Raw genomic sequence first — 72,089 nt, 5'->3', positions numbered from 1 at the left:
AAAACATCGCCTAAACATGTATTAACTCAGCTTGTGTCCTTTAATCTATTTATATCAATATATCCATAATATATACCTTTAAGTCAGCAATACCAGGAAGATAAAGTAGATAGATAGATAGATAGATAGATAACCACACATACATATATACATACATACATACATACATACATACATACATACATACATACATACATACATACATACATACAGACAGACAGACAGACAGACGGACAGACAGACAGACAGACAGACAGACAGAGACAGACAGACAGACAGACAGACAGACAGACAGACAGACAGACAGACAGACAGACAGACAGACAGACAGACAGACAGACAGACAAATGTTTGTATCGTGGCATCTTTGTAACCCATGACTCATAGTTTTAGAATTATTGAATACTAAGAGCTTATTACTGTAAATGTTCATCTTTGCGTACATAAATTAAGATAGGGATACTCAGATTAAAATTTTGTATGTAATCGAACATCTCGCTTTTTGAATATGATTGTTTTTATATAGTGATTCATTAATAAACAGAGAATAATTATTAATATGCGGTTTCCCTTGTCTATTTTCTATTACTCTTGTTGTTTGTCTTACTCTATACTGTTAGCGATGACAGGGGTGGGGGTCACGGTGGGTTGGAAGTGAACGCAAAGAAGACATTTGACAGCCTGTACACTAGTAGCATATCACAGCTTTGCGCCAAACAAGTTTAAGCGTCCCCTTTCAGTGAGGCTACTGCAAGGGAAATGACGATTTTAATCATGCCGATAACTACAATGATGGTGATTTTGAGGTGACGAATATAGCGAGCAACAAGTCAGAATGAGTAAAGAAAATAAATTCAAACAACTTTCGCGTGTGCGATCCGACCAATTCTTCACAGAAAACACAAAAGTGAAGTCTTCAAACTTTTAAATGAAGTTATCAATTTAACTAGTTTATACCGTTATAAAGCCAAGTAAAAGAGCATGTTGGGTCTGATAGTTCCCTCAAAAGTGCACGATTACCCAAACATTGAAGTCCTCGTGACGTTTAATGGTCCATACACATGTATAGTCATTACAATAGAACACGATATGTTACTAGCAAAGCTTTATTTGGCCAAAATTAAGGTTTTACATTGACACAAAACACTCCGGCACAATTTACCGTATTTTGCAGTTGAGAGAATAGTCTGTTTTCAATCGAAGACTGAAATGTTTTTTACTACTTTACTGCGTCGAGTATACTACATAACAGCGACTTTGGCCAGCATATCCTTACTCTTCACGTAGCAATGAATTGTTTACAAATACTCTCAAGAACTCTCAAATATTTCATGTCATGCAAGTTATTGGTATGGATATAATATTTCACTGTAATTACGTCATTATTAGCTATAGCTTCTTTTGGGCATGCGTATAGTTACTGAATATATTAGTTGGGTTATACTCCATCTGTAAAGAGATAGACGAGTTATACGATTACAATCTCAAAAAGGCTTTGGAAATCTGCGAAACTTTACATTCGAAAAGAAATTCATACGAGTGATGCTAAAGTAGATATCAGCCAAAATAAGCTTATATGGTATCTTATTTCACACGGTGATGCAAAAAAACCTAAACACTTTATTTTATCCTTTGGCTTACGTTCCGTTTTACAGTCACGTGACCACTTATGTTGTGTTCGCAGCCTCAAAGTTTAAATATTATAATTTTTCCGAACATTAACCCCCCCCCCTCCCATCCCCGGTCAGAGAACCTACCCCATAGGAAAACTATGATATGGTAGAAACTGTATATAAAATGCACCTTTTACATGTAAGTGAGATTAAATTATAATCTTATGGAAAGCTCCCCCCCAAAAAATAAAAAATAAAAAAAAATAAAAATCCCGTCTTTCATTTTTTTTAAATTTAAAAACCACACGAATAAAGTCAACTCACCATGGAAGACTTCCAATTTGTCAAATCTATTCGTCACCACTCGTACGAACACCTAAAATAAAAATTAATAACGTTAGTTTAACACTTTCCCCACATCTCTCAAAGTGCTTTACGAGGCAAATAGATGCGAGTAAACACGTGTAGATTCGAAGCTTTCGATGAACTCTACAAACAAATTGAATGCAATTCAGGCAAAGTGTCCATACCAATAGGTAGTCCCTGACTATAAATACTCATAAGTCGAATTCCCTCTTTCACGTGTAGGGAGGGGGTCAATAGGGAATAACATTGAGAGGTAACCTCCTACAATAACAAGACCTTTTAAAATCCAAAACAAAACTTTGAAAAGTAACTGTAGCTGAAAAGTTAAAGGAAAAACACGTGATCACAGTTTTATACTTACAGGTGTACTGGACTTCAAGGTATTTGAAGGTGTATACACAGGGGTCCCCAAACACGCTGTTACTGGCCCGTACGGAGCAAGATGCCTGGCCTTCACACAGTCCTTCCACAACATCAAAGCTAGTCTCAGCACCACATTCGGTAGTTCTAATCGAACGGTGTGGACACGTATTGCCATCAACAGTACGACCATAATTAGCTGATACAATATGGATACCTCCGTAAACACATTCCAACTCCAACATCTGATGTTCACAGACGAGAACGTCTTGTACCAGGGCATAGACGTGGTTCGCCCATGGTCCTCCCTCACCGTCGTTCATGCAGCTTTCTGACGGACCATATTTATCGTATGTATCAAGGGCATCAGCACTGGAAGCACACCATCCACCATGTTGGACAGCAAAGATGTTAAAGCCACGGCTTGCTGCTGCATTAGCACATTTGTTGATTGCATCCTGACGTTGTCTGTAGGCGCCATCGAGACGATAATCCTGTCCTTCCAGTGTCGGTATAGCACGTTGGCTTGTATCACGGAAACAACCAATTGTTTCTACAAGTAGTAATATAAAGGCGTGCTTTCATTTGATGGTATTAAAACGTAACATAAGTTTCTATTAACATGTCTCAGTGACACAGCACGCTGAAACTTACTAATGAATTCTACTCCGAAAGTTAACAACTTGGCAGTGACCTTGGCCAATATTACGCAACGTAAAGTAACACCAAGACTGATATATTGGTAGTCCAATTATCACATAGGAAAACCAGCAATCATTATCTAAAGGTTTTCATGTGATGTCATATCTCACGGCCGATGTCATTGGGTATAGCCTTTCCTCTTCCACATATGGAATATAGATAATTAACATCACTGTGACATATAAATAACAAAGCAAAGTAAACATTTTATTTCTGGTTGGACAATCATGACATGAATGTGCAGTACTACGACATGTATATCGTATCATGCTCACCTAGGCGTTGTGTACAACTGTGCTTAAAATATATTTGAATACTCACGTAATGGTTCTTGATTAGTGTAGACATAGTTGCTGCCTTGGATTTGGTCGAACAGATCGTTGGTCATTTCTTCGTATAAGTCCTCTAGATCAAGAGAAAACAACGTGGTCACATGATTGGGCACGGTATGTATGTATGTATGTATGTATGTATGTATGTATGTATGTATGTATGCATGTATGTATGTATGTATGTATGTATGTATGTATGTATGTATGCATGCATGCATGCATGTCTGTGTGTGTGTGTGTGTATGTATGTATGTATGTATGTATGTATGTATGTATGTATGTATGTATGTATGTAAGTGTGTGTGTGTATGTATGTATGTATGTATGTATGTATGTATGTATGTATGTATGTATGTATGTATGTATGTATGTATTATCATTACTGTCAACTCATTCAACGTTGTGGAATGATACTCACGTGATGCGTTTGACGCACCCAGGTCTTCGCTGTCATTTGTCGCATCAGCTACAATCATAAAAGATAAAATAAACTTTGACTTCTGAATATTTTATACAAAATAAGTTTGATGATTGTTTTAGGATGTAAAACTTTGCTAAACATTATCCCAAAAAACATGTTAACGTTAGAAAGCTAGTTTCATCAAATAATGCATAATCCTAGCTCTAAGAAGTTTGTGTGAGATTCGGAGATAACATCCTGATCAATGGTAAACAAAGTTACCCGGTTGTGATCTGTGTTCACGTCTTATAAATATGCTTACCGAAGTAGACGATAACGAAGCAGTGTACACGGAAATAAAATCAAATTGGATGCAAATACTGAGGCAATCTTGGAAATAGGGAAAAACAGGGTTTTGTACTCTGAAATTTTATCTTTTTCGTTAGATTGAATAATGATATCTTATAATACCTTTTTTATGCAAAACTTTCATTGCAAGCACTACTAGCAAACTTTTCTTGTATATGTTTGTTTCAAAATTGACTATCAAGTAAGAATTGTATCCATAAGTTTCAACATATTTTACCACTTTTACTCTGGTCAATTTTGTCGTTTCAGTCATGTGACATGTACTTACAATGTATAACCTTTTTGTGATATTACTGTCTCTATTCAAATTGTGTAGCCATTGTTTCCCAAACCAAATTGTCCATTTGAAATGAATTACATGTAAGTTATTGAATTGAATTAGTGAACTGAAATAGTGTAAATGGTAAACTGTCATCGCTTGTCATAATTTGGTTAATATCAGCTGGTTAGAAATGTCTCATTTCTACATTTCAAGTCTTGGGAAAATTTCCACCCTATCAGGAAATACATATTTGACTGATATCTGACACTGCAACATAAATCAATTGTTTTACCAGGATATGAAAACTGTCAACGGGTTGAATTACATTCTGAGAGTCGAAACATCTTGTAATTAACATTCAATACACACAGAAAACAAAGCGTATATGGGGTATTAATGTAATCACATACCAGAGTGGTCTGCGAAAGCTGACAAGGTCAACACCAGCAGAGTTATCAGGAAAAGCTTCATGGTACTTCCTGTAAACAAGTTCACAAACATTTTGAAAAAAAAGCTACAGTGTGAACCCAATCAACTGTTTACGTTAACATGTCGAACTTCTACCAAAATGACATTTAACAGAACTTAAGAAATATCGATGATGCAGTGATGAAGTATCGTTGTAATTAAATATACCGTCACATGTAGAATGTTCTTTCATTGGACTCTTTCTGAGTATTGAGTCGTTTCCTATCAATTGACAGTTTTTGTTTTGTTTGCTGTTTATCTTTAAGTTTTTTCACAAGGATTCCCATCGAACGTAAAATCGTCCATTTACACTGTAAGTAGGATGAAAGTTTTATATTTCGATGTGGAGGTGTTTGGAAATAATAGATGGATTTCATGTTGAGAACGTCCAGTTCTGCTAGAATACAAATGCGGACCAGGAGACTACATCGTAGAATAAAGGAGAAATATTGTGTATGCATTCTATGGCTAAAGGAAAACATTTACCTTAAGGCACAGGGGCACGTATTATTGCTTAGATTGCCGTTATATTAAGGAAAATATTATACGAATACTGCTGCTACAAACGTATCAATCTAGTATATGGTCAAAACATATGTTATCTTAAGCCTGAAGACATGAAAAATAACAATCGAAGAAACACTACACGCCCCTATGCTTTAAAGTGCAAAGGTAAGTTTGTGACCCATACATGTCTGATGTCAGAGTCACAATTAAGTTAAATTCTCACTATACAATAACCGAACGGTTGAACCGAATACACTTTCAAGTAAACGCTCACTCTAGTATGCAATTAGAAGAAAAGCCGAAGAAATGCAATGAATTCTGCTTACCTATGAGTTGTTCTTCGTTATGGCAGTCACATGAAAACCTCAAACGAGTGGTTTAAAGTCAGAAACGTTCAGAATATATAGCAATCCCACCCGACTTCTTATTGGTAGGTCATCACGTGACTGTGCTAGACCTATGACGATATTGATGAAATTGACTATTTGATATCTGCAATACAAACGGCGGAAATTAGAACAATTGACATGTGTTTGTATAAAACTCAGTATAAAGATTTACGATTTCCATATGTGGTGTGCCGTTACTAATAAGAACAGTGTCCGATTTGACCTTTAAACAATGAATGTCATAGATAATGAATGGACACAAGTTAGCAGATTGTCCGAAGATAACCATAGACTTAAAGATTAGTCGTTTAAGTTGTTGCCGCTTAGGGGTACACGTTTTACACCTGGGGTGGGGTGGGTGGGGGATTTTCGGGGGGAAATGTTGGAGGCGAAAAGTAGGGGAAAATTGCTTATCAACTCAAGACACAAAAAAATGCTTCAAGTGTATGAGCTAAAAAAAATTGTTGGGCTGTAAGTGCGGAAACTAGCTATAAATGTCAAATTCCCAGGTACATAGTGTTTCTGGCACGCGGTGGCAGTACTTAAACTTTTTAAAAATGATTGTCAAAGGTTCATACTAACTGTTGGCAAATGCGGAAACAATTCAAATCACTACGATCAAATCAAATTACTGAGAGTAATGACCTGACTTAGTACCTTGAATACTACAATATTTCATTATAATACATGTAATACTAATAGATTTTGAATTATGTAACATGCAACGTTAACATTATACTTGGAGATTCTTCAAGTTCTTAATTTTCTTAAATTTCAATTGTGATCAGGAGAGGGTATTGTTATCACCTTGGCAGATTAAAAGAGAACCAGTTAGCACTCTTTTGGTCCTTTTAAAATAGCACCAGAAGGAATCATCTTTTAGTCCTTGAACATAGAGTCTGAAACATCTCCAAGGGCGGGGGGGGGGGGGAACCTCTCTCCCAAACACACCCCACTTGGCTCCCTCATACTTCAATTTTTAAAGCCTACTTTCAAATTTTATCTGCTACTTTTGCAATAAGCTACATCCATAAATTTCAAGAATAAAAAGTTGTGTATGTATGTATGTATGTATGTATGTATGTATGTATGTATGTATGTATGTATGTATGTATGTATACATGCATGCATGCATGTGCGTGCGTGCGTGCGTGCGTGCGTGTGTGTGTGTGTATGTGTATGTATGTGTGTGTGTGTGTGTGTGTGCGTGTGCGTGTGCGTGTGTGTGTGTGTGTGTGTGTGTGTGTGTGTGTGTGTGTGTGTGTGTGCTTAAAAGATATTGTCGTTCCCCCACTAGGTAAATAAGTTGGTTGGTCATGGAAAAAAATTTCTGTCGTAGTAGCCGGAAAAAATGTTGTTAGGTCCAAATCCTCCAGCCACCCCCCCCCCCCCCCCCGTCCATCGAAATCAAATGCTGTACCCCTTACTAGTATGTAACCACTTGTAAGCTCTAATAGCAAGTAGTTACATGCACATCAACGATGGATCTTCCCGTCTAAGATAACCTATATCCATACAAAGAACCAACGTCACGCGATGTGGTTATGAATATTCATGAGCACTATATATCAATATTTTCCGGACTCATGGCCGGTATACAAATTTGCTTTACACGGATCGCAAATATTTACGACCATCTACTTAAAAAACCTGGAAAGTGTTATTAAATTCCTGAGAACTACGAGTGTATGACAACATGAGACTGTGATCAAGTAAATTATCATAGGTGATTGTAGGTAACGTCTTTTGTTTTGTTTGGTTTTTGGTGTTTTTTTTGCAAAACAACAATTTTATTGCTTTTTGTACAAGATGGAACAAAAATATAATTGATAAACTCAAGAAAGATACGTCATCCAATGTAAATTGACTTTGAACTGCTATCAGCAAGGAAAAACTTTGGTCAAAACCATAATCAACTCACCCACACAACTCTACCAATATCAGTATTAATTGAATTTTTCACAATTCTTCTTTTTTTACAAATCAAGGTAAAAATGTTTGCTTATTTCTGTCATGTTTTTCTAGAATTGTGGCGAGGGCTCAAAATCAGAGTTGAAATATTGTAATATTAAAGTAATTTTACAACATCATCAGTTCACTTTTAATTACAAATATCTAACGGTCGCAGCTTTATAAGTGACTTTGGCTTTGTGCAGCTTTATAAGTGACTTTGGCTTTGTGCACTAACAAGGATGTTGCCATAAGAAGGTTTAGAACGTCAACTCTTCTGATCTGTATTGGTATCCAAAGAATATACATATTTTTCCAACCATGTTAAAGTTGCACACTTTCTTGACGACCGAATTAAATGTAACGTTCTTCCAAAAATGTGTTTTTATATTGCTACACTCAAAAATAGCATGCTTGAAATCTTCAATTTGGTGACACTTATCACAAAATGTGGATGTAGACATTTTCTATTATAAAAATAATTCAGTTTATGTGGCAATTTTTCATATAAAAGGTAACAAAATTTCAAAGAAATATGACTTGCAAAACTACAACTGAGGCTTAAGATTTTGTCTGTGGTCTAATCATGCTCTGACGAAAGGTCAGTAGAAATTCTTGATTTTAAATTTGAATAGGTCTAGATAATCATGTTTTTTAGAATCTTTCTCGAATATGTTAATTATTTCTACTGATTATTCAGATTTCTTCACAACGTCATGGCAAAAAGAACAGAAAAGAAAAAGAAATCGTAGCTATATATTGACGGAATCGACAGTGTTCTAAATACCAAATGTGATATGCTCACGGATATTCACAGGCAATGAACATTCATTCCGGATCATAAACCGGAATACAAATTTACTTTTCGCAAATGATATTACCGGTTTGACTTTTAAAAGTATTTTATGACCAATTTAAAGAAAAATCTACAGACTCTTTTATTAAATTCCTGTGATCTATGAATACATAACAGCATGAAAATGTGATCCACTAAATTACACCAAGTTTATTTCATTTCTCATCATGATCAGAACTCCCCGACTAAACGACAGAGAAGACATAGATGTCTAGTAGAAATCAACTTTCGTGTGACAAAGATGTTTCTCGGGAATGGATAGGTTTATAATGAATAAACCAAACCTCCTTTATTTCGGTGCTTACTGTCCTTTGAAAAGTAGAAATATCTATATTCAGATTTAGATTCAAAATTTATTTGCATTTGGGAGATGGATACCTTGATTTAAAGACATTGAAGTAAAGAGTTCAGGAGGCGATTTCAGTAGACAAGGTAATAGGCGCCCATAGCAAGAACGGTCCAAATGTATACGCATAGGGCTATGTGGGATGCATTTACAAGCCTAGAATAGGTACACCCTATCACACCATGCTCAACAATCCACGCATTATATGTTGCTGCACCATGAGAGCTAATTGTACTATGATAAATAATATTAAGAAATGTCAGTGCCGCAAATGTTTCTTGCAATGATTTGGGAAGTGGTTTACTTCGGTGACTTTGTTGAGCATCTCATTTTACGGCCGGGCATATATTCTATATTAAATATCATGGAAACCTGTTCGCTTAATCTCTGGAGAAACTCCGCAAATGGTCCTGATTCTCTCCATCGTCATCGATTACAAAGTTATGAAAGTCAGCCATGAGTATCAGCCATTTGTAACCCACGTACACAATATTGGGCATATTGCCACACACGCTTGGACGATCGCCTGTGAGCTTTTAAGTAAAGCCTACTGTGTGTAAGTTTATTGTATCATGTATTCAGTGACACTCATAGTCAGATTTATCCGATACATGTACTAACTACTTAAATTTGCTCTAATTTTTAGTTTTGAATTCAGACACTGTGCTGATCTTCTTGTTAGTCGAAAAACGGGGTCTTCCATTTTCTTGTGAATTGTCCTTATTTTCTCCCAATACCTGTACTATATAAAACGATTTGGGGGAACTTAAATGAAGGCTCTGTACATGGTACAGTTGTTGCACGCTCCCTGTGGAGTAGGACTGGGAATCAGAATATAATGCAGCTGTCATATTAATGAATCGTGCACTTCACACATTTATGTTTTAAAGCTATTGTTTTGCATTATCCACTGGGTTGTACATACAACCACTAAATGTAGAGGCGTGGCAGTAATGTTGATTCTGTAAAAGCTGACTATAGACATTTGTACTCCGGCATAATTGAGCGTAACCGTTTAACCTACAAAGAAAACGAAACGAATAACCAATCACATGCCTCGAACTTTCTCTCCGATAAAAGAGTGACGAAATGACTGATGAAATGTCAAACCTCGGAATCCTACTGAAAACCTGATTGAGATCATATGCAAGGCTCAGCACTAGATACACTGCTACGTACATATAGCCGGAGCAATGTGTACTGCCAATAGGCCGCGCTACCATGAACCTACAATCATTATTTTAAAAAAAAACTGAATTCAGGTATTTTGTCAGCGAATTATATGGTCGAACTAATCATAGCAAATAATGAAAATAACGGTAAATTATTCCTATATGAGCGTTTACAGTGTACATTTGATCTGTAAGCTCATTCCTTGCCTCAGCAACATACAGCATCATGAAAATATTTTGACAATTGTCACTCTTAACGTCAACATACTAGTAAGTATTAGCTCCACACTTCCGCTTGTGACAAAGTAATGTAATGTAATGTAACAGTGCATAACAAAGGAAAATGCTATATCTGATCAATAGGCAAATGCAAATGCATGCGATCTTTGTCAGAAAAAAATCATTTAATATGCGTATTGGACTATGAATAGCGAATGGAATGTATAGAAATTTTGCCATACGAAAGGAGACATTCACATCGCCAACACCCAGTCTTTCAGCTTGGACTGGTCAATGTCAGACATTTTGTCCAATAACCTATGACACAAATGTAAGTACGTGAGTTTAGTACCGGTGAAACAACATGAATGAAAGCAGGTGGGATACGGAGCGATGCACGTCTATTGGCCACTCTATATTTAGGATTTCAGATGGTGAGTATGAATGACATTTGTATGCCACAACTGATAGCCAAAGTAGTTGAAGTTATTTGATTATTTATATAGCACTAGACTCTCGCTAAATCTTAGACCGCACAGGTATAAACACTAGGTATGTCCATAAATCTTAAACCGCATATTATCCTGTAATATCAATAAAGACAAAAGTTATAGCTAACATTTCAACCACATTTCATCCGAAAACAATACTCCGATCCAGTTAAGGTGTTAGAGTCACTCCCTGGCATGGCACCAAATCGTATACGTAACTTATGCAAAAACGGTTATGTTAATAAAATATAGGTGTCGATCAATATATGCCATAGACCCTCCACCAACGCCAGTCAAAAGGGTTATTTGTTCATTCAGCCAGCCAGGCATCAAACTCAACATCATCAGATTATATAAAACCCAATCATTGCGAGAGTCTATCATATAATGTATAGCATGATATGTATTATTTGTGATAGGAGTGGGTTTAACATTTCTCTTTATCGCTATGTAATTCGTATCATCATCACATCATGTATTATTATGCACATACATGTATCATGTGATAACAAGTTATGGTATCAACAAATTGGTGTTGCGCTTAGATTTCCAACACGCAAAGTTTGTGCCAAAAGAACAGAGAACAAGATAGTGTTACTTTACAAGGAAATATATTCTTACTTCTCTGGTTTGCGACGAATCAGTAATTGGATTTTTATTACCTTTGAACGACTTCTAGATTAATGTTGACTTACCATTTGTGTGAAAAGTTACATTTGTCAGTGACTCTATGTATTTACGTCTAAACTTATACCATGGGTGAATCCATTACAAAACTTTGGAATTGGCTGAAAAGTGTTTTAAACCGCCGCAAGGGAAGACCACCTAGGACCCCAGAGGAGAGGGGTATTCCCCTTGAGTTGTCCACACTACTAATGACATTAGCCATCATATGTACTGACCTTTCATTATCGTAATGTGTGTAGTCATATGGATGAGAATTGGGCATTCCTTTTGGATTTTAATCGATAAAACAATTTTACCGTAACAAACAAGGACTTGGTATAAGTTGTTTCATTTATCTTTTTTCAAATATACAAACGTGATAGATTAATTCTCATCCATGGCTCCCCAACATTATGTATACAGATTAGTTGCTTAAATGTTTGTTTTCAAACGGAGGGGTGAGCAGAGACTGTTTGTGAAGGAAACTATTCTTCGAACACCACAACATCCGCCAAAGAAACTGAGCAAGTAAACTAGATTACAACGGCATTTTTTTTATATCTATATCACAGGAGAAAGTCTTAGAGTAAATTTGTCGTGTGGTTTGTTCTGGGCTCAAATTGAAATGAACCGATACATAACATGTCAAACAAATGTAAAAATCGACAGTAATTTTACGGTTATCTTTTTCATGCAAAGCCTTTTACAGCATCTGTTTGTTATTTCTTCATGCAAGGATGGGATGCGGTTGCGATAACAATTTTAACGTTGGTATGTGTCATCGTGGTTGCAACACTGGTGTTGTTCTTGGAAGCATTGGTGTATATAAATGCCAATATACAGTCCCGTGTTCGGAGTGCAAGGCTGATATGGCAACTTGTACTTTATCCGGTTAGTATGTGTTGATGTATTCATTGGTTGTTCAACTTACGGTGCCAGTATAGGTACAGCCCATATATTACTGTAAATACAATAGAATACAATACATTGTCTTCAAATGTATTGACATATTCCTCGACATGTACACTGTAGCAAACAATACATCACTACATAGCCATCCAGTAATCGACATTTCTGTCAATTATGAAATATTGTCTTTGTACATATTTTCTCTTATTTTGGTATCATATCAACCTGTTTTCTTTTTTTTTCCAATTTAAGGTAGTCGTCACGTTCTCCTTAATAGGCTATATGCTCCCTGAAAATACGATCGTCCTTAACTGCTGCACTTCTATGTAAGTTTTAAAGTTTTGATATAGTCGTGTTTTCGTTGACTATAACGACCTTTAATTTGATTCCATGCTCTCTCTTGCTGTAATGTGTCATACAACTAATACATGGAAGACATCCAGTGCCAGTCTAAGAATGGGCACGGTTCCAGGCTAGGACTAAAACAAATGTAAACGTGAATGTAAATATGTCAGGGCTAGTTCTATATATGATTTTACGGTACATCTACGTTCAAAATAACATGGCAAGATACAGTAACTATACATTGTCTGGCAAATCGTCTGCACAGTAACGTTACTGAACGTGAGACAAATCTGACAAGAACCACTCTACATTATGTAATTGGTACGCAAAGATTCAACATAATAATTACGTTAACTTTGTCTTTTAAATTATCATATTTTTTTCGGGGGAAATAAAATTCATATGCATACACATTTTATTCATACTCAGTTTTCAGAATCAGAATGTTTGCCTCCAAATTAGCAATTATCCCAAAATTCATAGCCAGGGAAAGGATATACCATACACCATACATGCACTCACTATCATTTACCTAGGTTATATCATGTATATACATCAGTTGGATACTCTGGGCAATCATTTTGACTGTTTGATCTGTTCTTTTTTCATTTTTAAATTATATATATAGTTTGTGATTTTTTCCTCTAGATTTATCTCGCTTAGTTACTACCAGTTTGTCATGTTGGTAGTTGACTACTATGGCTCTTTTAAAAACATGATGTCTAAGCTGAACGATGCCAAGATCTCAGTCCTTTGTTGTCTTCCCAAAGTTAATGCAACTAGGTAAGTCTTGCTTCAGCTTGATTTGTAGACGTTGATACAAACCTTCCTTAAAATAGCTTCAGTTTTCCCAAAGATTGTTAAAACATAATATTTTGAATTTGTTTAATGATTATGATGTACAAGTAACTCGTCAAACTTACGGACACTTCTAAGTGTACCATATACACCATGACTACTTATTGCGGTCGGGTGCACACTGATTCGTGTACATTTTGTGGAATATTCAAATATCCAACATGACATGCAGCTAAAGAAGCAAGGGTACACATGCAACAAAGCTTACAATTACATTATATATATAACAATTACATTATATATAGCACTGTCTTGGCAGATTGATATTCACCGAGTTATATATATATATATATATATATATATATATATATATATATATATATATATATATATATATATATATATATATATATATACATACATACATATATATATATATATATATATACATACATACATACATATATATATATATATATATATATATATATATATATATATATATATATATATATATATATATATATATCAAAAGTGTTTTTAATAATTATCATAAAACTCTGTAACAACTATTAATACATGTAGAGATAATTTATGTATACTCAAAAAAGTATCATGTCTTGTACTTGGTTAAACAAATCCCAAGTAACCAGTAGTAACGTTACCGTTTTATAGTATGACATATATGAAAGCCGATTTCATACAAAACGATATTGCGGTTACAATACGAAGGAGTCAATCAAACACATGAGTCTTCGTTGTATTTTACAGGACCTGCGTTCGAACTTTGAATGTAATCATCGCACAGGTATGCTTCGTGATGCCCATCGGTTTGTTCATTTCATCAATAATGTGGATAACTGATACTTACAACAAGTTTCCCAAAGAGGTAAGATTTTTAAGGGTTTTTTTAATGAGTGGTGTTTTCACGGTCACCGTCGACTCGGAATTGAAAGCAAAAAACCTTGAATGTGCGCGCCAGTCACGGCTTGCAAGGTCAACAAGAAGTTAGGTGTAAATGTCTATATCGACAACTGTAAAATATGAAATGGCACGTATCACTAAATGTTTGAATTCACACTTTCACCAGTGTAACTGAATGTTGACAGTGGTACTTTCAGTTGGTCATACAGATTGTGATTTCGAACTGGGATTAACATTCAGGTGTGAAACCAGTTGTCTGTCAGAGATGTACAAATAAAAGTTTGTCCACAACAAGTGAATGGTCTCATCTAATTTTTACAGCTCCACTGATAGGATACCACTAATGTAAGAACCTGGGAATGAAACCCGTACCTTTAAAAAATCTAAATGTCTGATTTACTGTAACTTTTTGGATACGTATAGTAAAAGACATGTTTTACCTTTACTGACAGGTCCCTGACAATATAGTAATTGCTTCTATTTACTTGGTAACGATGGTCTCTGCTTTGCTATCCATCTGTGGACTGACAATGTTCGTCAAGGCATCACATCGATCCTTACTTGCAGAGTACCGTATAACCGAAAAGTTCGTGGTGACGATTTTAGGTCTGTTCGTATTTAACGCTCAGAACCTGATCCTAGGAGTGTTTTCAACCGTTGTGATCGTAAACTGTGATCTGAGAGCTGACAATAAATGTAAGTATAGCACTACTAGTAACGCCGACAAGAATGCAATTCTACAATCATGATTTTGATTATTCTGAAACGAGGTTGTCAACAAAATGCTCAGTTACAATCACCATGGTAACTTATACGTAAACTTTTCAAAAAAGTTTTACACATTGCCTATAAATTAAATGATTTTACACCGTAAAAATAATTGCACATTTTCAAGTTTACAAATGACATATAGTCAGGCATTTTGTGTACGCCTTTAATATTTATTCAATTACTTACTTTGTTGTTGTTTGTTGAAAAAAATGATGTTAAATCGATGCATCTGAGAGGGCAAGCTTTTTAAAAAAATAAACTTACTATATTTTCTCAACACCTCTCTCCTCCGATCCTCCTCGTATTTCCAAAAATAAGACAAGTGAGGTCAGAGGAGTATACTTTATAGTAGTGTTGACAAAATTAGATTCAGTAAGTTCACAGCAAGATATAGCAGACATTGAGTAAATCAACCTAATCGGCCACCATGGTGCAGTGAATCGATAATACAATACATCGTCCTTGCATAATCAACCTAGAAGAACAAAACTGAAACTCAGATATCTAGACCTTATACATATTTACAACATTTTTGTCATGTTGCACTCTGAAAACTTCTTTCTTCCATAAAATTGGTTACCCGATGGTACACAAATTTCCTCCTGAGGCCATTGGAAAGATTTATGAGTAACTGTGTCACTATCCCAAATATTCATATTGTAGATTATTTGCGGTTCTCCCTGTCCAAGTTCCTATCATCTCATGAGGATGCAGTCGCAGCTGATTATATACAAACCAAGGCAGTTACTCCATTCTTTTCCAGTAAGTGTTAATACTGCATGCACTCCTAACGATATCGGCAAACCGTTTGAAAGCCCGTCTCCTTCAATTTCTCTTAATCATTGGTGGCCATATGGATGGGAAATGGTGTTTATTTTTGGATTTTGAAAACAACTGCACATTTCTTTCAGTCTTTTTCAATTTATTGAGTTACAAGCACATGCACAGGGTATGACGGTTCAGATTATTTTTAAAGACAGTAAAAAGCTGTATTATTCAAAATTCAAACATCCATTTTTCATAGGGCCACTTTAATAACAAGCTACATAATTGATATGTCCAATACAGTATTGAGTTGTTCACTGAGACAAATTTTGGTGATAAAACCACAACCATTAATAATAGCCAGTTTCATATGACTTATCTTGTTTTTGATCTTTATGACTATTTAAAACAATTGACATCTACGTTTATATCTTGGCTGGCATCCAACCATGAAGACATATGCTATATTGGAACACAAAATTTATTTTATGTTTGTTTTATTTCATCTCATTATTTTCATTACGTTTAGCATTCGGACATCTGTTATTGATAGTTGAAATGTTCTGTATCTTCCTGTGGGCTCGATGTGTCTACCGTAAGAAGGAAAGCAACGTAGAATCTTTGCTACTGACTGATCTGATTGGTGAAGATGGAGACGGCAGTTCAAGTAATCTGACAGAGGGTGCCGGTGAAGTTGCACCTTATGGAAGTCTTGAAATGGCTAAAACTGAATAAGCCGTCATCTGAAATTATTATCATGACGTCATAACGAGTACCGATCTGTCATCGACGTCACCTGTATTGGTGCAAACTGTTTGTCTACTAATGTGATAGGGAAATTACTAGTTAAAAATTCCAAATATGCTCACGAGTGTGTGTGTGTGTGTGTGTGAGTTACATAATGTAGGAGTGTTCCAATGTTATAGGTACAGTTCTATATAATACATTTTGAAATATTCACATATACATATGAAGGTATTGTATTGTACACCTGAATTGATTTCGCCACATCAATGAACAACAAATTTGGAATTTGTAAACAAAAATATTTTGAAGTATTGGCTAAAACAGATTCATAATGTCACTCTGCATGGAAATTCATCTAAATTTGTAAATTGTGTTTTGATTTGTTTTATCATGCACTTTGTCTTATAAACTACGAATTAGAACTGCATCACATTCCACTTTTCGTTGTCAAATCTTAGACTACACTCAATTTCCAAATACAGTGAAACATGCTCTCTTTTTCTCTCTCAATACATGGGGACATGTAACAATGAAAAGTGGTTAACTGTAATAATACTAATGAGATATTTAATGAAGTGTGTGTATTTACTAGTTTTACCATTAAAGTGTATAGTGTAGTTGTTTCACTTAGTTAATAGCAGTGGTGATGGCCTCTATGTTAGGGATAACAAATGTATAGTCAATGTAATCAAAAGTCAAGAAAGTCTGAGTAACAAATTAGTTATACCATGCCACAGTATGGAGTGGTCAGGAATATCATGTAACAGTGTGCTGTGATTGGGAGAACCATGTCATGGTATGCTGTGGTTGGGAATGCCATGTCACAGTATTCTGTGATTGGAAGTACCATGTAACGGTATGCTGTGGTTGGGAGAACTATGTAACGGTATGCTGTGGTTGGGAGTACCATGTCACAGTATGCTGTGGTTGGGAGAACCATGTCACAGTATTCTGTGGTTGGGAGTACCATGTCAAAGTATGTTACAGTTGGTATACCAATCATTCAAGCAGATACTCTGTAATGTATAGCAGGACTGTCTTTATTTAATCAAAACTAAACTGAAGAATATAATAGTATCAACGTTGTACATTGATAAAGTATTGGTATTTTTATTGAAATGTATTTATGACTGCTCCTGAGCTGTAATTTTACATATTACAAATAAAGGTAAGGTATTTGGTAATTGACTTTGAACATTCACAGCCTTCTTCCTCTATTCTTCAGTTTGGCAGGACACCTAAGACATGATTTCAAACATTCCAAACAATAAAGTTTCACCAGCATGCTACAGTAAAGGTTGGCATTTTATCCACTACTACCAGACAGCTGTACAAGTTTACAAAGCAACCACTGCTGTTACAACATGCATGGCATTATGCATGTGTTGTACATATTTGTCTTGCTTGATCTCAAAATTTCACTGTATTATTTACTATTGACATCAGAAGTTCACAAACTACATGAGATACTCTGACAATTCCAGCACCTACAGAAATGTTGCTCCCTTTGTTTACTCCAAGACAGTGTCATCTTCTTTCACATCATTTCTGACAAACACGTAGAGCTGCTACTACAAAATACGTGTAGCATATAAAATCTATGAACTCTACTTTATTTACCAAGTGTTTTCAATCCTTTAAAAATGCAGAAGCATTACTATAATCACATGTCTCTGATTTGTAGAGATCCTCATTTTGGCTGATGTATACTCTCCAAGTCCTTCATAGACACAGTTGCTGAACCCCTCTTAGCTGGCTTTAGCTGTGGATAGAAATCAGGATTTAGTTAATGCAAAAACAGAAGTTCATCATGTACATGGCTGCCAATATACATATTTACACACACTTCCATAAAATTATGGACAATTTGTTGGGTTATATCGACTAAACTACACTATTCCTCTCCCCAACATATCAAATTTCGTAAACCTGCAGCAGCTGTAACTGGGATATCACTTTTCAATCAGACAACTGACAATACATTCACTTGAAAATGTTAAAATATGGCACTGTAAATGTCAATTAATCTTTTTAATTAGCGGCCCATTTCATCTATTATGATTTCAAAAATTGTTCTAGTTCCAGCTAGTGCAACTTTGAGAATTAGTAAATAAATGTTATGAGAAATCATTTTGACAGTCATCATTAGTTCAAGGTCAAGAACTGGCATGGACCATAACTTCATATTCTTCATATACATTACATATCTTTATAAAATGAATCCGGTTTTGAAAACTTATTGCATGTATTGAAACCACTACATTTAGAAAAAAAATCTGCTGATGCCTATGGTGTGAATTATGCTGGTATCAGAATCAAAACATTTCACTCTAGTAAAGCACTACTAACATACATAATCTTTTGTCTAAAAAAGTTATTTCTTTAAATACATCAGTAAACTCTCACCACTTCAAATGGTGCTTACTTAAATTTTGTACAAATACTATGATGAAAGTCAGAAAATAAAGATAAAAATTATTCACCTGTTTGTCATCTGGTTTCCAACCAATCAGATATAAGATTTGAAATGTTGCTGGAACTGATCCATCTTCATTTGCATACATCTCTTAAATAATAAAAAAACATAAATTTGACCTTTGGTCAAGAAGTACTCACTAATGAAATCTGATTTCTAAAATATACACAAACCAATACAATATCATATTATTTCACACATTTCATTTATCAGTATCTGACATGTTCATTATGCAGTTCTCATTTCTTCTTTTCATTTACAAGTATATATCTTGTGAGAGAAATAGAGATGCCTCATGACAAGTATACATTATTAGCTATGAATCATTACCAATCATTGTCTCCAAAAAAACATGTAAGCAAAATCTAATTATCAAAAAATTGCTTGTTTGTACAACTCTGTTTATATATGAATAATCCACAGATGACAAAAGAAACCAATTTCTTTCAATGTAACTAATATATTTCAAACTATGGCTACGTACTGTGGAACCAAGATGCACATAATAAACCAATAAAAAATGAAATTTGACTTTATGTATGTATAGTACACTGTACATGTATATCACAAACCTTTGTAAATAGAAGCAGCAGCCATCATTGTATCCCTGTGTAAAAGTAATTTTCTGGACCATGCTGCGTTGTTTTCAGCCATACCTTTTAAATCATGCATCACTTCAAACATGGATGGATAATTGACGGTCACCTCATCAATATCCTAAAGTATAGTAATGGTAATTTTACTGTTATTGGTGATAACAGATTTCCATAAATGTGGCTGACCCTCATAGGCTCAAAATAGAGAATGTGTAAGTGCCCAGATACATTGCAAATGACATGCATAACTGTATATAGATTTGGCACTAACATTATTACTATTTGCTTCTGGTATGATCATACATATCAATCCATACTTGCTACATAAAATGTACTGCAATAAAAGTTGTCGATTACCCCATCCTTGAAATAATTTTACCTTTTATGAGGAAGAGTCTTATTTCATTAAATCAAACTCACTACAATTACTTGGGTTCACTGCTAATTTTGTACATATGTTAACAGTCAACAAATATGACTGTCAAAACAAGTGACACCATTTACTCAAAACATATTGGTCTGCATATATAACAAAATTACGATATTAATCATATTCATTAGATTTGAATACAGCATGCTGATAGTAAAGTACTTGAAATCTGACTATTTGAAGAGTAGACAAAGAGTTGCCTTGCTGTGACGCTTACTTTAGTACGTGTTTTCACCTTCAGGTTCTTCATGACTCTGTTCAAATTTAAACAGTGTAATGTATTCTGAACTCCAATTATCACCAGGTGAGTGGTTGCATGAATTGGGATGTTTTGCTATTGGCAGTTGCACAAGTTACTAGTATATTGGTTGCTTTGAAACCATTCCCTATCCCTGGCAAGTGGAAAGCCGAGGGATGAAACTTACCTCTGTCAGTAAATTAAAAACAGTTCTGGTAGTGTGAAAACTGAAGGAGGAAACTTACCACTGTCAGTAAATTAAAACCAGCTCTTGTTAGAAGATTACCAACATCTCTTACATCAGTGAACGGTGAAATGTGTGGAGCAAAACCCTTTAAGAAGGAATGCAACATTTAAAGTGTAGGTTTCACATCTCAGCATGTTTAATAAGATTTGAGATTGTTGATGTTTGACAGCACCAGGCATATATTACAGATAAAAACACTTCAAGAAAATATTCACAGCTGGATTAATAGTCTTTGCCATTTAGTGTTACTTATTGTAATGTCTTTTAGAAGACTTATGCAAAACACATTACATGAATCCTTTCACAGCCAACAATTCCTCTTTAAAAAAATCAGTTTTCTGATTGAACTGTGTCTGTATCGTAACAAATCAATACATGCTTACTCTTTAATCATCTTGATAACTTTCTGTGACATAAATATGTAAATACATGAAATATCATAATCTAACCTAATAGCACATCAATATTGTGGGGACAGGTTTTTCAAAAGTCAAAATAAACAGTGTTACACCTTACCCCTTCTCTTTCTGTCTCTGCCAATTGTAGAGAACATCGTAATTCAAATAGTGTATCACCACCAAACATAGCACCTATAAATGGGGAATCTTTCTTCAAACATAAATTTATCTGAAAAGAAAAATTGTCATATGTCATATGAGTAAAAATAAAAAATTCTCTGGTTGTTCTTATTGTGGCCTTGCAGTTAGGAGATATCCTTGAAAATTTGAACAAAAATGAGAAAATACTCCAAGAAAAGTATGAATACATGTCAATATATGCAATACCTCACCACACTTTTCATTGGAAAATCTCTACCTACCAAGGCAGACCTTGCAGGCTTTCTTTGTAATGTCATTCAATACAAAATTGCCTTTGTTAGTCATTAAAGTATTTTCAAGTCTATCCTAGACCATTACCTGAAGTTTTGCTTAACTTGTTTCTCTGTATGTGGAAGAATGCTAACAATTTTGACAGCAAGGTGTTGCTGTTTGTTGTATTATGAATATCAAGAAAACAAACACACAATAGTTTTGTCTATACATGTATAAATCTGTCCATTTGATGGTAAAACATACCTGTCGTAATGCACCAGGAAGATCATTCACCCAATGTAAGCTGGAAATGCAAAAAGACTGAGTTGAAATTTGTTCGGGTCCAATTTCACCATTACATAAAGCCTGCCCTCTATGTCAGGCACTTGCATTCATTCTGTCATTTGTCATTGACATGGGCTTGATAGATTTACATTTTACCAACACAGCTATCATTTTAATTATTGTTGTAAAGCTACATGGATAAAGAAAGTGGTATGGTTTTTGACCTGCAAATACCATACTTGGTATAAATACAAACATGTGAAGGAAAAGGTAGCTAGTTGACATGGTAATCAAAGGATCACTGTATCTATGGTACCTATTAATAAACAAGAAAGGGCAAGTGGCTGCAATAACAGTAATATCAACTCTCTGGTCTGAGATATGATTTGTGAACTTTTCAGAGTCAAAGAAACACCTACCTTAGACTACTAACAACTAAATCCAAGGAATTTTCTTTGAAGGGTAAAAACTCTTCATCACACATCACCTTAAATGTCGGCACATCCTCACAACTGGAACATGTCTCCTAGAAAGAACAAATCACAAAGGCATGTAGAAGTTGCTGGTTTGGTGACATAACCACATCTTACACCAGCCACACAAAAAATTGATATCCACTACTAATAATGAACATTCTCAGGTACCAGTAAGCAAATAATTGTTATATTCCAGCTTACAGGAAAAACCCTATATACCCTAAATGAAAATTTCCAAGTTTTGAAAACAATGCATCTCAAAATCCATTTCCATGTAGTTGAAAGCAGCACTAGCCAACAGTGATAGGGTGGCTTTATAATGCAAACACTATAATATTAAATTGTAGATCATACATAAAACACATAATTCCTTACCAACATCTTCTCCGATATGTCACATTGATACAGTGAATCTACCATATCCTATTAAAAGGAAACAATAAACACTAGTATACATGTACTACCATGTACTGACAATAAACACTAGTATACATGTACTACCATGTACTGACAATAAACACTAGTATACATGTACTACCATGTACTGACAATAAACACTAGTATACATGTACTACCATGTACTGACAATAAACACTAGTATACATGTACTACCATGTACTGACAATAAACACTAGTATACATGTACTACCATGTACTGACAATAAACACTGGTATACATGTACTACCATGTACTGACAATAAACACTAGTATACATGTACTACCATGTACTGACAATAAACACTAGTATACATGTACTACCATGTACTGACAATAAACACTAGTATACATGTACTACCATGTACTGACAATAAACACTAGTATATATGTACTACCATGTACTGACAATAAACACTAGTATACATGTACTACCATGTACTGACAATAAACACTAGTATACATGTACTACCATGTACTGACAATAAACACTAGTATACATGTACTACCATGTACTGACAATAAACACTAGTATACATGTACTACCATGTACTGACAATAAACACTAGTATACATGTACTACCATGTACTGACAATAAACACTAGTATACATGTACTACCATGTACTGACAATAAACACTAGTATACATGTACTACCATGTACTGACAATAAACACTAGTATACATGTACTACCATGTACTGACAATAAACACTAGTATACATGTACTACCATGTACTGACAATAAACACTAGTATACATGTACTACCATGTACTGACAATAAACACTAGTATACATGTACTACCATGTACTGACAATAAACACTAGTATACATGTACTACCATGTACTGACAATAAACACTAGTATACATGTACTACCATGTACTGACAATAAACACTAGTATACATGTACTACCATGTACTGACAATAAACACTAGTATACATGTACTACCATGTACTGACAATAAACACTAGTATACATGTACTACCATGTACTGACAATAAACACTAGTATACATGTACTACCATGTACTGACAATAAACACTAGTATACATGTACTACCATGTACTGACAATAAACACTAGTATACATGTACTACCATGTAGATGATACATCTTTAATTTCTTTAAACAGTTTAGTTTTTATTTTGTAGTAAAAGTTGTGGCATTTCTGGATGAAGAGTAAGCATGACTAACTCGTTCATATATCCTTTGAAACAGTAATATATTCATCCACAATTATGTCTATGGTTAATGAACTAGTCATGTCGATATGTCTTTTACTGTGTAAATCATCTCAGGTGGTTGCACGGCATTACTAAACAGGCTAAGCTATACAGATGTAAGCTGTCCCAAATCAATAATGGTCTTCAGTCCTGTGAGTAAGTTGTTATTTCCAAAGACCTTCTCCTTCTCTGATTTAGTTAAAAAGGAGACTTATCAAAAAGCGATCAGCACTAGTAATTTTCTTTGCAAACTTTATACATGTAATCTCATTACCTAAGGTACAATATATGTATGTTTTTTATAAAAACCAATTGATTGGACATTCCTACAGAATAATTTAACAAATTAATAAACTTACATCACGCATGTATTTTGCTATATGACCTTTACCACAACCAAGGTCAAGCGCAATGGGAAATTTCCTGGAAATAAAGTGAAAAATGATTATCAATATGTCTACCTTACAATAGGCCTTTCAAAAATTTGCCATGGTGGTGCTCTACTTCCTGTCTGCTGCTTTCTTTGGTGACTGAACAATATGGAAAACATCCCTGATTTACACTTCTGCAGAAAACCAAGGGACAAACAGTACTGTGAGGTGATGATACATCCCATTTGAGCGAGGGCACTGTATTCTCAATTTTCTGTTTGCAGCCTGGAATGGCTTATTGCTAGAAGTGTCTACAGTGCAGGTTTGATTGTTGTTTAGATACACAATTATGTGAGTGTAACACCATCACTAACACCATCACTAGACATTCTATTAAACATATATATATATAAGTGTATATATATGCTTCAAAACAATGTTAAAACCCAAACTCAAAGTTTCCATGCACATGAGCAAAGTAGAGGTCCCTTGGAAATAAAATCAAACACAACAATGGGGAACCAAACTTATAGTCTATCATACCTAACCCTTTCATGTGGAACACATTGTAGAAATTGTTTCCATTAACAAACAGCAAAATGTCACTCAAAGCTACAATGCATCGATTATTGAAAAACATGTAGTGTACAATCAATTCTTTTTATTGTCACTGTAGATTTCTACATTGTAGGTAAGATGCCATTTTGTCTCTTTTCTTGAATCAGCACAAGTTGTTCATGAGTTAACAAGTTGTGTTGCTATTGCAAAGTTAATTACATTGAGCCTGATTTTTTATTTTACAATTACACGACTATGAAAACTAGTTTTCAGTCAGGAAAATATGAGTGACCCAGATTGTTTCCAAGAGTTTGCAGACAAAATTATAACCATGGCAACAAGGTATGGAAATCTATGCAAACTTCCTTCTCTTTAATCATGGTTGCCAAATCATGACAACAATATAGTTAGGACAGTAGTGGATTGACGATTATTAGAAGGAGTAAACCTACCTTGTAATGTCTCTCAGTCTATCACTTACTCGAAATGCAACCTTAAAGAAAATAGAAGACAATAAGATATATTGAACTGTCATAAGTGAATAAAACCTAGGAAAATGTTGATTTGCATTTATGCGATGCTCTTAACAAAGAGCAGTTAATTTGGCTTTTCCACCCACCTTTTATTAGTAAGCCGTAGGCGCATATATGAACAAAAATAAAGCCACAAGATATGCAAATGAAGTGCCAACTGATCATCTTCCAAGACTCCACTGAATCAGTGAATGCCATCTCTTAACAATTGTATCCTTCTCTTCATGTTTATTACCGGTAACTTTGATTTTACTTATAACTGTGTGTCATTAGTTAGACCATACCTCGTCTTTCAGATAGTCGTAAACATGGGCATCTTCCAAAACTGCAGCTCGGTTTCTCTGTAGTCGTTTTGCATTACGATCAAATATATTCATAATTGCTTCGCCTTTGGGATTACCAGGGTGCATCAAACGTACACATGACATTGCTATGTTAGTCCGTTGTAAAAGACCTTCTGATAACCTTCCACAACCACATTTATAATTAGATAAAACGTGTTGGCGAGAGAATCGAGAAGTAATGATTGGATAGCCGTTGTGTAACTCCCGGACTCGAGAGTAAATCCATCTACGCGATGTTGTGTGACGGAATACTTTTCCAAAATTTACTGCCATAGTCTTCTTGAACAGTTTACATCAAATGAGGCACTCGAGAAACATCTTAGATTCTTTAAACTTCTGTTATGTATTGGGAATCTACTACAGTACTCCTCACGATTTACAAGTTATCACATTTTATGGGCGCAGCCATCTTTGATAATACCCAGAATGCACTGCTATCCGTCGTTCGTAGGTATCGTTGTGGGCGCTCTTGTACAGTAACTTGCCAATGCTGAGAAACGCACTCGTATGTGTAATCAGCGATTCCTTTGCCGCACTTAATAACTTGAGCGAAATTTAGAAACACCATTCCTGTCACATGACTTGAAATTATCCCTTTTTAAAGATGCAATGCTAAAAATTCACTATTTTGGTTGCAGAAGAAATATCTATAGTAAGTAGAAACTAATAATCAGAAAGCTGTACCAGTTTCAGTTCTCCTAGCTACCACTGGCATCATTCACTAAAATTGAACTAAGACTTCTATGTATGAGAATACAGTACTGGGTCTACGTACTATGATGTGACTGAAACAATTAAAACTTTAATTTTCATATAAAAAATCGTTAGTGGTTAGATAAAGTATAAAGTAACAGTAAAAATTATGTACGAAGATTGGGTTGTCAATTAGAACTTTGCTCAGACTATAAATCAAGTTCAACGCAGGAAAAAGTTTCTGTTACATTTGTCTGTTTTTTTCACTTTACCTCAACACCTCCTAGTAAGTCAAAACTAATACGACATCCATAGTCAATCATTCATTTTGTCATGGCAACATTTATAACCATTTTGTCACTCACAGGGAAACAAAGATCAAGATTTCAATTCAAAGAACTATTTATTACACCTTAAATCAAAGCATATACAATTCACCGATTGGTCAATAAAGCATGCGTTACATCGTCGAAACGAACATTAAAACTTTACAACAATAAATTGCAAATCTATTCACGTGATTACAGCAGTAGGCTTGGTTGTTAAGTATTGGTACACGTCAATCCACACTGACATGCTGTATATCAAGTTGACAGAATATATTATTTATTTCTACTGTGATATTTGTTGTAATATCTCATTAGATTATCTCTAATCTCTCTCAACGGTTTAATATTTAAAATTACTTTTGTAAGCTAGTCGTACCATTTAAACGCTGTAAATGTATGAAAAACTTCAACTTTCTTTGTATAGATAAGACGTCTACGTTGCAACTAGTGGTGTGACAATGACATCTACTTTACAAACCACTTGCACATTTACCTTACATGTAAGTCCCTACCGTATTACCAAACTTCGAACATGTGCAAGTGCAGTGGACTCCAGCAACGCCTAATCACAATCAAATAGCATGCAATTTTCGCCACTTTTTCAATGTACTCTAGGCTTTTAATTTGACCAGAACTTACATACTTCATGACGAATATCTCAGTTACAAATGCAAGCTTTAATTACGTCATAGCCCGTCACATAATAATTCCGTCACCACAATTTTAAGTAAATTATTGTGAGATGCTTTCATAAATAATGTCGCATTGGTGGTGAATCATAAACTATGTATATTATTTTCTGAAACAAAAGATGAATAGTGCTACAAAACATGCACCTTTGCTAAATGATATACACACACGCTATAATATAATAGTGAATATTTGCTACGATAGAACTGTACAATATATGTATATACTACGATAGAACTGTACAATATATGTATATACTACGATAGAACTGTACAATATATGTATATACTACGATAGAACTGTACAATATATGTATATACTACGATAGAACTGTACAATATATATATATACTACGAGAGAACTGTACAATATATGTATATACTACGATAGAACTGTACAATATATGTATATACTACGATAGAACTGTACAATATATATATATACTACGAGAGAACTGTACAATATATGTATATTCTACGAAAGAACTGGTAAAATATGTCTATATACACGCATATCCATTTGTTACACACATAAGTATTATTCATATCTCTGAGACTATTTTCTTAGATCGTCAACGAACTAATTACACGCATGTGGATTTTTCCGTTAAGCTGAAAAGGGGCATTTTGAAATGTATCAACACAACCATATTTTGTGACATGCTCTCACTTATCACAATGTGTATTTTCATTCGATTTCTTCACACATTTTTCTTCAAGTTCAATAATTTGAAACATGACCGCGTAATTCAAAATTACATTCTCGGGATTCAACCTAAGAAATGAAAACGTCACTATATAATCATACTTTTTTTATATCGAACTATAAAGGGTTCGCGATTCCGTTTTCTTCCATCTCGAAATCACAATCTCCTTCATACCCATCACTGTAGTAAAACTTGTAAATGTCATATATTTGTATTATCAATGTGTACATCAAAAGTTTAACGATTCTAAAACATGTTTCATCACTACGGAAAACAAGTCCAGCAGTAACGTGCTGTCGTCTGGGTGTCCGGGTAATATTTTTTTACACATCAAGATTGTTGTCGCTTCTATCCCGACGTGATATACGAGGCGAAGCATCCCACCGACCTTCTCCCGTCGTTGTGTTGAAGTTGTACGTACGCCCAGTAACTGGAAGAAAATCAAGATATTTTTTGATCAGGGATAAAGTCAAACGCAAGAATATAGTGTTTTTACGCAAATCGACTATCACACACTCAAAGATCCTGAAGTCCTGAAGTTCAAATACAAATGTATGAGGACCAGCTTTTGGATAGTTTTTGTTATGACATACACAATGTATGATGACAATTACGAATCATCATACAACACATCTTGCCAGGTGATATGGCGATACGATACGAAATAAGTCTTTGTATAACTATATAATCTTATGGTGATTTTTTTATTTGTGAAATACACATTGGTCATATATGCTGGCACTTACCGTTGTCATAACGACTTCCATCGAATCTATTGTCTGTGTCTTTTTCATCACTGGCAGACACCACAGGCGATACACGTCCACCACCTGTTCTTCTCTGCAAGGTTGGTGTATTCTTCTTCACCATGGATGGTTTAGAAAAGGGTTTATTTGTAGCGTTGTTAGTACTCTGTGGACTGGTTGGGGAAGATGGCAAGATTAGAGTTGGTCGATCTTTTGCTTTCAGAGTTTGAGGTCCACCTGGATGTGGCCGTCCAGCGTACCTGAAATCGAACTTCCCGCCCAATCCGTTACCACCTGGGGGCGCTTCGTCGGCAGGTTTGTGATGTGGTTTTTGAGGACCGTTGTATACCTCCATCATTTCAGGAGACGGTGGGGGAGTCTCGATAACCATTCTTCGTTTCTCTAAAACAGGTTCTTCCTTTGGTCTAAGTTCCCACCCTGACCTGTATGATATAATTACATTAATTTATCATTATGCATCAATATTTGACTATCTTAGAAACGTACAATGTGTCAAAAAACCTTAATCAATCAATCAATCAATCAATCAATCAATACATTTATAGAGCGCCAATATCCAATACGAAGTAGAGTTCAGCTTAAGCACCAAAAGTAATAGATGTAAACATACGATAAAGGTGGCCATATTTTGTAGTCTGTTCTACGAAAGGTTACCTTATGACGTGTCTGTTAAAACACCAATTAGAAATGTGTCTCTTTCTTTTGGAGCCACTCTTTCAATCTTTTACACAGTTACACCTACTTTTTTATGGGAAACATATTTCATCTTGCCAACCCCTGATTGCGACGGTAACTATATCCCAGCTAATCATCAACACTATATCATAACGAAAAGTTATACTTCAAATACAAACCCGGTGTACATCAATATTGTACTTACGTTCTTTCATCAATCAAGTCGACTTTCTCTTTACGATGACAACACCTTCGACAGCAGCCAGCTAGTCTGTGACAACAACATTTCCAGCAACAGATGATCAGGAGGAGGAGAAGGAGAATAAATGCTAAAGCTGACAATACACCAGTGGTGATACGTCCTTCTAATGTATCCAACCACCAGTTAATATCTGTGATGACAACTTCAGATGGATAGGTTGGGTCTACGAGTACGATGTCTGTGCTACCCAGAACGTCAGTAGGTGTACCCTCCGAGTCTTTTGTCATGGAGTTCACCAAAGCATCTACGTATATAAATTCCTTGGGCAAGTTAAGATTGTTGATGTCCTCTGTTGCATCATTCTTTAAAGCGTACATTTCTAGCACTGCATTGCTGTAGAAATAGAAAAGGTATGCTGGATCAGTAAAATTACAATATAATTATTTTATCTACAATTAAGGTATGCACCTATACTGTAATTATCTGTGTGACTAAACAGATGGCCGTCTCAACAATAGTTTGTGATTGCTGCCAAATTCTCCTTCAAATTCAAGACTGCCTACCTTGACAGTAGTCGTCGACTTGATGACGTCACGACGTCTTCTGACTTCACAGCTGAAATCCTAAACTCCCAGGGAGCATAGATTGCATTCAGTGTGTTCAAAAGTTGTGTCCTTTCGGTAGCATCGAAGGCGCCGACTGTGATGCCAAGATGCACATTTATGAGAACAAGTTGAGGAATGAACGCATCAACGCGAATCACAGCTATGCTGAAAACAAGAAAATCGTGACTTTAAGCTCAATAGGTCCTGTGATCGGAAAGACGTGCATCATGGTAAGCTTATATCATAAGCGTTTGATTGTAAAATTCTTGATTTGTACAGAACTTATTAATACAGTGTGTATGTTGTCATAAGTTTATTGTTTGTTTGTTTGTTTGTTTGTTTGTTTGTTTGTTTGTTTGTTTGTTTTAACAATGTTATGAAAAAGGTTCAAATTTTGTTCCTCGTCCCCCTTCCCCATCGTTCTCAACTTCCCGGGAATTGTATACTATGCGTTGTTGTGGTAATACTTACTCTGATGTTTCAGATGGAGTTCCAGAATCTTCAGCACGACAAAATAACACATATGTTGTCTCCGCCTTGAGACCATCTGCCACTGACACCTTACCAATGTCGTCCATATCGAAATATACATGGTCCATCAACAAAGAATACGTCAGCGCTGCATTTGTACCTAAAGACGAAGAAAGATACACACTATATTAAAGTATATAGAGTGAAGATGCAAACAATGTATGACAAATGATGGTACACATTTACATTACTCTTTATTTTCAAGGACTTGAAAGTGAAGAATATACTGGTTAAATAATTAGTATATAGGGGGTCGAATGTTGTTTTATGAATAAACTTAATTGAGCCCAATCTTACGTACTTCAGAAGTTTTGGATGAGGTTCTGTTTATGTAAGGTAGAGGTCCTTGATCATAGGTTCTCACATTGGTGATATCATATAAGTCACGGTGGAACCGTAAGGATCACATAGGAACATTATTTTGCTCGGGGACAACTTTTGCTGTAGCTCTGCCAAACTACTGTTGAGTGGTCTCAGTTAAATTTCAATTCTAACCAGACAAGGGTCTTTACAAGGTCTTACTTCCACTGGCAATAACGTACCTTTGTCTGCATCACCTGCTGTTACACTGTTGATGTATGTACCAAGATCAGCATCATATCTGATTTCCCAATCATAGAACTCCTTTGAAAACACTGGTTGATTATCATTAACGTCTTTGATGGTGATATTGATGTAAGATATTCCTTGTAACGGAGTGGTTCCATCATCAGTTGCTGTTACTGTCACCTGTATGGTCCGACCAAGTGTTTCTCTATCCAAGGACTGCTTAAGTCGAACATCCCCAGTGTTTCGGTCAACCTCAATGTAGGGACTGTAAGGGTCGATGTCATACTCGATGTTGTCGCCGTCGTCGTCCGTCGCAGTGACGGTCAGTACAGTCATTCCGCCAGGCCAATTTTCCTTAACTTCCACCGTGTAAGGATCCAGTGTAAATACTGGTTCGTTGTCGTTGAGATTTACCAAGTATACATTCACTGTCAGATAGTCACTGTTCCCTGCAGAATCTGTTACTGAAACTTGAATTGTGAATGGTTCGGGATAGCCATCCTCGTAGTTCATTTCTGCTCTGACTCTTAACTTGGGAGTTTGGACGACTTTGAAAAAACCACTGTAAGTACTTGAAACAACAGCAAATGTCAAGTCGGCTGGTGCATCATCAGTGTCAGTTACTGAGAGGTCAACAGGTAGATTGCTGTCTATTGCCTAAAGAGAGAGTAAGAGCAAATATATTACTAGATTGTCGATTGTTCATCATAATTCCATGACTTCCATTGATATCTTTACAGAATGAGATGATTTTCTGATATTTGTCAAATTAATAGAACCAAAGTGTAGTGTTTCCATACTAAGGTACATTGTAAATGTTACAGGAACTTACAGTGTTTTCGTTCATGTAGAGGTCTTGTGGATTCACATCAAATACTGGTGGTTCATTGACGTCAGTTATATCAACATTCAAGGTACCTGTAGCTGTATAAATGCCGTCTGAAGCTTCCACAATAATGATATATTGATTAACGGTTTCATAGTCAAAGTTGGGATTGTTGACTATACGAATTTGTCCATCATCAAACAGGGCTATTGGAGAGGGAAAGAAAACCAAACAATTAAAGCTGTCTCTCTGTCTCTGTCTCTGTCTCTGTCACACACACACACACACACACACACACACACACACACACACACACACACACACACACACACACACACCTGACAACTTGTTGACTCTCCCCTTTATTTTAAATTATTATATCTGTGTTATGGTGTACTTCACTTACCTACGTCGGCTACAGAAAACTTGCTTTGACCACTGGTAGGGGAAACACTGATAGTGAAGTTGACTTCATCTCCATCTACGTCATAACCATCAACTAGAAATATTCCAGCTGCGTTGAAGGCATCCTCTGGAACAGTGACAGTGGCTGGTAAATTCAATATCACCGGTGGTTCATTCACAGCTGTGACGTTGACAGTGAGTTTAGCTGATGGTCCTATGATCATTCCGTCATTACATACTACAGTTATCTCGTACGATGACGTTGTCTCAGCATCCAGAGAAGGTGCAGTGACCAATCCTATTTCATAAGCTGTGATAAAATAGTGAGGTGTCGTCAGGATAAAAACATTCAAGGACGAAATAATAGTATTGTGTTTTGTAAAAATCCACAATGTTTCCTTCTTCTAACGTTATTTTACTAATATCACTGACAGTTTGTACTAGTCATTTGAGCCCTATGCTATACCTCTGACTTCCACAAATAGCAGCATTGAGCGGAAGATACAACTTCACATACCTTCGAGTCTTATATCAGTGCCAAAAAATAATGTTCAGACTGGAAAAAACAAAAACTAATAAACTAAATTCTTACTTGTTGAATTAAAATCGAAATTTCCATCATTAGGATTCGGTGAAAATGTACATATTGCGGTGTCTCCATCAATATCGTATGGTGATAATGTAAAGAACACATTTCCTCCCAACGAATCTTCTGTTATGCTTATCGTATCAGGAAGATTGAGGATAATTGGTCCTGCGTTTTCGTCCCTTACTTGTACGTAGAGGTCCTGCGTGTCTGTAAATGTACCGTCGTCTATGGTTACAGTTAAGGTATATGAATTCTGTATCATGTAATTCAACCCCGGTGGAACAACCTCTATGTTTCCTGCAAGGTAAAAACGTGTGTGTGAGATACGACCATGTGAAATAAAGAATATGAAAAGCTTGACCAGCTTTGCTATTTCTTAATCCCTTTTGCATTGTATTCTGTATATGTATCTATTTTAGGGATAATTCTTTATTATATTGGTGAATAAACATTATTATTATAAAAAGATTGTATTAAGTCATTGCATTTTGTAGTTATAAACAAATACGAGTCATGTGGAACCAGCGTCTGAGAAGTCTCAAGTTCACCCTAACCTCAGACCACTTGTTAGGTGGTCAGAGTCCTGACAAACACATTTTCCTTTGCCATGTATAGTACCTCAGACCATCAAACAATTTGGTGGTCTGAGATAGTACAGATATCTTGTCAATGTTATTATCAACAAAAACGCATTGCGTGTATCTATATCCCATACAAGATACGCTAAATAGTGTTAAAGTCATACATTCAAGCATTGTTTGAAATTCGTACCCAGAGCATCGATTGTGAATGGAACCCCTCCTGGGCTCATGGTGAAGGTTGGGAGAGTTGTATCATTCACGTCGACATCAATGGTTTGGACGACGAATATTTGTCCAAACATGGTTTCTCCTACAACCTGTGTGTCTGGTAGATTGGCAATGTATACAGGTTCATTTTCGTCAAGTACGTCAACTGTTAGGAAAGCGATTGTTGTTTGTGAGTTAGCGTCCATTGCTTCGATTTCCAGCGTCCACGTTGTTATGCCTGATTCGTAGTCCAAGCCAGGATTGGCGGTATTTTCGATGGTGAAAACTGCAAGATAGGATTATATGATGGGTTGTAAAACAAAAATGTTATCAAATTTATGATTTCACCCTAAATCGCCTCTCTCATGTCTCAGTCTGACCAAAGGCACGATTCTAATTACATCCCCATTATTCACTACACTTGTTTTCTTGTTTTACCTGTTACTTGTTACAAAAAAGTCTAGCTAGGAAACTGCCAGTACTGCAGACCCCCATACACACACGTGCACACACACACACACACACACACACACACACATTAATGTATGACTGTGTGTCTGTTTGTATGTGTAATGGAAAACATCTTTCTTTGAATTGTGTTAATTTATTGTTGAGTACAAATCAATCTTACCAGCTACACCTACAGTTGGAACATTATGTACAGTGGAGGTGATATCAAAGGGTCCTCCTGTTGGAATTGTATTTATTATATCGATTGATATTCCAGAAGAGTCTGTGGGATTTTCATCATCAGAGACGCTGACTAATTTCACAACTTCTGGTGACGTCACCAATTCTCGTACAGTGCCACTGCCAGGGAGGTTGAGGAAAGTTGGTGGGTCAGATTCATTTGTGACATCTACTGTCAGAATTGTTGTTGCCGTACCAGCAGTAGGGTCAAACAAATCCTCTACGATAACTTCCAACGTCCACTGGCTAACCGTTTCAAAGTCAAGGCCGGGTGGATTTTTTACTACTATCGTAGCTACGTTTGTGTCACTCGCAATACCTGCCAAAGATTCAAATGGGATTATCTATTATCATTTTTTCATTTCTAGTCTATTTTAATTTAAATATGACTCTCGTCTGTATTGATATTAGGTCATGTGATAAATTGTGACCAACGTCATTTTCCGGAAGAATGCCGAAACGGCACAGATGAACAACATTTCGAAGGGTAGACGTAAACGGAAACTGTGACACAAATTATAACAATAATAATATTCTAAAAACTTGTCGATCGTTGATTTTTAGGAGAAAAACAAGAAGAGGTGATACATTATAACCACTTAAATTTTGTCCCACTACCAAAAGAAGTTACCAAATTTATCCACTTTCACAAAACATGTGTGTAATTTGAAATAAATATGAATTCAAGTTAGAGTGTTATCATTATCACGTTCTTGGACGATCGGCCAGTGGATTTACCAAGACCAGACTTAAACCAAAATCTGAATATCACCACAACTGGACCACTCGTCAAAATTGAAATCTTACAGTTCAAACAGAAATGTTCTTCTTTGCTGTTTATTGACACTTGGTGCAATTCACGAGCAATAATTATAAATACTATTACAGAAATACTAAACACCAGTATAAGTTATACTATACCTTGGTTGAGTTGAAATGGTTCATTTCCAGCCCCGGGGTTTGGTGTTATTGTTTCTAAGGTGTAATAGTACAGTGCCGTTACAGGTTGTCCGCTGGTTGTGAATGTTGATCCAACAGCTGTACCGTCGACAGCTAATTCCGGTATGGTAACGGTCATAGAGGTTGTGGTTAACATCAACGCTGTTAGATAAAAATGATGGAGGGTCAAAAACATATACATACGGGTAACTCAAACATGTTATGATTGATTTATTAAAGTATATAGTAATATACGTGACATTTCACTGGGTCTAAACTATATCCACTAATCTCTTCAATTGTATTCATAACATACATGTATACTTTAGTAACTGATGAATTCCAGTTAGATTCTAATGTCATAACCTAACCAATGTCTGATACAGGGACATGATGATAATGACTATACGCAAAGCTTTCATTTTAAATTCTGGGTATGTGTACAACAAGTATAACTTATTAGTAGTTCATTTGTCTTGTCACCTTACTCTGTGAACCATACCTCCATGGTGAAACTTAGACAATACAGTGTCGAAGACTTTCATTTACTCTTCTAAGTAGCTTCATTTTGAAATGTGATTCATTCATGTTTATCACAAGTGGGTCAAAATGAAGGAATGACATCACTGATGTGTGTATTTGAAAGTAAAAAAGGGCGTATTGTTCGGTAATATGGTTGAAAGTATTGGAGGTTAATTATTGTATAAATTATTGATTCAGAAATTGATAAAATTTGTTACCCGTTTACTTGTCCACCGTTTTCGTAGTGTTCTTTGTTAAGTTATAAGACTAGCACAGTACATCATTTTCGACATCTATTGTCTGGCTTACATTTCCAAATAAATATAATGCTGGTTTGAAGGACATAAGCTGACTGTGGGTAACGTTTGTTGCATATTATAAAGTCTACTCACTGAAGATTACTTTAACCATCAATTGTTATTCAATACGGCGTGGGATGTCGTGACTGTCGGGAGGAGGGGGTGCGATATTGGCTAAACTCAAAACCTGGCATACAAATATACTATATATCATAAACAATTCGATTACATAATTGAATATACGTCTACCAAAATGCCGAGGACCCCATATACTAACGATGCCAGGCGACGAGTTTAATTCATCGTGATGCATCGATGCTAGAATAGTTGCAAATGTAAAACCCTGGTGGCGAAAAACAGTGTGTGTTTAAGGGGGGTCTGCAGTACTGGTAGTTTCCCATCTAGACTCTTTTTTGGAACAAGTAAACAGGTAAAGCAAGAAAACAAATGTAGTGAGTAATGGGGATGTAATTAGAATCGTGCCTTTGGTCAGACTGAGACATGAGAGAGGCGATTTAGGGTGAAATCATACATTTTATAAAAACAACGTCGCACGCCTTCCAAAGCGTGATCGATAATAAACATTTTCATCCGAGTAAAACAAGCTTCAAGTCACAACCTCAGTCTGTGTCACTGTAATGAAACGTCTAGCCAGACGATTTGTTTTGTTTTGGTTGCCATCGTTTATTTTGATAATTTGTCCGAAATTTAGTTAATCTTGATTGACAGACGGGTAAGGTATGGTGCATGGCAAGTTATCAAATAAAAGATAGGCTACATAAATATCACATAAAATTGACTGGCCTCGAAGCACTAGTGACCTCCAAGTTGGTCCTCCAAATTGTAAAGAATTGTGATAGTTTGCCTTCTGTATGGCATTGCATTGATTCATGACATATATGATGAGTAAAGCAGTGTTGCTATAGATACATGTACGTCAGCATGTGTCTAAAAAGTTGCCACATGCGTCATTTCCGTACAGCGTAAAGGAAGTCTATATTCATAGTGATGTCTGTCTGTCTGTCTGTCTGTCTGTCTGTCATTGTGCGTGTCACTATGTGTCATCGTTTTCCAAAAATGCCTCGCTCAATTGAAACGAAATTCGGTTAATATACTTTGGAGGGTTATGGCTATAACTGAATAGGTTTTAGTAAATATCCAATGAATATTAATTAATGAGGAATTTGCGTAAATAACGATTTTCGATAATCAGCCTATATCTTAATAATGCATACTTTAAATTTCATGGAATATTTGAAATATATTGATAACAAAACAATTGTTCATATAAAGCTGGTCAATGTAGCTTTTAACAGTAACTAGTAATTTGCATAATGAATGATTTTCAGTAATTAGGCTATATCTTAAGATTGCACACTTCATATTTTACATGATTTAGTACATACACCAACGTCCATAACAAACTGCACCTGTACTTTAAAGATTGTTGATGTATTATAATGTAATATTTCATATGTATAATGAATTTCATTAATTAGACAATATCTAGAGAATGCAAGCTTACAATTTCATATAGTTTGGTACATACATTGATGATACCAAAGTGCATGTGTTCTATAAAGCTTGTTGTTGTAACTATCTTAGTGATTCATTTGCTTATTAATTATATTTGGTAATTAGGCAATATCTTAACTATGCAAGCTTCAAATTCCAATTAATTTGTAGATTAAGGGGTATATCATGTATGACAGCGATATCACAAAATTTTGTATTCCAGCAATTACTGTGTGTAGGAACACTAATCTGAAGGTTTTGCCTTTACAGAAAGTATTCATTATGGTTTATTATGAGTTGTTAAAATGAGTTAGATTGCTTGACGTGAGAAAGAAAGTAGCGAGTGCTGAGAGAAATTCCATTATCGTACTCTGCCTTTTAGATTTCCTCCTACTAGAAACAGGCAAGGTATACCTTCTGTGTAACGTATTAATTATTCATACAATATACAATAAACATGATAACTGTGAACGCATGTGTCCGTAAAGTGGTAATATGTGTATGAGAACGACTTTTCTCAACTTGAAGGTGTTTTATCACCATGGTCTATGATTCGTAGATAACATACTCATATCGTGTTCGGTTTCAAATCGATTTATGGTGCAAATACCAGTTACAGTAAACATTGTAAAAACGAGCATGACGCGGAAAATCTGTAATGATAAAGCACATCCATCACCACGTTCGTAAGATATCTATGGGAAAACGTGAAATTTACCAAATCTCCCAGTCCTCTGTTCTGTTATTATTTAAAAAACCTAACTGAATTTTACCGCTTTATGTTAAGGCAGGGTAGCACTCGTCTATATTTGAGATATATTAAGATTAGTCAAACACGTGATCTGAGCCGAGGAGTGTTGTGGCAGGGCTTGTTGGGATTAATTTCACTCGATTTTTCATGCTGGGGGCATAACAAGTGTACACTTTCTTTTCACGTGCATTTGTTGTGAAATAAACATAGCAAGCTAAAGAAGTCATGTACATTTCATGTACAATATAGACCTGGGGTGACAGACTTGTTCTATAATAAGTTTTCTCATCAGATCAGATTTGATTATCAGAAACTGTGATCTTGGATTGCTTCAAACATATAGTTAATATTTTCATGTTGCAACACCGAGAAATACATTTCCTCTAAAAAGTAGTGGAGTTAATTGCATTTCATGTACGGAATCACCATTTATACCAGATCAACAGATAGCACGTTTAAACCGGTAACTGACGGGTGAATAATTTTGGTGAAGGGCGGAAATAGCTTTGCTTTTAACAAATAAGCCTTGAAACTTTATTAATGATCCTGACATGGAAAGGTGTCAATGTGGTGAAACATGGAAATTATTTCTTTTTATAAAATAATTGCAATTGTAATTCCAACAAACTGCTATATGATAGCCATCTGTAATATTCCAAAGAAATGTGTTGAATTTACGGAAACTGGAGTAAAACTACATATGTTATAACCAAACACTGAACCCACATACGGTAATATGCCATATTAGCTTTATTTCATAGTTAACACGTTTTAATTTTCATAAAACAGAGAGTCATATGTTATCTGCAGCATGGTAGGAAACAATGTACATATACTATAGTAATCTTATGTCCGGATAACGGCAGTAAAAAATTGATAACGATTTTCGGTAATTAGGCTGTATATTAAGAATGGAAGCTTCAAATTCCATATAATGATAATAATGCTCATTCAGTGTTTGACATAGTTTGCTGATATAGTTTCCATCGTATTCAGTTATTTGCATACTTAATGGTCTTAATTAACTAGGCTATGAGGCACACAGAGTAAATGACACCATACAATCAACAACAATACAAAACAATAATGACAAAGCAAGCGTTTCTAATGTACTAATTTGAAAACTTGGGACAAATATTACGTCATTAAAAACTAACTTTTCAAAATATAAAAAAAACGAATAATTTTCAAAATTTAATGTCTCATTTTCGTGTTTATTTCAAATACACCATACACCTTTTCTCGCGTGATCATAACAATTCGACTGAATTGGGGGGTTTTATCGTTCGCTTATGCAAAATAACTTCACCTCCACTCCAGTCTAGGAATTGCCTCCCCGTTGTCTAAGATTGAGAATGTACCAAACCCGACAAACGAACTGACGATTCTGGTACCAAACGTTTGGTTAAAAAGAATTCAATTGAAGCTTTTTGTTGACGAAGGAGTGACCTCACTTGTTTGTCAGTCATTTTGTGATGTACTGTATACCTGACAAAGAAACCACTAGCATAAATGATAATTCGTGAGTAAACAGGCTGTCAGAGAAGGAGGCCACTTCAAACTCTTGGTGTATTGAAATATTTGAAATTACGAAATGGCTTTACAGTCGTCCAGTGTGTTTTCCTACTCGTAGTTGTGGTATATGGAATCTCATACAGTAAAGTCCTATATAGTAAGACTATACTACACAACCTATTTTATTGGTCAGTAAAGACATTCTAGTCAGCCATACAATTCAATCGTAACTATCTAAGTAGTACCCATGGAGTCAAGTGTTCAAGACGACCCCGTATAGCATGTATATCTAAACATGGACGGTGCTTCCAATACTTACTATCTGCATGTAACTGGTTACATTGATTTGTCATGGCTGGTTAGTTCACCATGACACATTGTCCCTGACCGAACACGCATATCGATGGAAATAAGTAAAACATTATTACGGCAACTATATCGTCGTTGTTGACAACAAGGTGTTAATGTTATAGTGTCGTATAATCTCATGAGATTACACTGTTAATTACATTATTTTATAGAAAACAAATTTGAACTTTTTGGGTAGTTCATGTTCTAATGTCCATACAAGTCTGACTTTGGTTAAATAGATCAGAACAATACGTACAAATGGTTATAGTAACATGGTATTTGCAAATCACTAGTTAGAAATGTATTATGATAAAACGACGGACAGAAATATTGCTGCTGGTCAACTATTGTTTCGAAACACTGGAAATGGATATATATATAAAACAAATAGTATAAATGCGATACTTTCAATCTGATGAGAGATTGTAATTATAATCTTAATAACTTTCCCAATAAGAAAACCTAGAACATTATTGACTTTGTGTGTGAAAAAAATAATGTACGTACCTGAATCAGCATACCGTGTGAGAAGTGTGAATATCAATCCACGTATAAGAACCGACAACGTTTTCATTCTTCTGTCCATAATTAAATGCCAGTTTTAAAAGTAAATCCGATCAGAACAAAAAATTTACTTTGGATAGGTGATGATTTCCTCCTGATATGTAAATACGTGTGATTTCAGTTTACACGTATGTCGACATTGGTACAAAGATAGGATTGGGGATGAGCACATCTACAACAACAGAGTGACGTAGCAAAGGTCAATTTAGGTCAACCCTATCTTCAAAACGTCCAAACTTAACAAAGGAGCTTTTTTCGACAGCTATCCTGAGAAGCTCGCTATGGCTGACATCTTCTTTGTCGGACAGACAATACCTGCCGGTGATAAAAAACTGTAGGGCTTGGCTCAGCACTCTTTCATATGCAGTTCCTGTTCTATTATTGGGTAAACACAAGCTCGTATATAGTGATATACCTCAGCTGAGGGTTAATGTTTGTAAAGAGCTCCCAGGATTAAGAGGAAAAGAATACTTATTATGCTCCGATGTATGTGAATATGAGTCACCCACAGTACACAGACACAGAAATACCGAGTGGAGACAATGAAAATGACGTACGTGTCATTTCTCAAAAGTTACAATTCATGTAAATTTCAACTTTCAGAGGATAGGATATACCAAGTTAAAGTTTTAAGCGGAAAAAAAGAACAATGTATGCAATTTTGTTCGTATCAAGTGATGGGATAATAATGCCCCTCGTGTAAATCATGACTATAAATAACAACTAGTAGTAACTATAAGTGTAATTAAATTACAACTTAGAACCTAGCAACGATAATTTGTCGCCCGTACCCTGTTACTCTTACATTGTTGTGACAACGAAGTGTCGTAGTTATACACAAACAAGATCGGGTCAAAATGAACAGTTCACTGTAACACAAAGGAACGTAAAATACGCCGGTGTAATTCAAACAAACCAATATATTTCTAAATTGCTTTACAGAAGGACAAAACACTTCTTAATTAATCACAAACACAAAGAATAAAGACTAGCCTTGGTCAACCACAATATGTTACATTCATGTAGGCATAAGCTTATAGTGTTTTTTCTTAGCAGTTGTATCTCATTTTATAGAAAAATATCACACTTCGACATCACATGTAAAACCCAACTTGGAAGCGATATGACTATAGACTCTCGCCTCCCCTGTATCATAATTGATCTATTTACAATAGTCAACATCTTCTATTCAGATTTCAGGATGTGAAAGGAATGAGAAGTAGTTATGTGTTGTCTAGTACCGCTCACAATCTAACACAATGAGGTAATGCCCCCATTAAAATCGTGCCAAAGTCAAACCAAACTATGGCAGTCAGGAACTAGATTGGAATCATCATCATTTGGTGAATATCCACTTAAATGGAAATAGAGGTTTCTCTTTGGTTTGAGTCACTGTCGCGTGAACGGTCTTGATAATAACTATTTATTTCTTGTAAGATATAGTAGATATGAGTGAATAGCTAAATACTTATAGAAGTGATAATGGCGCATACAAAACAACATGTTATTTATTTTTCAAAAATGACCTTATTTTCCCTGTGGTCATTCTGTAGCATTTGAAGAATTGTAAAATAATATGAATGTTGCGGTATCTGTCTGACGCTTCCAAGGTTTCATATATGTAGTAAACCAGATCTTTACAGAGTCATTATAAGACAAGAAATGAAATACACTGAACAGAGAGCAGGGACATTAACGACAACTTTGAGCACAGGCAATTGAATTGAAAGCTGAAGGACAAACTCAATCAGATACAAAGAATAGGTCTGGCACGTAATATCCTTCTTGTCTTGCTAGCTAAAGGTGAACAAAACCCCAATGTCAAAACTGAAAAGGTGACGGATAATGTGGATTTCAGTGAAATATTATTTATTTACATATGCAATATTACTTTTTGAAAGGTTAGTTCTTTAACGTGGTGATAATCTCCTCGTGTTCTTTTCAAGCCTAGCCTACTTTAACAAAGTCAAGTGGAAGGAATAACAACAAGTTTTTGTAGTTACCACCAAACACAAACTCTGTTAAGTACATTGTACTAGATGTCATTGATTTATCCTCAGCTGCACTAACTGTTTTCCTACTACAAAGTCAAAAAGTGGTGACTAAGTACACACGCACCACACTAAGCAAGCTACTTCATCCATACAATTGATTCCTTTGGACTGTACGGCCGTTGTGCTATTTAGCAATAGTGTGTCTAGAAAGGGTCGTTAAGATTTATTATCAAAAAGCACAGGACTGGTGTAGATTCTTATACAGAACAACGCACTGGAATGCGGTACTGTACTGACTGGACTGGACTATCGCACATTCCAATGGCATCGCCACCAGTCTGGCTGAAACACGTATTTCTATAAAGATATATATATAGTTCTTGACCCAGAGGGTGTTGAAATTTGGTGAGCTATACATCAACGGCTGTGTTCGTTTATCACGTGGCTTATGCCAAGGTAAAGGCCCCAGATGGCGCACATGGTCCGAAAAAAATATTTATTGGATAAAAAAAAAAATTGTTGGATAAAAAATAAAAATTTTGTTGGATAAAAAAATTCAAATTTTGTTGGATAAAAAATGTAAAAACATTTTGGATAAAAAATAAAATTTTTGTTGGATAAAATAAAAAAAAAATCCCACGTGTCACTTATAAACCTCCGTAGAATGGTGCTACAAAACACCCTTTGCTATGCACACGCTATTATAACATAATACTGAATATTTACAATATACTATGACAGAACTGTACAATATATCTATCCTACGATAGAACTGCACAATATATCTAAACTATGACAGAACTGTACAATATATCTATGCTACGATAGAACTGTACAATATATCTATGCTACGATATAACTGTACAATATATCTATGCTACGATAGAACTGTCCTATATATCTATGCTACGATAGAACTGTACAATATATATATGCTATGATAGAACTATACTATATATCTATGCTACGATAGAACTATACTATATATCTATGCTACGATAGAACTATAATACTACGGTATATATCTATACTACGATAGAACTGTACAATATATCTATACGACGATAGAACTATAGATGCAGTTGATGTTTTTAAGAGGGATTGCTATAATTTCTTATTTACAAAGTATGTGGATGAATCATTTTAAGTCAATTGTACTTATTGTATCTGTAAATGTATTTTAAACAGTCTATTGAAATTTTATTCTTCTTTTGATTGTCACCAATGTCAATTTTAAGTGTTTGTTTGGTATTGAATATTTGTAGTGCACTGTATTGCCGTGTATTTAATTGTGTTGTTATTTTGTATTTTGATGTATCTCGACCTCCACGAAAAGAGGTTTAAAAACCTATGGAGTTATCGAGATTAATAAATAAAGATTAATAAAAATAATAATATAGTGTATATCTATGCTACGATAGAACTGTACAATATATCTATGCTACGACAGAACTGTACTATATATCTATAGGCTACCATAAAACCATTATATGTCAATATACACACATATCTATTTGTTACACAAATACCTGTCACTTATATCTCTGAGACTATTTTCTTAGATCGTCAACGAATTAATTACACGTTAATGAAGGGGCATTTTGAAATGTGTCAACACAATCATATTTTGTGACGTGCTCTCACCTATCACAATGTATCTTTTCATTCGATTTCTTCACATGTACATACTCAGGATTCGACCTAAGAAATGAAAATATCACTACAAGATGAACTAGAATCATACTTTTTTATTTAATATATCGAACTAAGGGCTTGTGATTTCGTTTTATTCTATCTCGAAATCACAATCTCCTTGATACTCTCCACTGTAGTAAAACTTGTAAATGTCATATTATCAATGTGATGATACACGAGGCGAAGAATTCCATCGAGCTTTTCCCGTCGGTGTGTTGAAGTTGTGGGTACACCCGGTAACTGGAAGAGAATCAAGATATTTGATGAGGGATAAAGTCAAACGCAAGGATATACAGTGTTTTTACTACCATACACTCACGATCTTGAAGTCGGTAACATTTCGAAGTTCAAATTGGTATGATGAACAGCTCCTACAAAGTCAAGATTACTAGTTGTACATATGAAAACACGGCACAGTTGATCATATAGTACTGTGCGTATACTATGGTTTGTACGTGTATTGCATTTAGTCAGTGTCTGGTAGGTTTTTATTGAGAAAAATAATTCAACTAAGACGTTTGGGAGAGTATGATTATGTAACTATAAAACAGGTATCGAATCATCTTGGTTCGAAAAAAAGGTATGGGTGTTCACGAGAATTTCACTCACTGTTAGTAAATATAACATCAGTATGATGACAATTTTAAGAATGGTTGTGTGCATGTACTAGTACTCAGCGTTTTGGGATAGTTTTATTATGACATACACAATGTGTGATGACAGTTACGAATCATACAATACATCTTGCCAGATGATATGGCGATACGATACGAAATAAGTCTTTGTATTACTATATAATCTTATGGTGATTTTTTATTTGTGAAATACACATTGGTCATATATGCTGGCACTCACCGTTGTCATAACGACTTCCATCGAATCGATTATCAATGTTTTCATCACTGCCAGACACCACAGACGATACACGTCCACCACCTGTTCTTCTCTGCAAGGTTGGTGTATTCTTCTTCACCATGGATGGTTTAGAAAAGGGTTTATTTGTAGCGTTGTTAGTACTCTGTGGACTGGATGGGGAAGATGGCAAGATTAGAGTTGGTCTATCTTTTGCTTTCAGAGTTTGAGGTCCACCAGGATGTGGCCGTCCAGCGTACCTGAAATCGAACTTCCCGCCCAATCCGTTACCACCTGGGGGCGCTTCGTCGGCAGGTTTGTGATGTGGTTTTTGAGGATCGTCGTATACCTCCATCATTTCAGGAGACGGTGGGGGAGTCTCGATAACCATTCTTCGTTTCTCTAAAACAGGTTCTTCCTTTGGTCTAAGTTCCCATCCTGACCTGTATGATATAATTACATTAATTCATTAGTATGCATCAATATTTGATTATCTTAGAAATGTACCATGTGTCAAAAAAAAACTTAATCACCAAACGTTTAAGTTGTAATAGATGTGAACATACGATAAAGGTGGCCATATTTTGTAGTCTGTTCTACGAAAAGTTACCTTATGACGTGTCTGCTAAAACACCAGTTAGAGATCTTTTGGAGCCACTCTTTCAATCCTTTACACAATTACACCTACTTTTTAAGAGAAATATATTTCATCTTTGCAACCCCTGATTGCGACGATAACTATATCCCAGCTAATCAATTCAATTCAATTCAATCATCAACACTATATCATAACGAAAAGTTATACTAGTACTTACAAACACAAACCCGGTGTACATTGTACTTACATTCTGTCATCAATCAAGTCGACTTTCTCTTTACGATGACAACACCTTCGACAGCAGCCAGCTAGTCTGTGACAACAACATTTCCTACAACAGATGATCAGGAGGAGGAGAAGGAGAATAAATGCTAAAGCTGACAATACACCAGTGGTGATACGTCCTTCCAATGTATCCAACCACCAGTTAATATCTGTGATGACAACTTCAGATGGATAGGTTGGGTCTACGAGTACGATGTCTGTGCTACCCAGAACGTCAGTAGGTGTACCCTCTGAGTCTTTTGTCATGGAGTTCACCAAAGCATATACGTATATAAATTCCTTGGGCAAGTTAAGATTGTTGATGTCCTCTGTTGCATCAGTCTTTAAAGCGTACATTTCTAGCACTGCGTTGCTGTAGAAATAGAAAAGGTATGCTGGATCAGTAAAATTACAATATAATTATTTTATCTACAATTAAAGTAGGCACCTCTACCGTAAGATTCGGATATAGCTAAGGACGCCTGTAGTCTACAAAACGTACTTAATGCATCTTAAGTTTTTAAATGAAGGGAATGGGTGTGATAGTTTGAAGATGGCGTCAGTGAAACCATGCATTAGGCAAAGACAGTTGTGAAGAGACCTAGAAACTGTATCATATTGATCATGCAGGCATATTACTATAATCAATATACTTATATTCGTAAAGAAATCGTCTTGGTACGATTTCTTTTTTTGAGTATTGTTTTTCAACCGCCAGTCAAAGTAAATAAAATCACTGCTTAGATGATTCAATATACATGATCTATTCAATCTACAATAAGCATTAAATGGGAACAAATTTAGTTTATACGTATCTGGGTGTAGTTTTTTGCTGCATATTTAAAAGGAATGACAATATTGTATTTACTGAAGCACACTTATTAACGATCACTCGCAATTCACTGAACTCAATCCTGGTATAACACATAAAGGATCAGATGACGTAATTTATCATGCGAATCAAAAATGTTCAGGAAATTCATACTATGCAATCAACTGTTCTAACAATGCCAGGAGACAATGTTAATGTCATAGAAGACATGCATTGACCTTAGCATTATACTGGAATGTGGTTTTATTTAATTATTTTCACTTGATTAAAAAGCTTATTAACTCAGATATGCCACTTTAATAAGTGCATCTGTCAATCAAATAACTGTTGTTATTTTTACAAACGTGGTAACATATGCAATTGTTTATCTGAGTGACTAAACAGATGTCCGTCTCAACAATAGTTTGTGATTGTTGTCAAATTCTCTTGTCTTGTCAACACAGATGGCCGTCTCAACAATTCTGCTTGTCTTGTCTGCATGACTACAAATTCAATACTGCCTACCTCGACAGTAGTCGTCGACTTGATGACGTCACGACGTCTTCTGACTTCACAGCTGAAATCCTAAACTCCCAGGGAGCATAGATTGCATTCAGTGTGTTCAAAAGTTGAGTCCTTTCGGTAGCAGCGAAGGCGCCGACTGTGATGCCAAGATGCACATTTATGAGAACAAGTTGTGGAATGAACGCATCGACGCGAATCACAGCGATGCTGAAAACAAGAAAATCGTGACTTTAAGCTCAATATGTCATGTGATCGCGCATCATGGTAAGCTTATCTCGGCCCATAAGCGTGTGACTGTAAAATTCTTGATTTGTACAGAACTTATTAATACAGTGTGTATGTTGTCATTAGTTTATTGTTTGTTTGTTTTAACAATGTTATGAAAAGGTTCAAATTTTGTTGCTCCCCCATCGCTCTCAACTTCCCGGGAATCGTATACTACGCGTTGTTATGGTAATACTTACTCTGATGTTTCAGATGGAGTTCCAGAATCTTCAGCACGACAAAACAATACATATATTGTCTCCACCCCGAGACCATCTGCCACTGACACTTTACCAATGTTGTCCATATCGAAATACACATGGTCCATCAACAAAGAATACGTCAGCGCTGCATTTGTACCTAAAGACGAAGAAAGATACACACTATATTAAAGTATATAGAGTGAAGATGCAAACAATGTACCTTTGTAAATGTATGATAGATGATGGTACACACTTATATTACTCTTTATTTTCAAGGACTTGAAAGTGAAGAATATACTGGTTAAATAATTGGTATATAGGGGGTCGAATGTTGTTTTTTGAATAAACTTAATTGAACCCAATCTTACGTACTTCTGAAGTTTTGGATGAGGTTCGGTTTATATAAGGTAGAGGTCCTTGATCATAGGTTCTCACATCGGTGGTGTCATATAAGTCACGGTAGAACCGTAAGGATCACATAGGAACATTATTTTGCTCGGGACAACTTTTTCTGTAGCTCTGCCAAACTACTGTTGAGTGGTCTCAGTTAAATTTCAATTCTAACCAGACAAGGGTCTTTACAAGGACTTACTTCCACTGGACTGGTAATAACGTACCTTTGTCTGCATCACCTGCTGTTACACTGTTGATATATGTACCAAGATCAGCATCATATCTGATTTCCCAATCATAGAACTCCTTTGAAAACACTGGTTGATTATCATTCACGTCTTTGATGGTGATATTGATGTAAGATATCCCTTGTAACGGAGTGGTTCCATCGTCAGTTGCCGTTACTGTCACCTGTATGGTCCGACCAAGTGTTTCTCTATCCAAGGACTGCTTAAGTCGAACATCCCCAGTGTTTCGGTCAACCTCGATGTACGGACTGTAAGGGTCGATGTCATACTCGATGTTGTCGCCGTCGTCGTCCGTCGCAGTGACGGTCAGTACAGTCATTCCGCCAGGCCAATTTTCTTTAACTTCCACCGTGTAAGGATCCAGTGTAAATACTGGTTCGTTGTCGTTGACATTTACTAAGTATACATTCACTGTCAGATAGTCCCTGTTCCCTGCAGAATCTGTTACTGAAACTTGAATTGTGAATGGTTCGGGATAGCCATCCTCGTAGTTCATTTCTGCTCTGACTCTTAACTTGGGAGTTTTGACGACTCTGAAAAAACCACTGTAAGTACTTGAAACAACAGCAAATTTCAAGTCGGCTGGTGCATCATCAATGTCAGTTACTGAGAGGTCAACAGGTAGATTGCTGTTTATAGCCTAAAGAGAGAGAGTAAGAGCAAATATATATTACTAGATTGTCGATTGTTCATCATAATTCCATAACTTCACTTCCATCGATATATTTACAGAATGAGCTGATTTTCTGATATTTGTCAAATTAATAGAACCAAAGTGTAGTGTTTCCATACTAAGGTACATTGTAAATGTTACAGGAACTTACAGTGTTTTCGTTCATGTAGAGGTCTTGTGGATCCACATCAAATACTGGTGGTTCATTGACGTCAGTTATATCAACATTCAAGGTACCTGTAGCTGTATAAATGCCGTCTGAAGCTTCCACGGTAATGATATATTGATTAACGGTTTCATAGTCAAAGTTGGGATTGTTGACTATACGAATTTGTCCATCATCAAACAGGGCTATTGGAGAGGGAAAGGAAACCAAACAAATTAAAGCTGTCTCTCTGTCTCTGTCTCACACACACACACACACACACACACACACACACACACACACACACACACACACACACACACACACACACAAATTATTATATCTGTGTTATGGTGTAGTTCACTTACCTACGTCGGCTACAGAAAACTTGCTCTGACCACTGGTAGGGGAAACGCTGATAGTGAAGTTGACTTCATCTCCATCAACGTCATAACCATCAACTAGAAATATTCCAGCTGCGTTGAAGGCATCCTCTGGAACAGTGACGGTGGCTGGCAAATTCAATATCACCGGTGGTTCATTCACAGCAATGACGTTGACAGTGAGTTTAGCTGATGGTCCTATGATCATTCCGTCATTACATACTACAATTATCTCGTACGATGACGTTGTCTCAGCATCCAGAGAAGGTGCAGTGACCGATCCTATTTCATAAGCTGTGATAAAATAGTGAGGAGGAGTAAGGATAAAAATATTCAAGGTCGAAATATTGTGTTTTGTAAAAATCCATAATATTTTCTTCTTCTAACATTAATGTACTAATATCACTGACGACTTGTACTAGTCATTTGAATCCTATACATCTGACTTCCACAAAGAACAGCATCGAGCGGAAGTTACAACTTCACATACCCTCGAGTCTTATTTCAGTGCCAACAAGCTAATGTTCAGACAGAAAAAAAAGCAAACTAATAAACTAAATTCTCACTTGTTGAATTAAAATCGAAATTTCCATCATTAGGATTCGGTGAAAATGTACAAATTGCGGTGTCTCCATCAATATCGTATGGTGATAATGTAAATAACACATTTCCTCCCAACGAATCTTCTGTTATGCTTATCGTATCAGGAAGATTGAGGATAATTGGTCCTGCGTTTTCGTCCTTTACTTGTACGTAGAGGTCCTGTGTGTCTGTAAATGTACCGTCGCGTATGGTTACAGTCAAGGTATATGAATTCTGTATCATGTAATTCAACCCCGGTGGAACAACCTCTATGTTTCCTGCAAGGTAAAAATGTGTGTGAGGTAAGAAATACGACCATGTGAAATACAGAAGATGAAAAGCTTGACTACCTTTGCTATTTCTTAATCCCTTTTGCCACGTATTCTGTATATGTATCTATTTTAGGATTAATTTTTTTTTATTATATTGGTGAATAAACATTATTATTATTAAAAGATTGTATTATTTCATTGCATTTTGTAGTCGTAAACAAATACGAGTCATGTGGAACCAGCGTCTGAGAAGTTTCAAGTTCACCCTAACCTCAGACCATCAAACAATTTGGTGGTCTGAGATAGTACAGATATCTTGTCAATGTTATTATCAACAAAAACACATTGCGTGTATCTATATCCAGTACAAGATGCGCTATATAGTGCTAAGTCATACATTCAAGCATTGTTTGAAAATCGTACCCAGAGCATCGATTGTGAATGGAGCCCCTCCTGGAACTGTTGTCATGGTGAAGGTTGGGAAAGTCGTATCATTCACGTCGACGTCAATAGTTTGGACGACGAATATTTGTCCATACAAGGTTTCTCCTACAACCTGTGTGTCTGGTAGATTGGCAATGGATACAGGTTCATTTTCGTCAAGTACGTCAACTGTTAGGAAAGCGATTGTTGTTTGTGAGTTAGCGTCCGTTGCTTCGATTTCCAGTGTCCACGTTGTTATGCCTGATTCGTAGTCCAAGCCAGGATTGGCGATATTTTTGATGGTGAAAACTGCAAGATAGGATTATATGATGGGTTGTAAAACAAACATGTGATCAAATTTATGATTTCACCCTAAATCGCCTCTCTCATGTCTCAGTCTGATTCTAATTACATCCCCATTACTCACTACACTTGTTTTCTTGCTCTACCTGTTTACTTGTTCCAAAAAGGAGTCTAGATGGGAAACTGCCAGTACTGTAGACCCCATACATACATGCGCGCGCACACACACACACACACACACACACACACACACACACACACACACACACACACACACACACACATCCCTGCCCACACATTAATGTATGACTATGTGTCTGTTTGTATGTGTAATGGAAAACATCTTTCTTTGAATTGTGTTAATTTATTGTTGAGTACAAATCAGTCTTACCAGCTACACCAACAGTTGGAGAATTATACACAGCGGAGGTGATTTCAAAGGGTCCTCCTGCTGGAGTTGTACTTAATATAACGACCGATATTCCAGAAGAGTCTGTGGGATTTTCATCATCAGAGACGCTGACTAATTTCACTACTTCTGGTGACGTCACCAATTCTCGTACAGTGCCACTGCCAGGGAGGTTGAGGAAAGTTGGTGGGTCAGATTCATTTGTGACATCTACTGTCAGCGTTGTTGTTGCCGTACCAGCAGTAGGGTCAAACAAATCCTCTACGATAACTTCCAACGTCCACTGGCTAACCGTTTCAAAGTCAAGGCCGGGTGGATTTTTTACCACTATAGTAGCAACGTTTGTGTCACTCGCAATACCTGCCAAAGATTCAAATGGGATTATCGATTATCATTTTTTTTTTATTTCTAGTCTATTTTAATTTAATTATGACTCTCGTCTGTATTGATATTAGGTCATGTGATAAATTGTGACCCACGTCATTTTCCGGAAGAATGCCGAAACGGCACAAACGAACAAATTTTCGAAGGGCAGACACAAATTATAACAATAATATTATTCTAAAAACTTGTAGATCGTTGATTTTTTAGGAGAAAAACAAGAAGAGATGATGCATTATAACTACTTAATGTCCCACTACCAAAAGAAGTTATCAAATTTATCCAATTTCACAAAACATTTGTGTAATTTGAAATAAATATGAAATAGAAATCTTACAGTTCAAACCACAGACAAGTAACAAGACTTGTCTGTGTTCAAACAGAAATGTTCTTCTTTGCTGTTTATTGACAATTGGTGCAATTCACGAGCAATGATTATAAATACTATTACAGAAATACTAAACACCTGTATAAGTTATACTATACCTTGATTGAGTTGAAAGGGTTCATTTCCAGCCCCGGGGTTTGGTGTTATTGTTTCTAAGGTGTAATAATATAGTGCCGTTGCAGGTTGTCCGCTGGTTGTGAATGTTGATCCAACAGCTGTACCGTCGACAGCTAATTCCGGTATGGTAACGGTCATAGAGGTTGTGGTTAACATCAACGCTGTTAAATAAAAATGATGGAGAATCAAAAACATATACATACAGGTAACTCAAACATGTCATGAATAATTTATTAAAGTATATAGTAATATACGTGACATTTCACTGGGTCTAAACTATATCCACTAATCTCTTCAATTGTATTCATAACATACATGTATACTTTAGTAACTGATGAATTCCAGTTAGATTCTAATGTCATAAACTAACCAATGTCTGATACAGGGACACGATGATAATGACTATACGCAAAGCGCTCATTTTGAATTCCGGGTAGGTGTACAACAAGTATAACTTATTAGTATTTTTTTGTCTTGTCACCCTACTCTGTGAAACATAGACAATACAGTGTCGAAGACTTCCATTTACTCTTCTAAGTAGCTTCATTTTGAAATTTGATTCATTCATGTTCATCACAAGTGGGTCAAAATCAACGAATGGCATTTAATACTCGTGTTTGCATCTGAAAGTAAAAGAAGGGCGTATTGTTCGATAATGTGCTTGAAGTTATTTTTCGTAGTTTTCTTTGTTAAGTTATAAGACTAGCACAGTGCATCATTTTCGGCATCTATTGTCTGCCTTACATTTCCAAATTATCAAATACATGTAAATATAATGCTGTTTTGAAGGATATTAGCTGAGTGTGGGTAACGTTTGTTGCATATTATAAAGTCTACTCACTGAAGATTACTTAACCATCAATTGTTATTACACCTCGACGTTCTTACACAAGCTGTCATTGGTCAGATTCGAATCACATGACCTACTTTAAATAGACTATTGCCCACGCGGTGATATAGCCCGCGCGTGCACAGACTAATGCCCGGCACTATTGCCCGCTCGATTTATTCGACCGTTGCACTTCTTTTGTTATCTTAAAAGCACATCTCATATGCGTTATTATTGTAATTTAATTATCGTAACGACCATAGCGTCGCAGAGATTCAGCACTTGGCTTTTGACCGTCGAGCTGTGAGCATCTGGACTCTCCAGCTGGCTCTGGCCTTGGAGTGAGGCCTTAGGCCGAAGTCATCAGGGCCTTGATAAATAAAGTCTATGGTTCCAGTTTATACCACATACATCGTCTCGTATGCAGTTTATCATTCCACTACAAGTGCTGCTGATCTTAAAGATTTAATATGGAGGAGAATCCAAGCCCGTGTTAAAGGCTATTGTGGTAGTCTACCTCTCGGCAACCAAGCGAGTACTTTCCACAGACATCTAGCAGATCGAAGAGTTTCCCTGAAGACAAGCGACTTCCCCATAGAAAGGCTATTTTCTCCAGAGAAGACCATCTTCACGATCCATGCTTTTCTACTTCCTACCAGACGAAAGAACGAGGCCATATCTAATTCCGAAGAAATATCGTCCTAATTTAGAGAACTGATAATGATGAAGCCTAGGAACTGGAACGGCAGAGTTATTTTCCGACTTGTATATGGACCAATATGGAAGTTAAAAAGAGCTAAGTGAATATTTACCAGTCCTCTGACCATAGACCCTCCACCCAGGAGGGTCTATGCTCTGACGAAGAAAAAGAAGTATTGCGAAATCCCCTCTCTACGAACAAAGAACATTTGCGAATGTATTATGCTGCGCGATACTCAGATGTAATGATTACCAACTCAAGACAACGCGTCATCCAGGAACTCAAGGTAATTAACGCATAAACTCTGACAATACAATTTGTTGTCAAGAGATATCAGCTTGTTTGAAGACGTATAACCATGAGAACGAAGAACTAATCGAACTCTTTCGGAGAGTCAACTTGACATTTTGAACATTTACTTTGGACTGCTATAGACCGTTTTCCTAAATATCTTAACCGAGTTACGTGTTTCTTAGAAAAGATGTCAGCTTGTAATTTGTTTTCGGTAGTTATTGAAAAAGAATGTCATCTACCGAGAGTCAACTTCCAAAGTGTGATGGTGGCGCACTCCATGACCCGGTCTGACTAGCATTCTCGCTCAATTCCTTTTTATTTATCGGCAATGATTTTACATTTTGCGTGGTCTCCACGAAAGTACTGACGGCCTCGAAAGCACTACGTATATTTCGTGGACAATGTTATACAAAGGAAGTCTTTCATATCATAAGAAGACTCGTTTTTGATCGTTTTGAATGACCCGCAAATCGACCTGCAGTACGGCCTGTCGACCCGCAAAATAACCATACTAAAAATTCCAAGCCAAAGCGTGATCGATAATAAATATTTTCATCCGGGTAAAACAAGCTTAAAGTCACAACCTCAGTCTGTGTCACTGTAATGAAACGTCTAGGCAGACGATTTGTTTTGTTTTGGTTGCCATCGTTTATTTTGATAATTTGTCCGAAATTTAGTTAATCATGAAAGAAAAAAACTAATTTTTGATTACATAGCGATGTTATTATTAAATGATGATTCCTAGCATGTGCGATTTAAATTGATGGTTCACTAAAGTCAAAAGTGACTGTACACTGACTCTTCGCTGATATGTATCTTATATCTCTATTGTACGCTTGCTTAACTTTGAATAAAAATGTGTCCAGTTAAAAATTGTAACTTTTTGCAGCAAATTAAAAATTCTTTGTGCGGCATAGTACAAAAGAAGTGCGCACATGCACTGACCACTGTGCATTTTCCGCGAGTAACAGTAGTCTTGAAAGTCTCCTTCAGCTGTTCAACCTTCCCATACATTTTTTTCTGGTGATGGACAATATATCCCCATGCGGGCTTCGCATTTCTTTTCAAAATTAAGGATATTTCTTTATATTTTCTGAATAGTACATGTAAGAATACACATTTGAGTCTATCCAAATTATATAATATCTAATACAGTGGTTTACTTGGCTCTGATGATGCATACAAGCATGAATTGAGATTAAATTAAGCTGTTGCATATCCAATGTGCACTAAAAGAGAACAAAAGTTTACGACCTTTGAAGTGGGCTAGCTGAGCAGTCATTGGGCCATCAAAAGTCTGAAAGTCTTGAAATTCTTTGCTCTTTATCCGGAATTTTTGGAACCAAATTAAACTTCAGGAGAAGTCATTTACCAAGTGCACATCCTCAAAATATCTTTCAGCTTTCAACAAAATACACTTCCTGATAATATGTAATGCAAAGCATAATTGTTTCAGTTCTGGTATGTTATTAACTTATTCAAGCATTGTAAGATTTTGAATTATGTCTATGGTTTGATATTTTATGCCTCTATAAATGGCCTCCTACACTGTCTTATTTTCAATTTTTTTTTCACCTTTGGTGTTGTCTCCTTCCAATCAGTAGCATGCGTGAGGAGTAACGCATGTTTTTGAAGTTGGGCAGAAATTTCTCCGATATTTGCGTGCCTTTTTGTAACGAATAGTGACTATTTGATGCAACATGTCGGGAAATAAACCTCCCCAGACTAAGTTGACCAAAGGTGGCATGGAAACTCGTGCTAGAAGTACCTCCGCCAGTGTTGCTGCCACTGACGAAGGAGCTGGTGAGCAAAATAGTGGTGTCATGGCGGCTATTGAAAAGCTGAGTTCCAGACTTGACCGCATTGACAGCAACCAGGCAAAGTTATTATCGGAAATGAGGAGTTCTACCAAGGAGATTAAAGATGAGCTTATGTTGGAGATAGCTGGTCTACGCACTCGGGTTGAGAGGTTAGAACGTAAGGTTGAAGATAGCCTAGAAAATAATCTATCACGTAAAAACGACAAGACGACCTTTGACCCAAACCGTTCAATCATCGTTGTGAACTTGGACGCGGACGGCGACGAAGAAGACCTTGATATGAAGGTGGCGCAGCTAATTCACTCCGGACTTGAACTTCCTGATGTTCAGATTGACCATTGTTGTAGAATGCGTCCTCGAAATAATCGTCCAGGCGTAGTGAAGGTTGAATTCGCAGACTTAGCGACTAAAGTGAAGGTCCTACGGGCGAAATCCATGTTGAAAGACGCCGACGGCTTTGACCGAGTATATATACATTCGTGTAAGTCCCATGCTGAGCGGCTAATTGAACTAAACATGAGAGCCATTCTGAAGGACCTGCCGAATGGAGATCAGTACAAATTCTCTGGCAGTGGGCGACTTATCAAAGGTGAAGATAGAGGCAGAGCGGATATGAGCAGAGAAGGGTGAGAAACAGGACAGCCCCTTGGATCCACCATTACGATACTCCATTGGAATATTAATGGTTGGACCACAAAAAATAAGGACTTAATTGAGAAAGTAATTCTTTGTAAAAACCCGGACATTGTTAGTCTTAGTGAAACGCATCTTAAACAACATAATAGCATTGATATTGCAGGTTATAGTTGGTATGGTTCTCATAGAAAGTTTGTTCACAAAAAAGCCTTTCGTGCCTCAGGTGGTGTAGGCCTCTTGATAAAAAATGATTTATTTGAATTGTACAACATTTCTATTTGTGATAGCTCTTTTGATGGTATCTTAGGTGTAAAATTTGTTCATAAGTTTACACATTATGAGTTCATTGTATTTACATGTTATCTCTCTCCAGAAAACTCTACATGGGGTAAAGATGCTATTTCTTTCTACAGTCATTTAATCTGCCAAATGTATGTTAATAATCAAAGTGATAATATCATTATTTGTGGCGATTTTAATGCACGTATTGGAACAGCAAATGACTTTATCGGGGAGATTGATCACATTCCAAAAAGAGTACATATAGACACATTTGTAAACAAACATGGGGAGACCTTGATTGAATTCTTAAAAGATTCTAAGATGGCTGTTTTAAATGGTAGAATCTGTCCTCTAAATGACAATTTTACTTCAGTCTCTCATAGAGGAAAAGCCGTTGTTGACTATGTTATCTTCCCTCATGAGTGTATAGACTTTTGTCAGGATTTTAATGTACAACCTATTTCTTCCTTGATTGATATGTATAACCTACACGGTTACATTGGTGAATGTGCTTTACCAGATCATTCTGTATTGTCTGTCACTTTTACAGTTTATGATGTACATTCTGAAAGCAAAGACAAAAGTCATAGTACACAGCCCACTCCTGACAAGAAAAGGAGATACAATGTTTCAAATATTCCCACAAATTTTTTAGATTCAGAGATAAGTAGACGTGCTACTCTGGAAATAATTGATTTGCTTGAAAGTAATAAAAACACTCAAAGGGATGTGGATGATATCTATGACAAATTTTGTAAGTGCTTTTTTACAGAAATGGATTCTTTGCTAGACTATTCAGACCCCCCTACTTGTTCAAGGTATTCTAAAAGTTATAAACCATTCTGGAACTCTGAACTCACAACATTGTGGAAAAGCATGAGGTCGAAAGAAAAATCCTTCCTACATTGTAAAGGCTCAAAGTCACAAAGATTAAAAGCTAGACTGTCTTTTATTAATTCCAGGCATTTATTTGATCAGCGATATAGACAGCTGAAAAGGTCTCACTATAGGAAACTTATGGATGACATTGAGACTTTGAATACAGATAACCCAAATGAGTTTTGGAACCATGTGAATAAATTGGGTCCTAAAAGAAATAAAGATGTCCCCATGGAAGTTTACGATAATGATGGTTCTATAGTTTATGATACTGATGCAGTTCTAGATAGGTGGAAAGTTGATTTTGAAGGCCTTTACAATATACCGGAAGGGGCTCACTCATTTGACAGTGCTTTTTTCCAACATGCTGTGAGTAGTAAGATTCATCTAGAAAGGGATTGTACTGATTCTCAAAGTTACAATGTTTTTAAGAATCGTGATATTTCAATTGAAGAGGTTTATCAAGTAGTTAACAATGCAAAGAATAAAAAAGCAGTGGGTTTAGATAACCTCCCTAATGAAGTGTTCAAAAATGATTTATCTATAGCATTGCTTCATAGGTTATTCCAATATATATTTTGTTTGGGTATTATGCCAAGCATATGGGGGAAAGCTATTATTAAACCTATTCCAAAGAATTTGCATAATGACCCACGTATCCCTTTAAATTACAGGGGCGTCAGTCTTCTCTCCACTGTAAGTAAACTTTTCTCAGGTATTCTAAATAATAGATTGGTGACATTTCTCGATTCAGAAAATCTAATAGTTGATGAACAAAATGGCTTTAGGAAATCAAGGGCTTGTGTAGATCACATATTTGTTCTAACATCCATAATTAGAAATAGAAAAGCTCAAGGTTTGTCAACTTTTGCTGCATTTGTAGACATGAAAAAAGCCTTTGATTGGGTTAACAGAGATATGCTATTTTATAAGTTACTTCACTATGGCATTAATGGTAACTTTTACAATGCTATTAAGAATATGTATCACAACCCATTTTCTTGTATCAATGTCAATGGTCTTTTGTCTCCATGGTTCAGTACAAGCTCTGGGGTTAGACAGGGGGATGTTCTTTCTCCCACTTTATTTTCGGTATACTTAAATGATTTAGCAGTCGAAATTAATGACCTTCACATTGGCATTCCAGTGGGTGATCGGATGATTAGTGTCCTACTTTATGCTGATGATATAGTGATTGTATCAGATTCCGAAGATAAACTTCAAGGAGCAATCACAGTACTCGCCCACTGGTGTCAAAAGTGGCGTATGGTCGTTAATGAGGCCAAAACACAAATTGTACATTTTAGGGGTCCAAATATTGAGAGAACAAATTTTGTTTTTCAATACAACGATAAAGCATTAGTTATGGTTCCTAGTTACAAATATCTTGGGGTTGTACTGGACGAATTTTTAAATTTTGATGTAACAGCAGGTACACTATGTGATGCAGCGGGCAGGGCGTTAGGAGCTGTAATCTCAAAAATACACAAATACAGGGATTTTAGATTTCGCACCTTTACCACTTTATTCGACTCTTGTGTTATACCAATTGCAGATTATTGCTCTGGGATATGGGGTTATGTTGATAATATGAAATGTGAATCTTTACAAAATAGAGCAATAAGATATTTTCTTGGGGTGCATAAATTTGCACCAAAACTTGCCATAAATGGTGACATGGGTTGGACTTCATCTAATGTAAGACATAAACTGAATATTCTCAGATTTTGGAATAGAGTGGTTAAGATGTCAAATGATAGAATCACTAAAGCTGTCTTTTTGTGGGATTACAATTTAAGAGATAGATACAAGAATTGGTCTTATGACATAGCTAATGTATTCAGAAATATTAATTTACAAAATAAGTTTTTCAATCTTGAAGCTTTAAATTTGGATGATGCCTCTTGTAAGTTAAAAGAGACTTTTGAAAGGAAGTGGTTTACTGATGTGTGTAGAAAACCCAAGTTAAGAACTTATGTTTCTTTCAAGAAAAAATATGAAACAGAAAAATATTTACTGCAACCATTGTCAAGACCGAAACGCTCTATTCTCGCTCAGTTTAGAACTGGCATTTTACCTTTAAAAATAGAAACAGGTAGATTTCAACAGCTACCAGTGGAGGATAGAACCTGTAATTTTTGTTTAGGATCAGAAATTGAAGATGAGAAACACTTTCTTTTTGATTGCTGTCTGTATAATTCTTTAAGAGATACCTTATTTAGTAGAGTGTGTGCTTTATACCCAGATTTCAGTGCTTTTCAAATTATCGATAAGATTGAACTATTGATGATCAAAACACCTGACCTGTTGGCAAACTTTATCTTTGATGCTTATAATAAGAGAAAGGAGAAAATGTATAATTTGTAAGATATACTCCTCACACTTGAAAAAAAAATGTTTCTTTCTTTATGTATTTATTTATTTATTTTGCAAAAATTGGATTTGTGTCTTATAAGCCCAAGGGGCTGGATGTGGCAAGTGTTATGAACAACTGTGCCAGATCATATAAACAAATGTATACTTTAAGTCCACATAGGACACGTTAATAAATAAAATACAACAACAACAACAAGTAGCAATCAAGGTGATAATTGTCTTTCTCCCAAAACAAGATGGAAGGTGTCTGGCTAAGTACCTCCCTGTATAGGTTAGAGCTAATTAGAGACATCGCCTTATGCATGTGAAATCCACATCCTGTGTAAAGTAATCTCATTATTGTAGTTGTCTATCACTGGTATTTTTATGCATCATTGTACCATATGATTTTATATTTCCACTGTAGTGTACGTGACAGAAGGGGTGGCTAAAATAATGCTTGAGTTTCATTTGGCGGGGCTTAACATTTTTTTAAAAGAGAGGGGGAGGGGAACTACACCATTTGTTTCACCGTAAATTGTGTACATTTCCTAACTGTAGCTATGCAGACAAATTGCATGAGATAGTATCAAGATGACTGAATAAGTTCTATCTAAACTCGACCTGAAATATTTTGCTATCATTATATATGGTTTGTTTTATCCTTGTTAAGCATTGTGAAAAAATGAAATCGACCTACTTACCCAATGTGATGGGTTAGGTTACCCGTTGACCAGCATTTTTTTTTTTTCTGGCCTTACTAATGATATTTAATTGCATATGCTAAAATATATATTATGTAAAGTGCATGCAACTTTATGTAAATTGGCGCCTCTCTAAATTTTCAATGCATGATTGCACCAAGACAAAGTTCTGTCCCCCCCCCCTTGGCTATTTGGATAAATATCACATAAAATTGGCTAGCCCCGAGGCACTTGTGACACCGAGTTGATCCTCCGAGTCCAAATTGTAAAGAATCGTGATAGTTTGCCTTCTGTATGCATTGATTCATGACATGTGTTGTTATAGATACATGTACGTCAGCAAGTGCCAGCAAGTGTCAGCAAGTGTCTTAAAAGTTGCCACGTGTCACTTCCGTTCAGTGTAAAGGAAGTTTATATTCATAGTGATGTTCGTCTGTCTGTCTGTCTGTCTGTCTGTCTGTCTGTCTGTCTGTCTGTCTGTCTGTCTGTCTGTTTCTGTGCCTGTGTGTCTTTCATTTTGCGTGTCAGCATGTGTCATCGTTTCCCAAATAATGCCTCGCTCAATTGAAATGAAATTCGGTTAATATATTTTGGAGGGTTATGGCTAGAACTGAATAAGTTTTAGGAAACATCCAATGAATATTAATGAGTAAGTAACGATTTTCGATAATCAGCCTACATCTTAATAATGCATACTTTAAATTTCATGTAATATTGGAAACATATTGATAACAAAACACTTCTTCACATAAAGCTGGTCAATGTAGCTTTTAACAGTAACAAGTAATTTGCATAATGAATGATTTCCAGTAATTAGGCTATATCTTAAGATTGCACACTTCATATTTTACATGATTTAGTACATACACCAACGTCCATAACAAACCGCACATGTACAATACAGGTTGTTGATGTATTACTTCTTGAGATAGTATCAAGATGACTGAATAAGTTCTATCTAAACTCAACCTGAAATATGTTGCTGTCATTATATATGGTTTGTTTTATCCTTGTCAAGCATTGTGAAAAAATGAAATCGACCTACTTACCCAATGTGATGGGTTGCTTACCCGTTGACAAGCATTTTTTATTTTTTCTGACCTTACATATGATATTTAATTGCGTATGCTACAATATATATTATGTAAATTGCATGCAAATTTATGTAAATTAGCACATTTCTAAATTTTAAATGCATGATTGCACCTAGACAAAGTTCTGCCCCCTTGGCAATTTGGTCAGGCTACGGCCCTGATTTTTCATGGCTGGTTATTTCACCATGACACATTGTCCCTGACCAAACACGCATATCGATAGAAATAAGTAAAACATTATTACGTCAACTATATCGTCGTCGTTGTTGACGACAAGGTGTTAATGTTATAGTGTCGTATAATCTCATGAGATTAAACTAAAAAAACTGTATTAATTACATTTATAGAAAATTAATTTGAACTTTTTGGGTAGTGTATGTTCTAATGTCCATACAAGTCTGACTTTGGTTACATATATCAGAAAAACAAGTACAAAGGGTTATAGTAACATGGCATTGCAAATCATCACAACTATGTTTCAAAACACTGGAAATGGCTATATATAAAACAAATAGTATAACACGCGAAACTTTCAATCTGATGAGAGATTGGAATTATAATCTTAATAACTTTCCCAATAAGAAAACCTAGAACATTATTGACTTTGTGTGTGAAAAAATAATGTACGTACCTGAATCAGCATACCGTGTGAGAAGTGCGAATATCAATCCACGTATAAGCACCGACAACGTTTTCATTCTTCTGTCCATAATTAAATGCCAGTTGTAAAAGTAAATCCGATCAGAACAAAAAAATTACTTTGGATAGGTGATGATTTCCTCCTGATATGTAAATACGTGTGATTTCAGTTTACACGTATGTCGACATTGGTACAAAGATAGGATTGGGGATGAGCACATCAACAACAACAGAGTGACGTAGCAAACTCGGGTCAACCTAGGTCAACCCTATCTTTAAAACGTCCAAGGATCTTATCGCTATGGCTGACATCCTCTTTGACGAACAAACGATACCTGCCGGTGATACTAAATAAAAAACCTTTAGGGCTAGGCTCAGCATTCTTTCATATGCTGTTTCTGTTCTATTATTGGGTAAGCACAAGCTCGTATATAGTGATATACCTCAGCTGAGGGTTAATTTGTAAAGAGCTCCCAGGATTAAGAGGAAAAGAATACTTATTATGCTCCGATGAATGTGAATATGAGTCACCCACGGTACACAGACGCAGAAATACCTAGTGGAAACAATGAAAATGACGTACGTACGTGTCATTTCTCAAAAGTCATAATTCATGTAAATTTCAACTTTCAGATGATAGGATATACCAAGTTAAAGTTTTAAGCGGAAAAAAAGAACAATGTATGTAATTTTGTTCGTATCAAGTGATGGGATAATAATGCCCCTTGTGTAAATCATGACTATAAATAACGACTAGTAGTAACTATACAATACTATACTATACTATATAAGTGTACTTAAATTTCAACTTAGAACCTAGCAACGATAGTTTGTCACCCCGTACCCTGCTACTCGTACATTGTTGTGACAACGAAGTGTCGTAGTTATACACAAGCAAGATCGGGTCAAAATGAACAGTTCACTGTAACACAAAGGAACGTAAGATACGTGTAATTCAAACAAACCAATATATTTTTAAATTGCTTTACAGCAGGACAAAATACTTCTTAATTAATCACAAACACAAAGAATAAAGACTAGCCTTGGTCAACCACAATATGTTACATTCATGTAGGCCTAAGCGTATAGTGTTTTTTCTTTGCAGTTGTATCTCATTTTATAGAAATATATCACACTTCGACATCACATGTAAAACCCAACTTGGAAGCGATATGACTATAGACTCTCGCCTCCCCTGTATTTTAATTGATCTATTTACAATAATTGATCTATTTACAATAGTCAACATCTTCTATTCAGATTTCAGGATGTGAAAGGAATGAGAAGTAGTGATGTGTTGTCTAGTACCGCTTACAATCTATCACAATGAGGAAATGCCCCCATTAAAATCGTGCCAAAGTCAAACCAAACTATGGCAGTCAGGAACTGGAGTCATCATCATTTGGTGAATATCCACTTAAATGGAAACTGAGGTTTCAGTTTGGTTTGAATCACTTTCGCGTGAGCGGTCTTGATAATTAAACTATTAAATCTTGTAAGATATTGTAGAATCTGATATGAGTGAATAACTAAATACTGATTGACGTGATAATGGCTAAACACTTTCAGTGTTATTTATTTTTCAAAATGACCTTATTTTCCCTGTGGTCATTCTGTAGCATTTGAAGAATTGCAAAATAATATGAATGTTACGGTAGCTGTCTGACGCTTCCAAGGTTTCAAATACAATGTAAGTAGTGAACCAGATCTTTACAGAGTCATTATAAGACAAGAAATGAAATACACTGAACAGAGAGCAGGGACATTAACGACAACTTTGAGCACAGACAATTGAATTGAAAGCTGAAGGACAAACTCAATCAGATACAAAGAATAGGTCTGGCACGTAATCTCCTTCTTGTCTTGCTAGCTAAAGGTGAACAAAACCCCAATCTCAAAATGAAAAGGTGACGAAAAATGAGCATTTCAGTGAAATATTATTTATTTACATATGTAATATTACTTTTTGAAAGGTTAGTTCTTTAACGTGGTGATAATCGCCTCGTGTTCTTTCATACCTAGCCCACTTAACAAAGTCAAGTGGAAGGAATAACAAACAAACTTTTGTAGTTACCACCAAACACAAACTCTGTTAAGCACATTGTCCTAGATGTCATTGATTTATCCTCAGCTGCACTAACTGTTTTCCTACTACAAAGTCAAAAAGTGGTGACTAAGTACACACGCACCACACGTAAAAGATGGCTGAAATCACCAGTGCAAGAATATGTCCTCGGTAATTTCGGATTGTAGTTATCCTCACCAAGTAATATTCCAACCTCTAGATGAAATGTATAAGGATATGAATAAGTTGTTCCTTTTGATATATCCGTCATGATTTGAGGAATGTACACACTCGTTATCGTTCCATATTGAATTAACAATCTAACCTAATTAAACACCAATGTACAAATTAACCGCCATGTATTATTTGACTGGCTGATAAACTAAGTTTTATTTTCTCCACGTTTTACATTGTATTTGTTTTCTATAAAACAACCCCTTGTCAAGTAGAATTCTATAATTGAAAAGGTAATTTAAGTAAATATCTTTAAAGTCAACGATGTTTGATTTGGTGCAGACTTTGGAAGAGTGTGCCATCTGTCGGTTAACTTTAACTACTTTCACTACACAAGGACACATTTTTATGAGCTAGGATACCAGAACGATGAAGTAATATATTAGCTATTGTATTACCAATGACGTCACATTCCAGTCTAAGATTCATCGTTGATTGATTAAACAATTTCTGTGGTGCTTTGTTTAGATACTTCACTGGAGGTGTACTTGTGTTTACTTGCTTTCATCCAATCCGCATGTCCACTCATCACGTTCACCATGTAACATCACACAAAATACCGGGAGATTGTTCACAAATATTTATTCTAATTAAAAACAAAAAGAAGACTACAGCTAATCTAATTTTAATCCGATAACATGCACAATGATATATTATACAATTGACTAGAATTGCATGCAAAGGACAGAAGTTTGTTATTGCAATAAACCTGTCTATGGTAAATGATGTCGACAACATTTTTTAGAGTTGTCTGTTCAGTAAATGATAATAATACAGCTTCAAAGTCGTCGACACACTTCAAGTAATATAGACTCGACTTTTATACGTGTCAATAACTGTATGTGTAATACATTAATCTAAGAAACTCCTACTTTTAGGTGTGTGTGTGTGTGTGTGTGTGTGTGTGTGTGTGTGTGTGTGTGGGTGCGTGTGTGGGTGCGTGTATCGTGCATGGTGTCACACTACGGTTCACGTGTTCTACTTCAGTTTTAGCCTCTATGCAACATGGTCACCATTCGTCATCGGAACCATACTAGCGAAGTACCGAATTATTTATGTTGATGATAACTAACGATGTGATGATCTTTTATAGGTATGTTTTCGTCATCTTCTTGTTCACTCAGACATTTATATACAATGTTACTGAAAGTTTCAGCGCGAGCATCACATCTGACTTCCAGATGAGTTATCAAGTCCAGAACAATCTGATTAAATTCTGATGCAGGAATACAGCTCGATTGCTAATACCTCGATTTCCTTTATAACGAAGGACAACGGTTCTCAGTTTACAAAGAACGAAGGGAAATAGGGGTAACTAAAGCAATCGAGCCATATCCCCACGTCAGATTTTAATCAGACCGAGTCCAGCACAAAGATCACATGTAACGAGTTTTTAATTCTTGACTAAGATGTTTTCAATGCGTTGACATTAATTCCAATCAGCTCAGCAAAAAACCTAAACGAACGTCATTACGCTACATACAATTTACAATTTTCCAAACTACATGTAGGTATCATAATCGTGTTTCAGTGGTGTTTTACTCGAGCTATATGGATGGCCGTGATATGTACGGGTGATTTTACTTCCTTCAGAGACCTTATCGACGTCACCGCCATCCGACAGCTCAGTTTGTGCCGTTGAAATTGACGATCGCGACGGCAGTCGACTGTAATTGTCCGAAGTAGGATTGCGTTTGGGTTGTGAGGGGGCAATAATTAGTGGTTCGTAACTCTTCTTTTGTACATTCTGTCCAAAAGGAGCCGTTGTCGTCGGTATGGCTAATAGTAATGGACCACCAAACATCTTACCATGTGGTCGATTAGCATATCGGAGATCAAACTTGTCGTCACTATAGGGTGGGTTCGCATCCTGAGGAACTTTGTCAGGTCGCCTCACTCGTTCTATCGGTGTCCTGGTAGAAAAAAAAATTGTCAGTTTGACCTGTTATCCATCGTGAATTTACAATTTAAGAAAATTAGAAAATAACAGTATTTTCCATTCAATTTCCTGATAATAAACCCTATAATCTGTATGACGGGTAGATCGGTAAATGTTGCATAAAACTTTGAAAGGTTGGTTGAGATAGATGACTATTGCATTTTGAAATTTGCGCGTGTGATAAAACCCAAAAGACGTTGATGTGCATATCTCAGACCACTATAGGATTAGAAAATGTGAAAATATATGAAAACTAGAAAACTATTTTATGAAAAAACAAACCAGCGTCTCAAAAAATTTAAGCTATTTTCACAAACCTGGTGCAAAATACTTTGACATGATTATCTAGAAAGTTTTCACTTACTTCGGTCGTACTTTCTGTTCGGGTTTTTTTGAACGCCGACAACAATAACTGGCACATCGTTGGCAGCACCGATATTTCCAACAACAAAAGGCAGCCAAACACATCAGCAGAGCCAAGGGGATGATGGATGCCAATACGCCAATGGTGACGTTGCCCTCAACGGTATCCAACCACCAGTTGAAATCATCCGATGTAACGTCATAAGTTGGTTCGACTTTGACGATTGGAAAATTGTCGAATTCTGTACCAGTGATGCTAGTTGATGGAGTACCGTCAGGATCCCTAGTCATAGCGGACACCAGGTCCTCATAGTAGACGAAATCTTTCACCATACCAATGTTGCCCTGGTCGTCTGTGTTGTCGTTGGTTAGAGCGTATACTTCGGCAACCGCGTAACTGTAATGGGGGGATTTCAAAACTTAGAAATTTGTATTTCTGTGCATGAACATCTGTAAACACAACTCATCGCTAGAACGTCAATCTCAAGAAGCTTCTTGTCCGTCAGGTTTTAGCTAAGGGTGATATCGGATTCACACTATGGTTTGCAAAGATGTTATATGTTATTCATTGTCATTTTAGTGTATGTGAGTGTGTGTGTGCGCGCGCGCGTGTGTGTCTGTGTGTGTGTGTGTGTGTGTGTGTGTACGTTCTGTCATATACCCTACACGTATAGGGTGCATGGTTCTATACGTACAAAATTGTGACAAAACCTCCTTATACAAGCACTTTTTCTGTTTGCAATAGATGTTCTGAACGTCTGTTTTTTTTGTCGGTATGAGAGCATCCATTCCGTTTGGTAAAGAGTTAAAAGATGTAGGGAAAATGACATGTAAGTGTCAAAGGTGACAATATAGTGCTTACTCATGAAGTAAACGTCTGCTTGTAGCCGAATGTGTATGTATTGCTGAACTTGATCTGATGGCCGAGATACGAAACTGCCAAGGGTCGTATATAGTGTTTAACTCGTCCAGGAATTGCCGCTGTCTGAATGGCGTGAATTCATCCACCGAGATACCAAGATAAACGTCCGCAAGTACCAACTGCGGTATAAAGGTGTCGATACGAATAGTTGAAACACTATTAGAAGACAAAAAAGGACAATTGCACACATGTCATATCAAACTTCAACCAATAGTTTTGACGCAAATAGATAATATACTACAAAAGTAATTTGTGTGCACTGCAACACAATTTTGACCAGTTGAATTTTGAAACCAGACTTTATACAAGGATAACATGATCGTGTTTTAATGATGATGACACTATATATATACAATATGTCTGGAAAGCTAAAAGCTTACCCTTGTAGTTTTTCTTTAATCAACATTCGAATAAAGTGAAATTATGTAAAAATTTATTTGATTTTACATAATGAAATAGGAACTGTAGAGAGGGGAAGTCACTATTAATTATTGACTTCTTCTCTCACCATTTCCTATGTTCATATATTTATTCCCGGCTACTCACTCTGATGTTTCAGGTGGTGTACCACCATCCTGGGCATAGCACGTCATCAGGTATTTTTGCTCCGGGTTCAGATTTCCCTGGACAGTTACTTTACCGTTGGATGCCATGTCAAAATTGGAATTTGGAGTGTACACCATGTAGGTAATGGCACCGTTTTGACCTGCAGTTGAAAGACTTTTATCTAATTTTTACGAAGGACATATCAAAGACTGGGATACATAATTTGTTCCCGACACAAACCAGCAGTCCTGAAATTGTCGATAATGTTAAGAATGTTTTATAAGCTAACCCTTTCTACACTTTCTCTCCATATCAATTAGTATACCTTTTCACATATCCATATATAGATTCTGTTGCAAACCTATCCCGACCCCACAACTCGACCATTGCTCATTCCATCGCTCTCTCTCTCTCGCTCTCTCTCTCTCTCTCTCTCTCTCTCTCTCTCTCTCTCTCTCTCTCTCCCTCTCTCCCTCTCTCCTCTCTCTCTCTCTCTCTCTCTCTCTCTCTCTCTCTCTCTCTCTCTCTCTCTCTCTCTCTCTCTCTCTCTCTCTCTCTCTCTCTTTTTCTTGGAATAAAGTGTAATATACCGAACGCGTCTATTAGAAGGTTCTTTCGTATCTGTTTTGCTTACCAACATCCGGGTCAGTGGCTGTAACAGAATTAACGTAGGTGGCGATATCGGCATCATAACGTATTTCCCAGTTCCAGAAAGATTTACTAAAACTTGGAGCATTATCGTTGATATCTATTAACGTGATTGTCACTGTAGATGTGTCCTGTAGACTAGGTGATCCGTTGTCAGTGGCAACAACAGTAAAAGTAACGAATTCACCCACTGTGGCACGGTTTACCAGCTGTTTCACAGTGACCTCACCAGTTACAGGATCGATATCGAAATATGGATTTACAGGATTGATGGAATACGTGACCACATCTGCAAGATCGCCATCTACGGCCGACACTTGTAAAATGGAAGAGCCGTAATATTCCATTTCGTACACTGTTCCTGTGTAGAGAGTTTGGGTAAATATAGGAGAGTTGTCGTTGACATTCTGAAGATGAACTTTCAAATTCAAATAACCCTTTCCACCTTCGGGATCTGCGACAGAAAATCTCACTACAAACGGTTCCGGGAAGTTTGCTTCATAGTCCATAAGTTGGGCAATGCTAAGTTGAGGGCCGCTATTAGTGAAAGTGAAATAGGACGAGTACGAACCACTAACCATGCTGTACACCAATGATGTCGGTGGAGTATCAACGTCCGTGGCTGCCCAGTTCACGGGCAATATTGTTCCAATCGCCTGAAAAGATTCAAACAGTCCCTTCAACATTACGTGTGTTTATGGCTCCACTTGATGACGCGTGGTACCACGTTGTTAAAATGTGCAAAAAATGCATGTCTTCAAAATGGTGTTGGCATTATGTATTCCATGTAAACCATATTGGAAGTAAAGCACTTAGCGTAAATCAATGGCTACATAAGGAGGTCTGTGTTGTATTCTACAGTCTAAAGAATAATATTTCATACACACGTATGAAAACTCTTCCAGAAAATCGTATGTTAATTTTAATACATATTTGGTGATATACTAGGATTGGAATTTCCAATGATTGCATGATTTTGTTTGTTTTCATCTTACCTGATCCTCAGTAATATACACGTGTTGACTGGTATCTACAAAGTGTGGTGGTTCATCTGTGTCAACTATGTTAACTGTGAGTGTACCAGTTGCCGTAAACTCGCCGTCAGTTGCTTCTAATACAATAATATACTGGCCAATGCTTTCGAAGTCAAAACCTGGATTGTCGGGTATCTTGATCTTGGCATCATTTGCAGCTATCGAGAGTAACAAAGAGTTTATAAGTAATATATCATGTTGTAATGATCCCCAAACATGTATTACATGTTATGAGATATAAAGTATATATCATTCACACAACAATGGAATTTTACGCTTATTTCCAAGACGAAAAAAACCCAGTTAAATTAAAAAATGATTGGTTGTTGTCTTAATGCTACACCTGATATTGAGATGACACCTCATAGATAGCTGTTTTATCGGTGCCTTGGTTTGTCTATAGACATTCCCCATGAATGATGATATGGAAGTATTCGTATTGTAAAAAAAATTCGTATCAACACGGTCTACCGAAGTTGACGATGGTTTCTTTGCCGATTTCAACGTATGAACACTTCTCCACAAAAGGGTTGCATTTTGGTGTTTTTTTCTTCTTTGTCGTTAATCAATATTAACCTGTTTTTTCATGCTGAAGTGCTTCTTTTAGTAGAGTTAATATAGATTACATTATATGGTTGATACAATGACATACAGGGGCGGGTCTGTGCACGCAACTTGACAGTTATAGACATATTGGCTAATTCCATATTTTGTACAAAACTTTGCACTTTAACATCAACCTTTACTCGAAGATGTGTAATCCCATGTCGACGTCTTTTCATTCAATTACTGAAATGACTTACTTGTATCTACAAAGAAGAATTTGCCCAGACCACTCCCTGGAGTCACATCAATATGGTATGTCAGATCATCACCATCCACGTCAAATCCATCGGCGTCAAAAATTGCCGCCATGTTGATGGCAT

General features: G+C 36.1%; 6 protein-coding genes across 6 annotated transcripts in view; 1 reads left to right on the top strand and 5 right to left on the bottom strand.

Moving 5' to 3' along the window:
- Positions 1-1,101: 1,101 nt before the first annotated feature.
- LOC144453257 (uncharacterized) lies at positions 1,102-5,820 on the bottom strand. Its single transcript, XM_078144533.1, has 7 exons — positions 5,706-5,820; positions 4,815-4,883; positions 3,792-3,839; positions 3,363-3,446; positions 2,341-2,892; positions 1,938-1,989; positions 1,102-1,449 (listed from the first exon to the last, which is right to left on the bottom strand). The coding sequence occupies exons 2-6, from the start codon at positions 4,873-4,875 to the stop codon at positions 1,964-1,966; spliced, it is 771 nt and encodes a 256-aa protein (XP_078000659.1). The 5' UTR covers positions 4,876-4,883; positions 5,706-5,820; the 3' UTR covers positions 1,102-1,449; positions 1,938-1,963.
- A 9,118-nt stretch (positions 5,821-14,938) lies between these two features.
- LOC144446193 (uncharacterized) lies at positions 14,939-16,715 on the top strand. The gene is made up of 3 exons (XM_078135950.1): positions 14,939-15,140; positions 15,879-15,977; positions 16,510-16,715. The coding sequence occupies exons 1-3, from the start codon at positions 14,939-14,941 to the stop codon at positions 16,713-16,715; spliced, it is 507 nt and encodes a 168-aa protein (XP_077992076.1).
- Positions 16,716-17,862: 1,147 nt separating this feature from the next.
- On the bottom strand, positions 17,863-26,149 carry LOC144450295 (arginine-hydroxylase NDUFAF5, mitochondrial-like). The gene is made up of 11 exons (XM_078140896.1): positions 25,697-26,149; positions 25,332-25,372; positions 24,310-24,373; positions 22,663-22,710; positions 22,231-22,337; positions 21,791-21,830; positions 21,231-21,341; positions 20,713-20,799; positions 19,776-19,920; positions 19,211-19,293; positions 17,863-18,489 (listed from the first exon to the last, which is right to left on the bottom strand). Exons 1-11 carry the CDS (start codon positions 26,027-26,029, stop codon positions 18,418-18,420), a joined length of 1,131 nt encoding a protein of 376 aa, XP_077997022.1. The 5' UTR covers positions 26,030-26,149; the 3' UTR covers positions 17,863-18,417.
- Positions 26,150-27,788: 1,639 nt separating this feature from the next.
- On the bottom strand, positions 27,789-41,422 carry LOC144450284 (cadherin EGF LAG seven-pass G-type receptor 2-like). The gene is made up of 13 exons (XM_078140886.1): positions 41,201-41,422; positions 35,723-35,902; positions 34,743-35,120; positions 34,095-34,397; positions 33,327-33,620; positions 32,736-33,044; positions 32,336-32,535; positions 31,497-32,160; positions 30,895-31,054; positions 30,382-30,588; positions 29,822-30,211; positions 28,921-29,363; positions 27,789-28,604 (listed from the first exon to the last, which is right to left on the bottom strand). The coding sequence occupies exons 1-13, from the start codon at positions 41,277-41,279 to the stop codon at positions 28,498-28,500; spliced, it is 3,714 nt and encodes a 1,237-aa protein (XP_077997012.1). The 5' UTR covers positions 41,280-41,422; the 3' UTR covers positions 27,789-28,497.
- Positions 41,423-45,106: 3,684 nt separating this feature from the next.
- Positions 45,107-51,628, bottom strand: LOC144446182 (protocadherin Fat 1-like). The gene is made up of 10 exons (XM_078135939.1): positions 51,583-51,628; positions 50,872-51,165; positions 50,291-50,599; positions 49,929-50,128; positions 49,081-49,744; positions 48,461-48,620; positions 47,997-48,203; positions 46,644-47,033; positions 45,802-46,241; positions 45,107-45,186 (listed from the first exon to the last, which is right to left on the bottom strand). Exons 1-10 carry the CDS (start codon positions 51,626-51,628, stop codon positions 45,107-45,109), a joined length of 2,790 nt encoding a protein of 929 aa, XP_077992065.1.
- Positions 51,629-67,212: 15,584 nt separating this feature from the next.
- LOC144446175 (cadherin EGF LAG seven-pass G-type receptor 2-like) overlaps positions 67,213-72,089 on the bottom strand; it is an 8,022-nt gene continuing 3,145 nt past the window's right edge. Inside the window, exons 4-10 of the mRNA XM_078135928.1 lie at positions 71,967-72,089; positions 71,125-71,321; positions 70,116-70,785; positions 69,482-69,662; positions 68,876-69,091; positions 68,015-68,410; positions 67,213-67,624 (exon numbers count right to left, since the gene is read on the bottom strand). The exon at positions 71,967-72,089 is cut by the window's right edge and continues 186 nt beyond it. Coding sequence (XP_077992054.1) covers positions 67,213-67,624; positions 68,015-68,410; positions 68,876-69,091; positions 69,482-69,662; positions 70,116-70,785; positions 71,125-71,321; positions 71,967-72,089 — 2,195 coding nt within the window. The remainder of the gene's footprint in view (positions 67,625-68,014; positions 68,411-68,875; positions 69,092-69,481; positions 69,663-70,115; positions 70,786-71,124; positions 71,322-71,966) is intronic.

The sequence above is a fragment of the Glandiceps talaboti genome, chromosome 2 (genome assembly GCF_964340395.1).
Source record: "Glandiceps talaboti chromosome 2, keGlaTala1.1, whole genome shotgun sequence".
NCBI classification, from domain to species: Eukaryota; Metazoa; Hemichordata; class Enteropneusta; family Spengelidae; genus Glandiceps; species Glandiceps talaboti.
Note: the sequence above shows the minus strand (reverse complement) of the source record. Positions and strands in the feature narration are given on the sequence as shown.

Coding starts and splice junctions, on each gene's coding strand:
- LOC144453257 (XM_078144533.1), bottom strand. CDS start 4,875: ATGAAGCTTTTCCTGATAACTCTGCTGGTGTTGACCTTGTCAGCTTTC. Junction 2,893..3,362: donor CACTAATCAAGAACCATTAC/GTGAGTATTCAA, acceptor TACTACTTGTAG/AAACAATTGGTTGTTTCCGT. Junction 1,990..2,340: donor CCTTGAAGTCCAGTACACCT/GTAAGTATAAAA, acceptor TTTTTATTTTAG/GTGTTCGTACGAGTGGTGAC.
- LOC144446193 (XM_078135950.1), top strand. CDS start 14,939: ATGGTCTCTGCTTTGCTATCCATCTGTGGACTGACAATGTTCGTCAAG. Junction 15,141..15,878: donor TCTGAGAGCTGACAATAAAT/GTAAGTATAGCA, acceptor TTCATATTGTAG/ATTATTTGCGGTTCTCCCTG. Junction 15,978..16,509: donor AGTTACTCCATTCTTTTCCA/GTAAGTGTTAAT, acceptor CATTACGTTTAG/CATTCGGACATCTGTTATTG.
- LOC144450295 (XM_078140896.1), bottom strand. CDS start 26,029: ATGGCAGTAAATTTTGGAAAAGTATTCCGTCACACAACATCGCGTAGA. Junction 22,338..22,662: donor ACATATCGGAGAAGATGTTG/GTAAGGAATTAT, acceptor TGTTCTTTCTAG/GAGACATGTTCCAGTTGTGA. Junction 19,921..20,712: donor GTTTTAATTTACTGACAGTG/GTAAGTTTCCTC, acceptor ACTATACTTTAG/GATATTGATGAGGTGACCGT.
- LOC144450284 (XM_078140886.1), bottom strand. CDS start 41,279: ATGGACAGAAGAATGAAAACGTTGTCGGTTCTTATACGTGGATTGATA. Junction 35,903..41,200: donor CACACGGTATGCTGATTCAG/GTACGTACATTA, acceptor TTTATCTAACAG/CGTTGATGTTAACCACAACC. Junction 34,398..34,742: donor TCCAACTGTAGGTGTAGCTG/GTAAGATTGATT, acceptor CCTATCTTGCAG/TTTTCACCATCGAAAATACC.
- LOC144446182 (XM_078135939.1), bottom strand. CDS start 51,628: ATGACAACAGTTCCAGGAGGGGCTCCATTCACAATCGATGCTCTGG. Junction 51,166..51,582: donor ATTCACAATCGATGCTCTGG/GTACGATTTTCA, acceptor TTTACCTTGCAG/GAAACATAGAGGTTGTTCCA. Junction 50,600..50,871: donor TTTCGATTTTAATTCAACAA/GTGAGAATTTAG, acceptor ATTTTATCACAG/CTTATGAAATAGGATCGGTC.